We start from the raw sequence: 72,089 nt of genomic DNA on the forward strand, positions 1-72,089 counted from the left end.
GAAACACCTCCCTCTAAATATCTTATTAAGTTTGCAATAAATGTCCTGTTTTAATAGGACACCTAAGAGAACAATACTGACTCCGATTCAGCATTGGGACCTACAAAATTATAAGGGTTCTAAAAACATAACACAAAAATAACTCAAGAACTGGCGACAGTTACGGCCGAATCCATGAATAATCAATTTAAACAGCTTGTTAGTTCATGGAAATATTTACCTGGCAGAGTAAGAACCAGCTGGAACAATTCCAGGGTTCCTGAGCCTCCATGGCAATTTAGAATGAGTGTCAGACTTCTCTGGAAGGAATTTCACCACTCCCTCTTCATTGAGAACGTGCTTATTTACCCTACAGGCACAGGTATAAAGATCAAGGAAATCATGAGAATCATTTCTTATATTTATATAGCAAATTATCTCTTGATAATTTTGCTTTTAATAATAATTAATCTGTGCAATATCCTTGTGGGGGGGAGAAGGGATAAAGAATAATTACTGCCATATTAGAGGGAAAAGATACAAAGAACAGGAAATTAAGTGATCACCCATACATCACAGTCAACATGTAGCCCCATGTAAAGACAGCGAGTAAGCCAGCAGAGATTAGATTCCAGTTATCTTAAATCCCAGTCTAGCCTCTCTCCCTCAGGTACTCTTTCCTGATGACAGCAGATGATCCAAATGAGTCACTCGGTTCCTTACACCTCCCAGAAACAGGACAGGATTCAGAGGGAACACAGACAAAAAGGCAAGTCAAACCAGCTCATTGAAATCACTGTAATTAAGGCACCATAGTCATTTTTTGTCTCCTAAACATTTGGAATAAAAAAAAAGAAAAAACAATAATAAGGAAAGCACCGATACAAAGGAATGCTTAAAAGTCAGAGATATTTGCAAATAATGTCTCCAAAATAAGCAAAAACAGAGCAACTAGCAGTAGCAGAGAGGGAAGAGATAGTTTAGATATATATTAAGTATTATTTGAGAGGTAACTGAGGTTAAGTGAGCATTTTGTTTTCATGTGTTAATAAGGCATGCCACAACTCTTTCAAAATAATGTGAGGTGGCTGGGAATAAAGTCTACATGAACCACAGGGCCTTTAGAATATCAATAGTACTGCCTGAGTGCAAACCCTTGCCTTGTCACATACTAGCCACGTGATTTAACTGCTCACTGCCTTAACCTAACTGATCGAGTTTACTGTGGGAGCAGTAATAGCACCAACCTCAAAGCATTCTTACCTCATCTAAGTTAATGTATCTGAGGAAGCTCAGAGAACACCAAGCAGGATAAATGCCCAAAAAACTACACCTAGGTATATCATTTTCAAATTACAGAAAATCACAGATTAAGAAAAACCAAGAAAGTCCTGAAAGCAGCCAGAAGGGAAAAACACCTCACCAACAGGGAAACAAAGATAAGAATTACATCTAACTTCTCAGAAACCATGCAAACAAGGAGAAAGTGGAGTGAAATATTTAAAGGGTTGAGAGGAGAAAACCTCACCAACCCAGAATTCTGTACCCTATGAAATTATCCTTTAAAAGTAAAGGAGAAATAAAGTACTTCTCAGACAAACAGATATTGAGAGAATTTGTTGTCAGCAGACCACCCATTTTTTTGCGGTACGCGGGCCTCTCACTGTCGTGGCCTCTCCCGTTGCGGAGCACAGGCTCCGGACACACAGGCTCAGCGGCCATGGCTCACAGGCCCAGCCGCTCCGCGGCATGTGGGATCCTCCCGGACCGGGGCACGAACCCGTGTCCCCTGCATCGGCAGGTGGACTCTCAACCGCTGCGCCACCAGGGAAGCCCAAACCATCCTTATAAGAAATGTTAAAAGAAGTTCTTTAGAGAGAAGGAATATGATATAGGTCAAAAACTTGTTATCTACATAAAGGAAGAGCATGGAAGAAGGAAGAACTGGCTGTTTTGTCACAGTTCCTTAGACTGATTTATGAAACTTTTAAGAGGAATTTTCAAGGTGAGTTAATGTGCCACTCAAAGTCAGTCTTATGTTTAGGTTCGATTATTTTAATGCTGGTGATAATCACATGCATGAGCCTCCCCACCGTAATCCAGCAGGTCTGGGGTGAGGTCTGGCCATGGGACTAACAGCTCCCCAGGTAACTGTGCTGTGCAGCCAGAGCTGGGGGCCATGGCTCTCAACCATTTTTGGAAACTGGCAGGACCTACGTGCCATCTTAGGCAGTAAACCTTACCCAGATCTTTGCAACACCAAAGGCTGTTCCCAACTTCTAGGGGCTGCCCATATTCCTAGGGTCATGGCCCCCTCCCTTCATCTTCAAAGCCAGAAATGATTGGTCAGGCCCCTCTCATGTCTTGCATCTCTCCCACCTCCACTGTGGTCACATCTCTCTCCCTCTTTCTCTCTCCTCCCTCTGACTTCAGCCAGGAACAGTTCTCTGTTGTCAAAGGTTCATATGATTACATTGGATCCACTTAGATAATCAAGGATAATGTCCCAATCTCAAAATCCTTAATTGAAACACATCTGCAGGGACTTCCCTGGTGGTCCAGTGGGTAAGACTCCGTGCTCCCAAAGCAGGCGGCCCGGGTTGATCTCTGGTCACGGAACTAGATCCCGCATGCCTGCCGCAACTAAGAGTTGCATGCCACAACTAAGAAGTCTGCACTTGCAACTAAAGATCCCGCATGCTGCAATGAAGATCCCACGTGCCGCAACTAAGACCAGGTACAGCCTAAATAAATAAATAAAACCAAAAAACAGAGCTTCCCCCAAAGCATAAAAAAAAAGAAAGAAAAGAAAAGAAACACATCTGGAAAGTCCCTCTTGCCATGTTACTTAACATATTCACATGTTCTGGGGATTAGGACCTGAACATCTTTGGGGCATCTACCTATCACACTCACTACTCCCCATCCCAATCCCAAAGTCTTTTAAAAATTATTTTACTAGTGTATATTATTATTTCTGGATTTCTTGTTTGAGCCTTAACATTAAGATAAAGATTTAACTCTTTTATGTGCCCACACATTCACATACATACACCCTCCTCCTTTCCCCATTCTACAAATTTCCCAATGAGTTAACCAAATATTCTAGCCAACTTTTGATTAAATCATTATCCAGGTGTTTAGATTATTATAAGCATGTAACTATTTTTATAACTAAAATAGATATTATGCTATGATTATTTTTTCTTTCTTACATATATGTCATTTCTTTCATTCACTTAATTTTCTCTGTATCAATCACCTTTGAGGTTCTCATCAAAATTGGGAATCATTTCTCAGTACATTCAAACACAGCAGAAAATCTAGTAATTTTTTTTCTTTTCTTGAAAATACCTCTCCTTGGCCTTATGCCCTTTCACTTAAACTTAGATTGATTGTTCTCGAATCTATTATAGCTAATGACCTGGAGATATTCTTTTGGTATCACTTCCAGGATTCCCTTCACATTTCTCCTATGTTGATGATTAACTGTCCCTTTTACTCCCTCTTTTTTGTTGGAACACATGCTCCAGTAGCTCTCTGAGAAAAGGTGCATGATTTTGTTTAGCTTGCATGTCTTAAAATATTTTTATTTTGTTTAGTGTTTAGGCTCTATATAGTATACTGGGTTGTAAATCTTCCTCCCTGTCTCCAAAATGACATTGAGGTTTGAGAGACAATCATGTGGAAGGTGGTCTATATGGCATCTTGTTGTTATGGAGTAACAGAGAAGGACTGTTTTGAAGGAGTTACCCAGAATGACACCTCCACCACAGCATGCTCTCAAGAAGATCAGTTTTAGAAAACAACAGACATAGTACTTGACAATCTGGGAAATGACTCCCTGAAATATCTATGCTTCCATATTTTAAAATAGTTTTCATGTACTTAACCTCTAGACTTTTATATACTTAACACCATTTGAGGACTACTGTTTTAAAGAATTAACTCTTTCTGGAAATGTGGGACCCAAAATGTCGAGAGAAATAAAAAACCTAGCTTTCTTACTCTCTCCTTATTTTTTACTTTTCACCCTTTATTTACTTTTTATAGAAACAAAGAGCTTTAGCTTTTCTTTCTCCTGTAACACCTCCTCCTTCCACCTAATAGAACAGTAGGAAAAGTGGTTCAATGGCCTCTCTGTGATTCTGATGTTCAATAACCTAAATTTCTCTAGATTCTAGAATATTCAAATATAATCATCAATGATTACAATTTTCCTTTCTTATTTTTCATTTTAAAATTTATATTGGAAACATATATGGTCCTGTTTGCAATATATGAAAAATTTAAGATTTATATGTACATTATAGATAGAAAAGATTCATGATATTTAAGGATTTCAAGATCAAGATGATTTTAAGGATTCAAGATAATGAAGAAAAGAAAGACTTCAATAATTTTCTAATCACCCTTCTCTTTATCGTGAACAATTTTGGCATACATGCCTACTAAAGAAAATTATTATTAATTTTAGTAAAATTTTGATGACAGTCACCATGTCCTAGATGCTGAATATTATGGCAATGTTACAACCTTAATTTCTGGGTCTTTATAATCTCTTTGTGGAGCCCAGACAGCTATACAGTGAACAGTTAAGCAGTCTATGATTAATTGCTAAAATGAGAGCTATGAACATACAATAGCTGATTCAGTATGATGTAAGACCTAGACTATTAGGAAATTTGCTCCAGAACTTTATCCTGTAATTTATTTAGATGAAAAATAAAATCTACTAAGCTGTAAGTTGCTGAGAAATGCAACTGAAAAATTTATACTAAAATTCAAACAGATTAATATATATTCAACCTCTGGGTCTAAGCATATTCATTTCTACCACAAGCTCTGAATAGGAACAAACATTATGATACTAAAACTGAATTTTTAGCCTAAGCCTAACATGGAAATGGAAGCTGAAAAACCTAAGTACAGTACATTTATTTCTTTTACCCAGAGTTTTACTAAGAGTTTTGAGTTATTTGAACATTTAGACCTCTTACACTTCAACTTCCTCTGAAAACAATAGAAATATATTCCCACCCTGTTACAGTTTTATCACCCAGTTCCTATAGAGAAATCCTTTCAACTGAAGCAGTTTAACAAAAAGGTTAAATCCAAGATGCTATCAATTAATGATGAAGGTTAGCAATTTAGTAGTTGATAAATGTTACATATTTAATGTACTTAGATGAACTCTTTCGTGCCCTTGAGCTAATAACTCATATTAATTAAATTATTAATTTAGTTAAATGCAGAATTAACATTTAATCTTCTCATCCCACGGCAAACGTATCTTCCCATCACACGGCAAATGCACATAGCCTGAAAAGCCACAAATGACTAGAAATAATATAAATGTGTAGGTATTTCAATATGTAAAGAAGAAAAAAATCAATATTTGGTTCAAATTGTTCTAAAAACTCAAGTTCAGACTTCCCTTTCTAGTTGGCATTTGCCAAATTTCTGGATTCCACCAATTGTCTTTAAGTTCTAAACAGTGAAAAATTACTTCCTCAGAAGCAGACCAAAAAAAGAAAGAAAATGAAATCACTTTTAAAGCAATCAAAACCAACCATCAACCATCATTACCGGGGAAATAAGTGGTCAGGATTTGAGTGAGATCTTGAAGGCATAAATATAAACTTCTACATACCACGCCTTAGCTGTGCTTCTCAACTGAAGGCTCTAAAAATTACATGGTTTCCAATAAGTGAATTACATTCGTATTTTTTCCATAATCAAAGGACATAGATCAAAGTTTGGTTTCTCAACCTTGTTACTTCTTGAAGAAGCATTCTCATGTGAAAATGAGACCATCGCCTGAAACCAAGAAACCAGTTCAGAAAGTGATCAAAGCCGTGAAAAAATCATTTTGAAAGTTATTGAGGGACATGCAAGCACATTTTATTGAGAGCCCCGAGGTCACAGCAGAGTAAAGTATTGATGTATATTTTTGTCTTGTGCTTTGTCATATTTTTTTCATTAAAATGGCTTCGTTTGGAGACCTATAAGGAAAGGCAGTGCTGTACCAAAAGAAGGAAAAGAGGGTGTAGATTTTAACCTTTCATGGAATCATTTCAGCAACTGAGATTTCCTTTTACCTTTAATCTTTTCACATGGAGGAAATATTTTAGAAATGAATCTCTACCTCTCCCCCAAAATCAATTCTCGTTTTCGAAAGGGAATTTTGTTAGATACTGTACATCATGCACAAGTCAATATAGAATGAATAAAAATGTTGTTTCTGGAAAGGCAAAAAGGCTGAGTTAGGGTTAGAAGACTCCAGGGATGGGGGTGGCAAGAGCAGAGTAAAAGCAAATTAATCCCAGGATGTTTTCCATCCAGAGTAAATTCATCTACTGACGATGAAAGGCGGAAAAAGTTCTCTTGGTTAGGGATTGGGTTTGTCTAGAACTTTTAAACAACCAAAAACACCATTATAGGTCATATAGGTCATGAGAACTATCATTACAACCAAACATCTAACTAAATGGGAAAGAAATTAATTTCTGCCAGTTAGGCAATACTAAGTTCTTAACCTTGTTATAATAAAAGCTGTCCCTTTAAATAGTTCAGTAAGACAAAGACTTTTCTTTATTTCCATAGATGGGTCAAAAGGTGCACGCAATACCTGATGTTCTATGGAGTAAATGCTCTGGGCACAGCAGAGTCTTCATACCACGGCACACTATTTTTTAGGGAAAAAAAGAAAATGAGAAATGTAGGGAATGTAGGAAATTTCACGCCCAGGGAATCTTGTATCTACTCTGCAATTCATATATCTGAAAATTATCAACTATCAATGGGTTTCCCTGGTGGCACACTGGTTAAAAATCCACCTGCCAATTCAGGGGACACGGGTTCGAGCCCTGGTCCTGGAAGATCCCACATGCCATGGAGCAACTAAGCCTGTGTGCCACAACTACTGAGACTGTGCTCTAAAGCCCACGAGCCACAACTACTGAAGCCCATGTGTCACAACTACTGAAGCCCACACACCTAGAGCCGATGCTCTGCAACAAGAGAAGCCACCACAATGAGAAGCCCGTGTACCACAACGAACAGTAGCCCCCGCTCGCTGCAACTAGAGGAAGCCTGCGCACAGCAACGAAGACCCAATGCGGCAAAAAATAATTTATTTTTAAAAACATTATTAACTATCGAAAGATTAAAGCTATTTTTAATAAGATACTTTAGAATATTTAGGCTTCCCTGGTGGTGCAGTGGTTGGGAATCCGCCTGCCGATGCAGGGGACACGGGTTCGTGCCCCGGTCTGGAAAGATCCCACATGCCGCAGAGCGGCTGGGCCCATAAGCCATGGCCGCTGAGCCTGTGCCTCCGGAGCCTGTTGCTACGCAACGGGAGAGGCCGCAGCAGTGAGAGGCCCACGTACCGCAAAAAAAAAAAAAAAAAAAAAAGATACTTTAGAATTTTTAAAGTGTTTTAGTTTAGGCAATATTTATTAAAGTTAAAATGTAGTAAAACCAGTAGTAAAATTCTGATAACCTCCTCTCTGTTCTCATCTTAATGAGATGACTTTATTCTGAGAGGGTTTTCACATTTTCTTTGATCTCTGTCAAAACTCAGTGTAGCTGGAAGCAACCTAAGTGTCCATCAACAGATGAATGGATAAAGAAGCTGTGGCATGTAAATACAATGGAATATTACTCAGCCATAAAAAGAAACAAAATTGAGTTAAAAGAAACGAAACTGAGTTATCTGCAGTGTGGTGGATGGACCTAGAGTCTGTCATACAGAGTGAAGTAAGTCAGAAAGAGAAAAACACATACCATATGCCAACACATATATATGGAATCGAAAAAAGAAAAAAAAAAGGTTCTGATGAACCTAGGGGCATGACAGGAATAAAGACACAGATGTAGAAAGTGGACTTGAGGACACGGGGAGGGGGAAGGGTAAGCTGGGACGAAGTGAGAGAGTGGCATGGACATATATACACTACCAAATGTAAAATATATAGCTAGTGGGAAGCAGCTGCATAGCACAGGGAGATCAGCTCGGTGCTTTGTGACCACCTAGAGGGGTGGGATAGGGAGGGTGGGAGGGAGACGCAAGAGGGAGGGGATATGGGGATATATGTATACATATAGCTGATTCACTTTGTTATACAGCAGAAACTAACACATTGTAAAGCAATTATACTCCAATAAAGATGTTTAAGAAAAAAAAACAAAACCTCAGTGTACGGACTTCCCTGGTGGTCCAGTGGTTAAGACTCCACACACCCAATGCCGGGGGCCTGGGTTCAATCCCTGGTCGGGGAACTAGATCCCACATGCTGCTGCAAAGATTCCGCATACCATAACTAAGACCCGGTGCAGTCAAATAAATAAATGATGGGCTTAACAATAACCTGGAGATTGCAGATGTAAGGATTAACTAACTTAAAGCTCCAGCAAGAGAAATTATACAATCTGAAGCACTGAGAGAAAAATGGTTGAGCAAATAAAGAGCCTCAATGATATTTCGGAAAATATCAAGCAGTCTAACACACATGAAATTGGAATCCTACAGGGAGAGGACAGCAAGAAAGGGACAGGAAGTATTAAATAAATAATTTAACAAAAATTTCCTAAAGTTGGTGAAAGACATGACTTACAGATCCAAGAAGCATAATACATCCCGAGCAGGATAAATACAAAGAGAAACACACAACTCAGTACCTCGTAATCAGACTACTGAAAAATAAAAATACAGAGAAAAATCCAAAAGATAAAATAAAAAATAATAAAGAGAAAGAGAAAAATCTTAAAAGCTGCCGGGGGTCAGAGGATTACACAAAATTGACAGAGGAACAATAATACAAATGATGGCTAATTTCTCATCAGCAACATTGGGGCCCTGAAGACAATGGAATGGTGTTTTTAAAGTGCGTAAGGAGAAAAATACAGTCAGCCCAGAATTCTACATCTAGTGGAAATATCTTTCAAAAAAGGGGTAAAATTTCAGTTAAACAAAAAATGAGAGAATTCATTGCCTTCAGACTTGCACTATGAGAAACACTAAAATTCATTTTAAATAGAATTTAGCTACTTTCACCTAATTCTCTAAACTTTTCAGGCTAATCATATGTGCTGATAGGGTTTAGGACAACGATTCCAAGTCTATAATGAAAAGAGTATTTGTTTTAATGGTACTGAGCTGTGTATAATATAAATCACTATTTCCCAGAAGTATGGAGGGGAATTTCACTTAGATTGATCATAATTATCATATGAACATGGGTGGTTAATTTTTCTGCTCATTTAGGTATGGGCAGAGAAGCTGAACATAGGGTGGAAGTATAGTTAGAACTTCTTTTGGAAGGAAGTTGTTGCTCAGGGTGTGGAAGTGAGTTGGCCAAGCATGGGTATAGGAAATGAAAGAGAAAGGGTGGAGTCTTTCTTCTGCTATAAAGCAAAAAACCATGGCTCCTAGTACAACAGGGCACAATGAATGTCTCAGGCAATCTGATCAAATTCATTAGCAAAAAAAAAGCAGAATTAACACTTTTCCTCATGCACCAAACATGTGGAGAAGTCCTCCGAAGAGTTCAATTTCACTGAATCTTGTTCCTGTATTAGTATATTAGGTAGTTTTAAGAAACTTGACGAGGCCATACAAGGGAAAGCAGTGGTCCCCTTCCTCGGCAATAGCACATGAAGCCCCCCAGATACTCCACCAGTTAGGCCTCCGTAAGTTGTTTAAACTACAGAGTAGTCCCCTAGAGGAGAAGACAGTAGGTCACTCTCTTGCTTCTGCTACAGTTCTTTCCCCTGACAATCACAGATAGAAACGCTCTAAATAATAGAAAACCCTGAAGAAGGGAAGTGTATCACATGGGATGAGCACACAGATTTCAGAGCCTGACCGTATGAGTTTAAAACTGGGTTCTTTGTGGCTTTGGGGAAGTTTACCTCTGCCTCAGTTTCCTTTTTTATGACCCTCAAGTGCCTGCCTTGCATAGAGCTCTTATGAGGATATGAAATACATGTTAGGTTATTAGCAGTATATGTATTTTCACAACGTGTTTTCTATTATAATTAAAAAATGAATGGTGTAAAATCCAGCTCTCTGGTTTCATCTGTCGATTCTACTAAGTAGACGCCCGGAGAACCCCCAGTTTTTGCAGGGAAATGGATTCTTCTGCATTTAAAGATATACATCTATTGGTTTTCCAGGCAAGTGTCACACCGAATAGTCACTGTTAGGCTGGTAATACTTAGGGCCAAATGGCGCTCGCCAGTTGCCGGCCACAAGGGAACAGTGTGTCAAGGACTACAGTGAGAAGTGGGCTGTGACAAAGGCATTAGGCGAGCAGGTGTCTTCAGAGTGACAGTTCTCAATGGGGAGGACCGGAGACACTACCTCTTAAAGCTGTTGGGGTGGAACGGCGCCAGAGGCCAGATCATTTACACAAAGGAAGGGAGGTTCTCTTTAACAGGATTCTAGGACGGAATTCCACGTATTTAAGAGAACATTATACAACTTCACTTGTGACCTAGGCTGGTGTTATCAAAAGCTAGTGTCTATTAGACTTACAGAACAAAGTGAGAGACCAGAAAAAGCTGGTCTAAAAGAATCTGTGCTTCCTAAAACTTCCTTGGTGTGGGGAAATCCATGGCTCATGATCAAAAAGGGTCTTCTTTTCAACTTAAGATGGACCCTTTATTCGCAAGCAAGTTACCAAGGACGGAATTTGATGGCCCAAGATGATCTCTAGGCAAAGGCAACTGGCCCTGTTCATAAACCCTGTCAAAATAATCCCAGCTCTGGTCAGCTTCTCCTTGGCTTTTACAGTCTGAAGGAGCCCTTCCCAGGAGGACCCTCCTCCAACCCTTCTGGAAGAGGTGGTGAGGCTGCCTGCTATTAAGTAGGGAAAATGCAATTTAAAACAAAACTCCAGGAGTCTGGCTACAAAATTCAGCTGTGCTCAGAAATGGATGCTTAACGCAGACACCCACTCCTACTGGGTTCTTTGTCAGTGTCAGGCCCTGGTGTTAACAGGAGGCCCTGGACTCTGGGAAGGAGGCTTGGGGAAGGCGGACGGGGACGGTGGGAACAAAGAAGCTGAGGCAGAAACATCCGTTCGCAAGACAAGTCATGCAAAAAGAGCAGGAAGAACAAACACTAGTCAATTTTTAAAAAAAAGATGTTTCAGAAGGTTGGGAAGCCCTTAAAACTGGAGACTGGAATACGAATAAGCTAAAAGAATTAAAGGAAATGTTTTAAAAAATAATGAAGTTTAAATGAAGCTAAAGAGTTGAAAGACAAAAAGAAAACTAGATTGGAGGTTAAAATAGCAGACAATAAGGACTAAATTGAAGTGAAATAAAGGTTAACATATTTTTGACTCAGAAAGTTGAAGGTCTAGTAAAAGAATAAGTAAAATCTGTGAGGTTAAAAAGAAAAAAATTAAAGGTGAGGTGGCAGGCAGTACGAGAAATTGACTATGGTCAGCATGATAATCAATTAGGATGCTCTGAGGCGGACCCAATGTTCTCAGTAAGTCATCTCATACTGGACAGCAAGTTTTGCTCTCTTGTTGAATGAGTAAGAATCTGTTTATTTGGCTAGGGTGTAAGTTTGTGAAGTCCATACTTCTACATAGTTCTTGAGGCCTGACCATTCTCTTTCCTTAATTTCATATTTCACTAGCACCACCATCAGCAAAGTCTGACATTAGAATCAATGCTGTCTATTGATACCAGTTCTGGAAAATGTGGTTAGAACATGACGTTATTTGGAGTCTATGAAAGACAAAATTTGTGATATATTCTGAACAAGGTCATTTAAAAATTTATCTTTGTATCAGCTATGATAAAAGCCTTGTTAAAAAGTAATAGAACAACAAAACGCGAAAGAACATTTAACCCAATATGGTGTTTAAGAACTTTAAAGGCATATAATGAAATTCAGGGGCTACGAGAAATCATTCCTGCCTATGAAGGGATTTCTAAATGACTTCTACACAAACCACTATTTTGATAACCTGGTTCTATATCTGTGAAAATACCATTAAGTAATAAGGGACATATTTTTTCAAATGTCACAATCCAAACATTTTACCATTAGGCCTAACATTCTTTTAATGAGGTTTTATTACTGTGTCAATTTTAATTAGTCTTTGCTTTGCAAATGTTCTGCCAACTCACTCCAGCTTTTGTATTGAAGGCTCTAGGATATCAGCAACATTGGCTAATTCCTAATTTGTTGGATGTCTCCTATGTCACCATTTCACTTTTGCTGTTTTACTAAAATTTGTTGGTACCTACCCTCCAGTAACTGCCCAGTTTATGGGACATCCAGAAATTATCTAGTTAACCCTATACTAATTAAAATCCAACTCTGCATCTGGTTATTAAATAGACTGCAAGGCAGACCTTGTGAACGAAATTTTTATTTACACACTGTATCTAGAAGCAGATACATAAATTCTTTATACGATTAATTTCCAAAAATGTGCAAGAAATTACTCTAATTTGTTTACAAACCAAAACACGTATTAAAATCAATGGACTTTGGATAATTCATTCTGTGGTGTTCTCAGTACAAATGGTACACACCTGATTCGAAACATACAGAAAAGTGTAAACTACAGCAATCTGGATTGCAAGTATTAATTCCATGGCACTCCAACGACTATAAAATTTCTTTAACCCAACATGTATACTTATTACAAAATTCTATAAGAATTTTTCATCATCTCTGGATGTAGAGTTTGGATCACTTTTCAGAAACGGCAGCTACACATTCGCCATGTTTTAACTGATTAATAAAAAAGGATGTTTATAAAAAATCTTTACAGGATTAAAAAAGTATTAAAAGAAACCGAATTTGTGATTACTAGCGTACCAGTACTTTATTCTAGAATTTTAAAGTTATTTATTTACGGAACTGGCGACTGTTCCTTATTAGAGTTTTCAACCAAACTGTCTGTTGCTGATAGCATGATTTCATTTTCAAATTACGACCTCGCATTCGATGAAAAGCCATGAACATTTAAAATGCGTTACTTTGAATCATTCATAAAGCAAGTATCTCTCATATACAATGTGAAATGTACGATGATCAAAATTGGCATTTCTGAAAGCATTGTTAAGAAAGATATTCAGACTGGTAGCACGAGTAGAGACACTGCATATAACCTACCTAGGATCTCAGTAACGTTTATCCCGTTTCAGTAATACTGGCTCAGAAGTCACCATGTGTATATACTTGGGTTTTATTTCCTATATGCCAGTGACACAGCCTTTTGGCACATGATTTTCTTTAACAGCAAGATGGTTGCCCTGTGTAGCTGGTTTCCTTAAAAACTACTTTTAGTTCTATGATCGTTTCCTGTGATATTTTTTGACCTTCCAAAATTTTCACATTATTGCGCCAAACAGAGAACAGGTTTCCTTAGAAAGAGAAAGAGACTTTTTCAAGTACTTTCTATGCTTTCTTATTATTTGTAAAATTGCATAATAGTGTCCTCCTAACACTGGAAATAGCTTCTGGCCTCCATCATGTTTCTGTGACGAGATATTTGATAAAAAGCAACTCTGATTCATTTATTATGGCAGAAAGATACAGCTTTCTTGTTTTCTTTTTCTTGCCTTGAGCTCAGATTTTCAGAAACACATATTTAAGAAATCACTTACAGGTAGTGCCCATGTCATCTACGCTACCATTCAACAGAATCCAGAAATTCACCCAAATGCTACCTAGACAAAACTACAGGATGATTTCTCTTTTTCCCCTTTCCAATTTTAACCAGACTGTTTTACTACCCTACAAAGCCAGTCTTTCACATTATGTTGTACTGCCTATACGCCAAATGGTTCTCTTTAAACAAAAGCAGAAAATATTGCAACGCTCCTTTCTCTGTTTGTAAATAACTTCTTGGCAAATATTTTTATTTTTACTGATACACTATCAGACCCTAGCAATTTGAAATTGGATTAGAATAGGGCATTTTACTTAAAAGTATTTTATATTATGAACATAAAAAAGCACATTAAAGATTGGCTTTCTGAATTAGAACAGTATCAAGACTTGCCCTCCATAAAAACACAAAATACGATTTTAAAACCATTTATATGGAAATCAGAATGATCTTAACTTGAAACCAAATGGCTAGATCTTAAACACATGGTATCATGAGGAAGGCGTGGGGAACAGGCTACGCCCACATTAAGATGGGGTTCAGGGCAGTCCAAAGACCTCTGTGCACCATGATCTCACAAAGAGTACATGTAAATGCTTCTAGAAACATGGAGAAGCCATCTCAACATTTATTATTAACACACAGTGACTCTGTGACAATACCTGCCATCTAATATAGATGCACAGGGACTTTTAACTCACCCTAGATATATTTTAAATTGTTTAAAAATAAATAGTTTTGCAAAAAAATAGTTTAAATGTCTTGCATTAATTTGATAAGTTTACAACTCTGTAATAGTTCTTAATCCAAATAGCTTACAATGAACACTTAAATTATATTATTACAGTATACTCCATATTCCATCTTATTAGGTGAAAACATATCAGAAAATGAAAGAGGAGTCTTTGTAACAAGGTACAATCAAACATTCCACCAAAATTAAGTACCTTTTCCCCTTTAAGTCAAAATATCATAACAGATATTATGGCATTGTGCCTTTTCTTGGTAATTCTCAGTTGACTCTAAAAAACAAAGAGAGAAAAAAATGGGGATACTGCTTATGTCTGAATGTCAACGCTATTAAATTTGATCTGAGACCTTTACTCTTGTTTTTAAATGGGGCTAAGAGATAGGAAAACCAAGGGACAAAGGAAGAAATGTCTTAAATTACATGCTTCGTCTGAGAGGGAAACATTTCCTTTAAAGTTATGTAGCTAGAAAACATCTTCTGGATGGAGCAATTCCGAAACACTAAAGAATCATGCAGTAAATAAACACTGCATTTCAAAATAAAAAGTATTGGAGGTAACATACTCCACCCCCGCCCAAAGGACTGACTCAGAAGAGATGAAAAAACTAATGATGTCAATTTACTAAGGACTTAAAAAGAAACAAATAGAAAACCTATTTTTAAAGGTCAGTATATACGGTAGGCAAACACTTCCATACACCTGATTGAGTTTTAATATTTTTCTTACGTGGTGCTCCACAATCTCCACAGTTTTTCAACTAAAGTCACTGGGTTTTTTGGGTTTTTTGTTTTTTTGGTGGGGGGAAGGAAGGGTCAAATCTAGCACATCTTAATAGTGACTGCATAAACGAAAAATATAAACCTAACTTTAAAACAATGTGTTCTTTCTATTCAAATCAATTTAAAACTTTATATAAACTTTGTGTTGCAAGAGGATCTAGTCCATTTATGAAAATCATTTCTACATCAAGTTCACCCAAGAAAATGTTGACTAAGCTAAAGAAATCACAGATAAGACATTTTACCAAAGGAAAGTATAGATAACAATAAAACCGCTTATCACCGGAAACTATGATCATCTAGTATTTCTTTAATAGTTCTAGTTCCATTAGGTCTTTATATGTTACGCCAATTTGTACCAGAGTTTAATGACAGAAAAGGCAACAATTTCTAAATTGGTGGTATACATTTCTTTACAATTCTGTAAGGCCATTTATTAAAACAGACAAACCACAAGATGAAAATGAAGGCAACAGGAAAGTCCAACTTCTCACAACCAAAATAACAGCACAACCTTGAAAATAATTTAGAACTCAATGTTGTAAAAGATATGTAGCAGATTCTCTGTTCCATTACCCAAGATTATGTCAGTTCATAATTCTAAATAAATCCTTCTGAAGTATGAAATTACAAATCATTTTCAGTGTAGGTGTGACTTCTGTGATTTATCACACGGCTATGTTTACTCAACACTATCTTTGAAAACGGGCCATTGAAAGAGACATAACAATGTTCATTCTCTAAGTTTCATTTAACTTTACTTAGGATTGAATACACGTGAAATGTGCTCTTAATGCATAAAAATCACAGTGGATAGCAGCAAAGGACTGGGGGCGGGCGGGTGAGGAGCATCTGATAACTCACATTGTGATTCTTCTGCACACTGATGGAAGATAGTTCACTCTTCTAAAGCCTCAAGACTTCCCTTCGCAAAGAACCAAAGTAAACCCAAGACACCTTGCCGACACTTCCCCACCCCTAAACGAACTGGGTACTCTTTTACACATAAAACTGAAACAGTATGGCAGCAAAAGATTTTGATAGCAATGGAAAGTCTGTAAACTGTATTTCGATCTCTTTTCCTTCCTCCCCAAGTGCAAGACGCAGGGTTCTCACAGCCTCTCAGTAGTGCTTCTCCTGTAAATAATCCTTCATTTTGTTTGGCAGAGGCAGCTTCTGAATCAGGTCTATTCTGGTGTACTGACGGATGACGAACCGGCACAGGTACTGCAGGGAGCGCACCTGCATGAAGCGCGACACGGGGTTGGTCAGCCTGACGGGGTAGGTGGCCGAGCCCGGCAGGCGAGACCTGGAGTAACAGAAGGCCCCGTTCTCGGAGTCCCTGACTGAGTGCTCGATCAGGTCCACGATAGACGTGTGTCCTTCCACGTCCGGCTGTTCATAAAAGCTAAACCTACCATTTGAATGTTCGATTCTAGTGTGAAGGGTCTTGCCATGCGAGCGGAAGCTCAAGCTTAAAAGGTAGCGGTCGTCAGAACTGTCCCGAACGAGGAAAGAGCCATCCGGCACGTTGGCCAGCTTCCCTTCTGCCTCCCAGCGAGTGATGGGGCCCCAGTACCATCCCTGTTTCGCAAGTTTCTTCAGCTCCTCCGTAAGGCTTGTCACGACCATGGGACCACTACTCTGCACCGAGTCATAAACTCTGGCAACCCCGGGGGCAGAGTTAGGATCGAAATTCAAGTGACAGCGCATACTTTCGGCCACGTGGGCGTCGGAGCCGGCGAGCCCGCCGAAGTTCCTTTGGATCTGATTCGTCTGCAGGGGAGGTAGCAACGGTGAGAGTGGCGGGGCGTCGTCGGGACTCGCCCTCGGGCTCTGCAGCACGACTCCCGTGGTGCCGATCAGCAAGCCATTCACCGACGGGTCCACGAAGATCTCTGGGGCCACCGCGAGGTCCGGGTCTACCTGATTCTCGTCTTCGGGGAAGGAGCCCCCTCCCACTGGAGGAGGGACCGCGGAGACTTCCATGGGGGAGGAGCCGTCCAGACAATAGCCGCGCGGTCCTTCCAGAGGGTACATCCCCTCCTCCAAAGGCACAGTGTACTGAATGTAGTCCTGAGGCACGAGTCCGATAACGACAGGCACATGTTCTTCCAGGTGGAGATGCAGGTCCCCATCCTGAGACTCAGAACTCTTGAGTGAGTTCGTCTGTTCTTGGCACGCGGTGTCGGCCTGGAGGTCGTGGAAGTCCTTGCGCACGCCGTTCAGGGCCGGGCCCGGGCCGGGCGAGTGGACCAGGGCCTTGACCCTCACCTCCATCTTGATGCACGTCTCCTCCGACGCGGTGGGGCGCAGGGGCCACGGCGTGGGGCTGTAGTGGTGGCTGCGCAGCGAGGTGGACCTCATGGGCCTCTGCGCCCTCACGTCCTTGAAGACGATGGGGGCCGAGGAGGAGGAGAAGGTGTCCTCGTCCGCGGAGCCCCCCGAGGGCGCGCCACCCTTGCCCTTCGGCTTCTGTTTCGCAGACAGCCGTCTTTTTAACGTACCCATTAGGCTTTCACTTTTTGATCTACTCTTTCCGCCTTTTTCATCTTCACTGTTGAGATCACAGCTGGCTATATCTTTCCCATAGCAGCTACCAAATAAGGAATCCTCTTTTCCAAAGTCACTGGCTAGTGATGGTTGTTGTACAACCATAAAATCCGCTTCTTCTTTACTTTTATTCAAGTTGAAAGATTTCCGGAAGGTTTTAAGACTAATCTTCTTCATTCTGACTAGTTACCTAATCCAAGGGAATCAATTTCTCTCTGGAATATTATCCTCGAACATCTGGAGAGGCTGCACGCAATGCTGCATCTATGTATTTTTCCCGCTTCATTTACCCTTTGGAGCCATTTTCTAAAAAAATGCAAAAAATAAAAACTGTTAGAAGGTCTCATTAAAAAATATCTCCACAAAAAGTTTTATTTTAGTCACTTTCAATCCTTTAGCTTCTGAACAAGGATGCCCGAGTATGTTTATAAGAAGGTAAGCTCCGTTAAGACATATTTTTTCCATTTCACAGAGCACAATGCATCACTGCCTACATGATCAGCACTGGACAAATACCTGATAATGCTTAGAGAGCAACCCCGACTCTACCTCTTTCCCTTCTGCACCTTACTTTGATTCTACCCTAATTACGGTTGGTGTTCCTTACTTCCTAACACAGCTCTAACAGAGCCACTCATCCTCTTCACACTGATCCACACCGGCCCCGGCCTCTCCAAGCTACCAAGCTACCAGCCTGTGTCCTGCAAACGGCCAGCACTCAACAGAGAAGGCCCCACATCCGTAATAAGCCTCATCGATTCTACAACAAGCTATACGTATTTTTAAATATTCAAACATCTGTAAAAATGAATTAAAGCAGTCCCATCATCTGTGATGAGTTATCTAGGAAAAGCCTAGAAATGTCCTTCTATAGCCATGAGTTAGTTCAGCAAGAACAGGGCCCATCCACCTTCGCGTTGCCAGTACCCTGCACAGCCAAGAGCGCCCCGAGAGGGGTACTTGCAGCTTCAACACTTTCACCTGCAGGGAACACTCCTAACAACTAGCTAAGTACAATTCATCGTAGTAGCAGAAACTGCATTTATTTGTCTTAACAGGTAGAAATTGGTGACCTGAAGACTAATAAAAGCCTCCCTGTGTTAAGTGATAATTTTCTGGCTCACTAGCAATGAACCCAATTTTGTCCACCAAAAAACTGGGCATTGGTTCACACAGATATTAAGAGAACGTAACTACCAATATCCATAAAACCAAAGGCTGTGAAAACCAGACAAAACAAACATGTTTTGCTGCAACAACAGGGACGTTGCAAAGGAAGTAACGTTTACAATAATAACCGAACATCAGCAAATTCTCGATAAACGAGATCAATGGATCGGTATCCAAAATGGCTTGTATCTGGTCTGTCAGGAGCGTCACCCCCACCACCTCCCAAACCCAAGCATGTAAATCTATTTAAAGCTCGACGTAGACGGTCAGGCCCAGCTGACTTTCTAGGAATGGTATAAAATGTTAATTCAGATTTCTAATTATTAGAAAAGTGCAAATCAAAACTACATTGAGGTACCACCTCACATCTGTCACAACGGCCAACACTAAAAAGTCTACAAATAAAAAATGCTGGAGAGGGTATGGAGAAAAGGGAAACCCTCCTGCACTGTTGGTGGGAATGTAAGTTGGTACAGCCACTGTGGAGAACAGTATGGAGGGTCCTCAAGAAACTAAAAATAGAATGACCATATGGCCCAGCAATCCCACTCCTGGGCACATATCCTGACAAAACTCTAATTCAAAAAGACACATGGACCCCTATGTTCATAGCAGCACTATTCACAATAGCCAAGACATGGAAGCAACCTAAGTGTCCATCAACAGATGAATGGATAAAGAAGATGTGGTACACAGATATGATGGAATAGTACTCAGTCATAAAAAAGCACAAAATAATGTCATTTACAGCAACATGGATGCAACTTGAGATTATCATACTAAGTCAGTCATAAAGAGAAAGACAAATACCATATGATATCACTTATATGTGGAATATAAAATATGACACAAATGAACCTATCTAAGAAACAGAAACAGACTCATGAACACAGAGAACAGACTTGTGGTTGCCAAGGAGGAGAGAGTTGCGGGAGGGATGGAGTGGAAGGCTGGGATTAGCAGATGCAAACCATTATATATAGAATGGATAAACAACAAGATCCTGCTATATAGCATAGGGAACGATATTTAATATCCTATGGTAAACCATAATGGAAAAAAAATATTAAAGAATGTATATATGTATAACTGCATCACTTTGCTGTGCCGCAGAAATGAAAGCATTGTAAATCAGCTGTACTTCACTAAAAAGAGAAGGAAAAAAAGTTCACTTCCAATCTTAATTATGAAGTCTTTTGTTTTTCTACTGCTGTGCCTCGTTTATGCTATTTTCCTCCTCCTGATAAATGTTCTCTTCTTCTTTCCTAATCCACCTTTCAGGGAATTCCTGAAAAAATATACTTCCTCCTTAAATATTCTCTGATCACCCAGCCAGAAAGGAGTTCCCTCCCTTTTCTGGACTCCAAATACTCAACCTGTACCTCTTTTTTTTTTTTTTCTGTACCTCTTTAATAGTATATCACACAGTGACTTAGAACTGCTTGTATTCTATTCATGTCTTATCTCTCCAACCAGACCGTAGTACTAAAAAATAGAGACCATGTCTTATTCGTTTTTTATATTCCTAACCAGGAACTATCATTAGATACTTAATATACACTGCTTAAACTCTTTGATACCAAATAAATATTCCTTAGCTGTCAAGTAAATGGATAGAAAAATCCACACTGTGCAAAACTGGCTAAATCTCCTCTTATCAAAATAAAGCACTCCATATGGCTGATCCATATGACACAGTATTGTGAAGCAATTATACTCCAATAAAGGTCTAATAAAAAATAAAAAATAAAAAAATAAAGCACTCTATCTCCTATAAGAATCAAAAGTCATTATTACAAATGATCAAGGATTGGCAATTCCACGTAAAAAAAAGACACACAGAAAAACACGTGTCTATCTGTAGCAAGCTCTACCATCCGGGTAATGGGTGCCTACTCCCATACTTCACATGGTATGTGTTCAGACATGTGAAAACTACTGAAGAAATTCCACCAAATAAATACTAGTAAAGAGAAGGAAGTAAATATACTAAATTACATCCCACCCCCCAATACTTAGTACCATGTAGTTGTATAAGTACATCTAAAAATAAAAAGTATCTTTGATCTCACAAGTTGAAGCTGGGTGAAAAGTAGCACAACAATGACATTACCTATATAAGTACTATGCTGTCATCAGGTCCAAAAGAAACATAAGGTTGTCCTCAGTCTCAGAATATTACAGTAGGTGCTCCAGACTGTCCTTTCTGCTTGTAAGCTGCTTTTCATAAAGTCCTCTACTGCCCTTTCCCCCTCCCATTTGTAAGATACTCTACTGGATCCAAGAGGAGTTAAGATGTGTGATTCAAAACTAAGAGATGAAAACTGTGAGCTCCAAGATGGGTGAAAGAAAATGACAGGTACACCAATATGTATAAAATAGATAACTAATAAGAACCTGCTGTATAAAAAATAAAATTCAAAAAAAGAAAAAAAAACAATAGGAAGAGACTGGACAGACACAATCTGATAGAGTATCTTTAAGCAGTCAACCACGAACATGACCAACGATTAAAAGCCTAAGACAGACCAGACTGTAAATAAAGACAAGGGGAGGGCATAGTGATTCCTGATTCTGCTTCCTAGCTGCACCCTGACCTGCTGCATGCTAGCGTGTGGGTAAAATTCACGAGTGGGTCTCAGTGGTTCTGCCAATCTGCTGAACTCACAGACCAAATACTCTATGTTCCTTTCCCTACCTGTCACTTTCCTCACACCCTCAAAGGAGTCCTGACCTACAAAAAGGTCTTCTGTCTTCAGAGAAAACTCTGTACATGGGAAGAATGCACCTCAGTGGTAACAGAGCCAGTGGCCCTAAGGTCCCGGTACTCACCATTTCCTGGGAGAGGCTGCCTGGGCCGTGCAGACACAGACCAAGTAAAGCGAAGAGGACGATCGTTGGTAAGTGTGACAGATACCATGAAGGAAAGGGAGGCTATCAGAGAACACCAGGGTTCCTACTTTAGGCTCCATAAACACGTAAGACACGTATCCAAGGCCTCTCTGACAGCCAAATATTTAGGCTAAGGCTGGAGTGATGAGAAGGAGCCAGTCGTGCAAAGGAAGGCTGAGTGAACAACTTTCTAGATTGAGGGAAGAGCATGTGCAAAGGCCCTGAGGTGGGAAACTGCAGATGCAAAACTGAGAAGCCCAGTGTGCCCGAAGTCCAAGGCGTGAAGGATGAGTGGGCACAAGACAGGCACGGCAAGGTACCTGGGTCTGGTTCAAAGTGCAATGAGAAGAACTAAAAGGTTTCAAATATGAACATGGTCTAGTTTATATATGCACTTCCCAGTTTTGAGACCACACATCATCCTCTCCAACACAGACACAAACCCATCAGGAGTGTAACTTTGTTGAGAAAACAAACCAAAAAAGCCCACAAAGAACCCAGGGGTCTCAAACTGCCTCATCTGAAAAACAGATGAACAGTTTCTGAATAAAAGTAAGATGCTAATCACGCAGAGCCATTTGGAGATCTCGGGGAGGCTATCCAAGTTCTCCTAACAGGCCACATGCCTCTTAAATTCTTCTAACAATGGATGGGTGGGGAGAGTTCAAGTTCAACATAAAGCACTGGAGAGACTCAAACATGAGTCAACTGCATATAAAGGTTTTATTCATAGCTAGTTTCCATTTGCAAGCAATTCTTCATAATGCCCCAATTTTGTGATATAATTTTAGTGAATTACATTCAATTTCAATTCTGGTAGGAAATAGTTGTAGTTTCAAACCCTTCAGGGTCCACCATTTATGGATAGGCCAGTCATTAGAAACGTGTGTGTGTGTGTGTGTGTGTGTGTGTGTGTGTGTGTGTGTAGGTGTGTAGACACAGTTAATGCAGCTAGGAACACACACAGACTCATCCCGAGGTTGCACGGAAAACATCTGCAGCACGTGCCCAAGCTTTAGGGATTCACAACTAGGTAAGTTCTGAAAAGTAGGTTCAGAGGACGAAGAAAGATTCAGAAAGTGAAGTGGAAAGCAGGCCTGAATAAGAACACACTGCAGGATCCAGGCAGCCTATAAGAAGGCAACAGCCTCATCTCCTGCCCACATACACTCTGGTCTTCCTCGAATCCAACCGCCAAACTGCAGGAAGAGTAAAACCCGAAAGAGCTTTCCATCTCACCCAGTGAAAAACAGGTCTTTACAGCGGACTGCAAGGCCGCACATGATGTCACGCCCCCATTCCTATACCACTCTTCCCTTGCCCTCTCCACTCGCGTCCTGGTGCTCTGAGAATACTAGACACGTGCTGCCATTTAGGGCCTGGGCGCTGGCTGCAAACATTACACAACCAACTCCTCCCCCGCCACTTCTTTCAAGTCTTCACGACTGTCACTTTCTCAGTGAGACCTGCCCTGATCATGCCATTTAGGCTGCAACACAAACCCGCTTACCATGCTCACTCATTTTCCCTGGCAGACAACAGAACTGTCTTAGTAGGTTCTCCGTCACTCTCCTCCCTCTTTAAAGAACATACGCTTTACAAAAGTAGGGATATTAACTCTGCTTTACTCACTGATGTGTCCCAAGCATCCAGGAACACAGCACGGGCACAGGAGGTGCTCAGTAACTAGGAGTCAATAAATGTTAGACATGCAAACCTAATCAGGTATGGTGAACGGATCCCCTGCCCATCTTCACCTTCCTCACTCCCCACCTTAAGCAGTAATTCACCGTCATTTAGGAAAATGTTACAACACTCCTCAACATGGTCAATAAGGTTCTACAGAGTCTGGCTATTTTTGATGATTTCTGCTCCATTCACATTCACCATATTTTCACTCAACACACAACTTCTTAACATACTGCTCCTTTGATTTGAACTGTGGTTTGTTTTTTTTTTTCCATTCTCCTCCTTGACTAATTCCTTCACACATCAGCTCATCTGTCAGTTCCTCAGGGAACATACCTTGCTCTTCCTGATTAGGTGAAATCCCCCAATTACATGATCTCAGAATACTGCCTACCTCTCTGGCCTTTGATTTTTATCTGGGATGTATGCTTACATCTGTTTGTATGATTATTCGATTAATACCTATCACCCCATCAGACTATGATTGAGACTATGTCCATTTTTTTCCCAGCATGTTATCGCAGCACCTAGCTTATATCTGGTCCAAAGAAGGCACTCAATAAATATCTGCTGAATAAACAACAAAGTAAAATGAATGAGAACACTGGTCCACAATGACAGGCGACTTGATGCTGATGTATTTAATTGCCTCAAGAGCAGAACCGGTAACTGCCTGTGACGTGGTAAGTATTACTTTAAATTACCCTTAGTAGATCTGGGGTTCAAATGGTTCTGCTTCCCACTATCACATCCATTTCATAGAAAACAAGACCGATAACCACAGTAAAAGTACTTGGTAATTATCTACTTGATAATTATTCCTTTTTCAACTACCAACCCATATGCAACTTAATATAACATTCAATAAACAAAATTCAATCCTAAACATTAGAAACTACAAAAAGTTCTAGTAGGCCATATGGTCTTTTATCTCTTCCCTTCATTTTCTAGGCAAAGATTACTCTGGAATTTTTAAGAGTATCTGTTTTTCTGTTTGCACTTCTAAAAATACATGCCATCTTTTTATAGGATTACCATCTGTCTCATCATGCCGAAGTAAATGTTCTGAATTAGTTTCACTGCTTTTCTAATTGTAAAATTTTAAGTTTACACATATACTTGAAAATGTGTACAAAGGTTCAAGGGGAAGTTTTAGACATGAATACTTTATCCATACAGGCAGAAGATAATATCTTCAAATAATTTCACAATCTCTTTTTTAAGGAATGATTGGAGGTAGTCATGCTTGCCATTGTAAAATGAAAAAACTTAAAGGACAACATCAAAACAACTACCTAACCTTCATCAAACAAAATAGCGTTATTATTGCCATTTTAAAAGTGAGGAAAATGAGTCTCAGAGAGATTAGAACTTGCCCAGATAAGTTAAATAATTTGCCACGAGGAAAACTAGCAGATCCAGCATTTGAACCTGGATGCTGACGCCAAAGCTCACGTTTCCCCTGTAACAAGCTGCCCTGTTGGTCGTGCTCGTGCTTAAGTCAGTGGTTCCCAAACTTTCCTGTCTTGGGACCTTTTCGTCCTTTTAGAAACTACTGAAGGCCACAAAAAGCTCTGTCTCTGTGGGTTATATCTACTGAAATCGTTTCTTAAAAGTTAGTTACCCTGGGCTTCCGTGGTAGCGCAGTGGTTAAGAATCCGCCTGCCAATGCAGAGGACACGGGTTTGAGCCCTGGTCCGGGAAGATCCTACATGTCACGGAGCAACTAAGCCCGTGCGCCACAACTACTGAGCCTGCGAGCCACAACCACTGAAGCCCGTGCACCTAGAGCCTGTGCTCCGCAAGATAAGCCACCTCAATGAGAAGCCCGCGCACCACAACGAAGAGTAGCCGCCACTGGCAGCAACTAGAGAAAGCCATGCGCAGCAACAAAGACCCAACACAGCAAAAAAAACCCCAAAAAGGGTTAGTTGCCCTGGGAAACATGAAACCATATCAAGAATTTTTTTACTCTATTACATTTAATCCCTATTAGAAATTAGAGATTTAATAAAAATATTTATTAATTCATTTTTAAATGACAATTTACTCATTACATGTTAACATAAATAATTTTTCAAGAAAAATAAATACATTTTCCCAAACAAAAATTCAGTGAGAGAAGTAGTACTGTTTTACGTTATTGTAAATCTTTTCTCTGTCTGACAAGACAACTGCACTCGTCTGTGTTTGCATTCAATCTGTTACAATATGTTGTTTCAGTTAAAGTGTAAGAAGAAAATCCAACCTCCTACATACAGATATAGAACTGGAAAGGGGAGGATATTTTATTTAATAACCTTTTCCTATAACTGTGGATAGTCTTCTTGTGATACTAGAACAAAATCAAGTGCTAGTTTCCTAAAAGTTAGTAGTGCTAAGAAATCTACAGCCATATCAAGAATTCTTTTACTCTACTACATTTAATCCATTGGTCTCGGTGACATTTTGAATGAATCCTTTATGCAGGCATGATTTTTTAACATCATGTATTAGTTATTTCATTATACAGTATCAAAAAATTACACTTAATATCACCACTGATCTCATCAGAAAAGTTTGTAAGTACTGGGAAGCAGTTAAGCAAACAGTGGTAGATCGAAGTTTTCCTCAATTCTAATTTTTGCTTGAATCTAACGTGGGCAACGATACTGTCAGTGAAGAGAAAGGCTTTACTTTGACCATTTATAAGAAAATATCGACTGAACACTCAAGTTGATTAACCATAGTTTGTCTGTCAATTGTTCTTTTAGGTAAAAGTGGCATGTCATGAAAGAGCAGCTAGTTCAGTAAGTAACTCAATGGCACAAGGCTTCGCTCAAGACACCTTCATTAGCATGTGGTACAAGTGCTTCCTATGCACTTCCATTTCATCATAAGGATTTTGAAAAGGTGTGTACTCAAGGTCAAAATGTAATAAAATTAATAATTTTTATAGCTTCATCAATGACATTCTTAAATGTAACTGGAATTTTCTTCTTACTACAAGTGCTTGGAGGTGAAGAACATATGACTACTATGAAAGTTTAATACTATTACACAGTTAGTGCCATTGCTTTGTTCGTGGTAAGGCACCATCAATTTTATTCACATTGCTTTTGCACCCTCGGTAAAAATGGCGATACAGTGAAAAAGGCAAATGTTTTAGCATTATTATGAAAGGGGATCCACAAACCATACTTTGAGAACTGATAGCTTAAACTACCTGTGAAGACAGTTTAAAAGAACAAAGAGAAAGACTTTTAATGTAAGCAAAGCATCTACATTAAAAATCAGCAAGATAGGAGGTTCACTGTTGTAACCATCTCTCTGCATTTCAATTTCCAGCCAGTTTCTGAATGTGACACGGCTCATGCCCTTCCAGGTCAGCTCCTTGAATTCTACTCCACTGCTCCTGAATCTGTCAGGTCACTACCTGCCACTACCTTTATAAAAAAGGAAAAATATAAAAGAGATACTAAAGCCTTTCCATAAAGGGAGAAGTAGAAATGAGGGAAAGAAACAGACCATATAAAAAAAGAAAATAAGGTCAATGGCCAATATAACAGGAGATGGAATTTAGGTCCCAATGTTTGTTATGCCAGTAAATATGAATGGGATACACCCATCTATAAAAAGAAAAAGACTTTCAGATCTGGTTTTTAAAATCCAATCATATGTTACATAAAAACAACACACTAAAACCAACTGCCTCATAAAGTTTCAAAACATCATAAAATTTCTATTAGCCACCTCTTTCCAATTCTCCTCTTCTTCAGCATTCCTGTGATTGTTTTATTCTATCAGCTGAATTACATCTACTTGTACTCTATTTGAGATCAGGAACACTATCACTTGGTCACTTGTTAGACCCCTTCTGGGCATTGCTGATGCTCATCCAAATTTTTCTGAACTTAGAGTCTTTTTATTTTTTTTTTAAGTTCTTTCTACAAAAAAAAGTTAATCGATTTGTAAACACTAAATAAATGCAGATGGCTAAAAAAATTTTCTGTGGAATTAGATGTAAGCAAAACCGCTCTAAAGGACTATGAAAACGTTATTTCAAAAAATATCTCGGCCTTTGTACGAAGGCTGCTTTGCAAGTGTGATTATGATTTTACTTAAAAGAAGTGCCAAACTGGAAATCAAAGATGATGCATTATGGAAGGCTGGAGATGACATAATTCAAACAGAGCTTTTAGTCACTGATTATTTAAAGAAAAGACATTGGTCCTACACTTGGAAATGAATGACAGTGCATATTTACTTCTTTTAATTTAAAATAAAATGTTTAAAAATACATGAGTGTATGTTTCAGTGCAGTTTTTTTTGTTTTGTTTTGGTTTTTTTTGCAGTACGCAGGCCTCTCACTGTTGTGGCCTCTCCCGTTGCGGTGCACAGGCTCCGGACGCGCAGGCTCAGCGGCCATGGCTCACGGGCCCAGCCGCTCCGCGGCACGTGGGATCTTCCCAGACCGGGGCACGAACCCGTGTCCCCTGCATCGGCAGAAGGACTCTCAACCACTGAGCCACCAGGGAAGCCCTTCAGTGCAGTTTTTCCATTAACTGATAAATACCAATCCTAATTATTTTGGGAAAAAAATCCTCTAATAGAAAAGAATGAAAAAAGGCATAAGCTAACAACAACTGGCTGTCATAATCAAGAAAAAAGGGAAAATGTGTTACACAAAATTAGAAATGGAAAGAGCAATAACTATGGATCTATGAGAAATCAAAATATGTTAAGAGTACTTTGAAATGCTATGAAAATTAACCTGAAACTCAGATGAAATGGATAATTTTATGGCAAATATATATTACCAAAATTTATATCAGAAGAGGGAGGAATCCAAAAGAGGCTGACAGTTGTCAAAGAAACTGAGACAGTTATCCAAGAACTACTGTGGCCCTCTCTTCCCTTGGGGAGAAAAAGTGACAAGTCACTATAGATATATGTCCAATACTCACTAAACTACTTCAGGGCATAGCGAGGAAAAAAAAAAAGGCTCCCAAATTTATTTTTGAAGTCAAAAGAACATTGATACCGAAACTGGACAGAGACAACAAATTCTAAAAAACCAAAACACCAAAATCTCACTTACGAACACCGAAACTGAGATCTTAAACAGCAGCAAACATTCAGAGTAGTGGGGGGAAACAATTCAGCTAGATAAGGTACATCCCAGGATGGATGGCATGGCTGTATATTTGTAAATTTATTAGTATAATTTATCATAGATCAAAGAAGCAAAATCATATGAGCATAGCTATAAAGAACAAAAAAGATCTGAAAAAATAACATCAATTTCTGACTTCCCCCAAAAATAGTCTTTGTAAAATTGAAATAGATGGGACATTTAACACGATACATATAACAAAATTATGAGCCATAATAAATAATGAAGAAATGCTGAAAGCCGGCAACAAGGATGCCAATTATCAATACTTTATTTAGCATTATTTTTAACATATTAGCCAATTAATTAGACAAGAGTAAGAAATAAGTATAAACATTGGAAAGGAGGAGACAAATTGTCATTATTTACAAGTGACATGATTGAATGAGTATCTGGAAATACAACAGATGCAGCTGAGGAACTATTGGGGGGAAAGAAGAAAACTCAGTTAACTACTTACAAAATGTATATGTAAAAATCACTAGTAATTCTATATTTTTTAAAAGCTGGTAAGAAAATACAATAAAAGATTAGATTCTACTTATAACAATTTTTAAAAAGATGAAATTAATTTTTTAAATGTCCAGAACTTCATGAAAAACTCTAAAACTCCTCAGAGGATCATAAGAGATCTAAATATATAGAAAGACTTATCTTGTTCTTCAATAAAACAATTCAATTCTGTCAAAATATTAATTCAAGATCCCATAAAAACATCACTGATGTCTTTGCCAGAAACCTGACAAAATGATATTGAAGTTAACTCTGACATATAAACAATGAAAAGAGTAAGGAAAATCCTAAAGGACAAATGAAGGAGGATGAGCTGCACTGGATGTCAGAACACACTGTGAGTGCTTAAACCTGGAGGGACAAGGACCAGGAAGTCAAGAAACAGACCAGACACATAGGAAAGGCTCTGTAACTACAACAGGTGGAACTACCGGAGGAAAGGTGGGTTATTAAAGAGACGATGAGAGTAGGTTGGAAAACCATTCGGGAGTGGTGGGGAAAGCAAGATTCTGACTTTATTTCTTACGTAAAAATAAATTCCAGAAGGATCAAATATGTAAACAAAATAAATAAATAAATAAAAGTTGAAGGAAACTCTTAAAAAACTTGCACTGCAAGAAAGACTTTCTATGCACAACATAAAATCTTGACTCCATAAAGAAAAAGATCGACAGATGTAACAATGCAAAATGTATAAATCTCTGGATAGCCAAAAAATGGCATCAAGCCAAAAAGCAAACTGGCCAACACATATGACCAAGGATTAATTTCTGTCACATAGATCATGCTCTTAGCAATCAGTAAGAGAAAGGCACACAATCCTATAAGCAAACGGGCAAAATATACAAAGGAACAGTTCACACAAAAAGAACGATAGAAGAAAAGAAGACAAGCAAACAAGTAAGAGAGAAATCAGGCAAGCAGGAGAGGGAGAAAATGAATTCAAGTGGCCAGTCAACACCCTAGAAGATTCTCAACTCACAATTTCTTTGTGTTCACCACAAAGAAATTAAAGGAATTTGGGCGTGATGCGAACTGTTCTACAATGAGATTGTGATGGTGGTCACATGACAGAATGCATTTGTATAAACTCAACAGACTGTACACTATAAAGGGTGTTTCACTGTACATAAACTGTATATCAACCTTAAAAATTCACTAAAAAGGAAATTCAAAGCAAAACAAGATAATATCTTTCACCAATGAGTTTGAAAAAACTAACAACGTTGGCAAAGGTATGGGAAACTAGCACTGATGACTAATCGTTGAAGTGCAAATGGGTACAACTTGTGGAGGACTATTTGAAAATATCAAAATCAAAATCTTAAAATTAAAATCTTAAAATTCACATGTGCTTTAACCAATAATTATGCTATTAGGAATTTGTCTTTTGGATCCCTATTCATGCCGAAAACAGGAACATACGGAAAACAATGTTCGCTACAGAATTAAAAAAATGAAAACTAATATTACTTGATCATTTACCTAGTAATGGCCTACTATTGGTAAATAGAGGCCGCATATTGGCCTAATATGTGCCAGGCCTTGGGTTAAGCCTTTGGAATACAGTGCGTCTCGTTTAATCCTGATAACCCAGCGAGTTCGGTACTAGGCACAAGAAGTATAACACAGTGGGCAGCACTCCTCTGAAACCAGAATGCACGAGTTCACGTACATCCCCAGGTCCACCTTTTATCGGTGTGTTATCTTAGAAATAACAGTATCAATCATGCAAGTTAGTTGTGAGATTTAAATGTGTTCGTAAATGTGATGTCCTTAAAAAATGCTGACCACACAGTAAGCTATACAGGTGCTTGCAGCTAAAGGCAGTCGTAACAATAGTAACATTCCCATTGCATAAATGGGGACGCTGAGGCAGAGATCACAGCACTTGCCTAAGATCACAGAACTGATTCTACAGAACGAGTCCTCTTAATCACTACACAAGACTTTTGCTGCATAATTCATTTTGGTAAAAATGTGGAATTAATCTAAATATCAGGGAGCAACAATAAAAATACACATCAAAAATCAGTGGACTAGTTTAATAAATTATAATCCATCAATACGACAGAATATTATATAGAGAAAGGGGTCTAAGATATATTGTTGGAAAAAGGCAAGTTACAAAATAAAATGCAAATATGATCCCATTAGTGTATTTATTTATATGCCTAAATATGTATAGTAAACGTCTCAAAGAATATCCGAGTATCAGTGATTACACTTCTAGTGAACAGGAAATGGGATCAGGAAGCCCTACATGCAAGACATACATTTTCTACAGTAGATCTTCCTGTGGCAATGGAGCAGGTTTCACTTTACTACAGAACAATGACCACCCTCTCCCCTTACAAAAGAAAATCTGCAGCCTGTGTAAAGGAATGTGTGTCCGTGTGTTTCAGCCACCTGGTGTCATGAAAAGCAGGACTCTGATGCCCTCAGGGTCAAAGGTAAGGTCTCAACAGCTTTCCTTAATCATCCATCTCTCTAAACCTGCTAAAACTGTTCCCAGTTCTCCCCAGCTTCTTATCTCCTGATCCATCTTCCCCTTTGCACCTTGCCTTGTCTCATTCCATATACCGCACTCTCTTCTTTCAGTCTTTTGCTTCCTATTCACAACCCAGACTCTCCCAGCAGCTCTGATCCCTACGAAGACCAGGAATGAACACTTGATCCAGCCAAATCCCTGACATCAAACCACCTCGGTACCAGTGAGTTCACTCCATACAAGTGGTTCTCATCATTCACTACAATTTCTGTATGTTTCCTTAACTATGCCCACCTCTTTGCCTCCCTCTCCTACAGTATTTATCACTCCAGCTCACGTACTTGTCTTGACGCTGATAAAACACTGCACTTCCTGGAACAGTATAAGGAGATAGCTGCAAACCACAGTGAAAACACAGGGATGAAAGATAAACTCCTTACCCTCCAGGCCCTTAGATTCTAGTAGAGAATTTAAGTAAGCAAGCATTTGCAGAAGGGTTGTAAAAGGAACACGTTAGGATGCGACCATCATTCGAAGAGACCTAACTCACACCAGGAGGAAGAGGGGAGGTGTCCTGTCACTACGGCTACTAACACCACCACAAGCACCACCCACTAGGAGGTTACTATGCACTAGAACGCACACTAATCTCCTTGAATCCTCACAAGAACTCTGTTTGGAAGGTCCTATCTTTACCTCCATTTTATAGAAGAGTAAACGAAACCTTAGAATGTTTAACAATTGGCCCAAAGTCACAAAGGAAGTTGCCAAGCAATAGACACAAGAGCTGTCACGTGTCACTTTATCTGACTGTGTTAACACAATATGGAGCCTGGGAGGACAGAGCCTTGTGGTTCTGAGCAGAGACTCTGCAGCCATCCTGCCCGAGTTCAAATCACAGCCACCACCGCCCAATGATCTTGGGCATCCATGCCTCAGTTTTCTCACCTGAAAATAGGAATTAAAAAGTATATACCAAAGGGGATCCACTTCTGGCATGATGGAAAGGGAAGCTAATAAATCCTCTCTGTAAAAAGTAACTATAAAGCTGGGCCAAACTGTCAAAAGCAACCATTTCAGCATTTTGGAGATAAACTAACAGCATACAACTGAGAAGCTTATTCACAAAAACCAGCGAACACTGGGACTTCATTAAAATTATAGACTTTTGTGTTGCAAAATGCATCAGTAAGAGGAAAGAAAGGCCACAGACTGGGAGGAAATATTTGCATACCATATATCTGATAAAGGACTTGTACCCAGAACAAATATATAAACAACTGTTTAAGACTGAATGAAAGACAAATAACCTGTTTTAAAATGGGCAAAAGACTTAAATAAGACCTTTTACCAAAGACATACAAATGGCCAGTACGCACGTGAAAAGGTGCTTAACACTACTGGTCGTGAGGACGATGTAAAAGGAAACCACAATGAGACACCACCACCCACCCACTAGAAGGACAAGACCCAGCCTTAGCAAGAGTGTAGAGAAACTGGAACCCTCCTACATCACTGGTGGCAACGTAAAATGAGTTGGCTTTTAAACTCTTTTCTTTTTTCCTTATTACAGGGAAGAATGATTAAAATGCTTGACTAGATATACAGAAAACAAAGATTTATGGAAAGGCAGGTAATTTCAGACCCCTAGGAATCACTCCGTATCAGTTTATACAGATCACCTACTTCCTTTTTTCTATAGCTGTATAGTACTTGTGTATTGACGTTTTATTCTTTTTGTGGTGTCTTGGAGAACTTAAGTTTCTCACTGTATTTTAGTCGAATTTGTAAGTCTTCCCTCATTGTAGGCCGATTCTACTGTCTTAAGAAATTCTTCCAACAATGAAAGCATGTATCTCCTGTTATTTCCTATAAAAAAGTATTAAAAGTTCTGCCTTTCACATGTAAGTCCTTGGTTAATACTTGGTTAGTACTGACTTATGTGTGAGGTAGGGATTAATTTGCATTTTTCCACAGGGATAACCAATTGGCTCAACACATTAACAGAAAAATACTGACCCTCATAAGCATCAAAGAAATGCAAATTAAAATAGTAGTGATTTTTCACAAGTCAAATCAGCAAAGATTTTTCTAAATGATGATGTTCCCTACTTAAAAATGTCTTAATATAGTTGTAAAAAAATCACTTGGCTATATGCAACGCTTAAAAACATTCATACTTTGACCCGATAATGCTAGTTTTATAAATCTTGAATATGAAAACAAAACATAACAATGTCCCCTGCATTATTATGTGGTGAAAAATAAATTTAAATTTAAAAAACCAGAAACATTCTAATTTCCAACATATGAGAACCGTAAACAAAATTCTTACACATCTACACAATGGAACTTTAGGGAACCACTAAAATTGATATTTATACAGTTAAAAATAACAAGGGGGAAAAGTTCATATTGTTCATTTGTTAAGTGCAAAAACACAGGAAACAAAATCTTATGTAAAGTGTGGCCTCGATTATGTAGAAAGAATAGGGAGGAAAATCAGACCAGAAAGAAATACAGCATAACTGTCAACTGGATCATAGAAGACTTTGTAAATATTATTTTCAATACCTTATTTTCAAAATATTCTATAATAAACATGGAGTGTTTTTATAAGAATAAAGTCTGTAAATTTGTTTGTTCTTAAGGTACTTTTTAAAAGGGAATGGCTGAGTAGATCCATCAGGTCAGAGCAGAATGCAAGGTCTTTTCTTGGCTTTTGTACATGGCATGACTACCAAACAGAAAAGTAAATCAATAGTTAAGAATATTGCATTATTTTTGTTTTATTACAAACTAGAAAGCCCCCTCCTCCTCAGCCCACTTAAAATAACTTTTTGCAAATCTGACGTCACTTTTTATTTGGTGTATGAAATATTCAAAGTTTAAATGCTAAGAGTAATAACCCCACCAGCTCTTCAATGACCCTCTTCCCTGCCTACTTCAGCTTATATCCCATGATTAATCACCGTCATTCCACAGCTCATACCTCAATTCCCTTCCCCCATTCTCACTCTGAAAAACTCCCCTGGCAAAACCACAACACCCGTTAAATCTGACTCTCCCTGTGCCACTCCTGCACCCTTATAGGGAACATGGCTGGAGAAACACGTGACCACTCTGGCTGGTCTCACTTTGTAGTCATCACCATGAACCTCAGATGGAGCCTTAATGCCGCCTGGAAATCAAACCACATTCCCCTGGTCCATTCACCTCTCACTTTCCTTGCCGACCATGTCACATCTTTCCTCATACCTCCAACACCTACTCCCCCATCTTCAAGCTCAGCAGATGGCCCAGTGTCCTATTTCACAGAGAAAACTAAGAACTTCAGAAGAAAACTGCAGACTCCGACACCACATCAACCCATATCCATCCCTTTCTACAGGGCCCCCTCCACTGGTGTGCTTGGTCTCCTTCCCCTTCCAAAAATTTCCCTCTACTGGATCACTCCTAAAAATGTCACTTCTCATAGATACAAATAAACTTGCCCTGACCCCACTTTCCCCACAATCTATGGTTCTACCTCTTCAATCCCCCCTGCAGCAAAACGCCTTGGGAAAATCATGCATACTTGAGACCTGCAATTCCCTTTCTCCCATTTTCTCTTAAACCCAAGCCAGAGACCTACGACACCACCATTACACAGAAACTGCTTTTGCCAAGGTCACTCATAACGTCTCCATTGCAAATCCGGCACGGGCTCTCAGTCCTGACCTTACACACTCTACCAGCAGCATCTGATACAGCTCCTCAGATGCTCCTCAGATGCTCAGCCTCTAATCTCTTCATGTTGGGGCACCCTGCGCTCAGACCCTGGTCTTTTCTTCTCTATCTACACTCACGTCCCTCAGCAATGTCATTCATTCTCATGCGTGGAATAATGATGCGTCATCCACCCCCAAACTTTTATCTCTTTATTTAGCCCAGTTATAGTCAACTCCCCTCTTGACTTTGCTTCTGCGCTATCTTATAGATATCTGAGACTTATAGCATGTTCAAAACTAAACTCTGGATTTTTCCCATCCCACCCCCAAACCTGCTCTACCTGCAGTTTTTCCCACTTTCATTTATGGTTACTCCATTCTTCCAACTGCTCAGATCAAAACCTTCAGAATCACCCATGGCTTTTCTTTCTCTCACTCCACATCCAATAGCTCAGGGGTTCCCAACCCCTGGGCCTCGGACTGATACCGGTCCTCAGCCTCTTAGGAACCGGGCCACACAGCAGGAGGTAAGCGGTGGGCGAGTGAGCGAAGCTTCATCTGCCACTGCCCATCATCATCACCCGCGTCACCGCCTGAACCATAACACCTCCCACACCGCCAGCCTCAGCCCCGCATCCGTGGAAAAACTGCCTTCCATGAAGCCGGTCCCTGGTGCCAAAAAGGCTGGGGACCGCTGCAACAGGTCACAAAATCTCAATTCCTATGTTCAAAATATAGGCAAAATCCAATCACTTTGGGGTCCAGTCTCCACACTGGACCAAGCTGCTGTCCTACCTTGCCTGCATCACTGCAACGGCCTCCTAATTAGTTTCCTGCTTTCCCCTCTGTCCCCGCCCCCACCCCAGTCTTCTCTCAACACTGCACTGGTGCTCAGGGAACTGGCACCAGATGCCTGTCACTACCCTGAGTAACAAAGTCCTGTATCTCTGACCCAGGAGTCTCATGTCTTCTGGCAGCAACCATGAAACTGTTTCTGGCTAACTTGATAGCTTGCAAGGAGGGTAAGGGTAAAATCTCCAACTCCTCACTAAATAACTGAAATGTAGTAAATGTAATAGAATTGCTTTCACTTCTTTTAGATCCTCTGGATCTTCACACAATAAGCTTTATTTTAAAAAGCAATATGGGGACTTCCCTGGTGGCACAGTGGTTAAGCATCCGCCTGCCAATTCAGGGGACACGGGTTCGATCCCTGGTCCGGGAAGATCCCACATGCCATGGAGCAACTAAGCCCGTGCGCCACAACTACTGAGCCTGCGCTCTAGAGCCCATGAGCCACAACTACTGAGCCCACTTGCCAAAACTACTGAAGTCTGCGTGCCTAGAGCCCATGCTCCGCAACAAGAGAAGCCACCACAACTAGAGAAAGCCCACGTGCAGCAACAGACCCAACACAGCCAAAAATAAATTTAAAATAAATTTATTTTTAAAAAAAGCAATATGAATATTTGCATGGCTACAAAGGTAGACAGAGACATTTAAACATAATCAAATTAAGAAAAGTAGACTTAAAGTTGCCACATAATTTAAAATTAAGAATGAATTTATAATTATAGCAAAAGCTCTAATAAATGTTCTATTTTTAACATCTTTATTGGAGTATAATTGCTTTACAATGGTGTGTTAGTTTCTGCTTTATAACAAAGTGAATCAGCTATACATATACATACATCCCCATATCTCCTCCCTCTTGCGTCTCCCTCCCACCCTCCCTATCCCACCCCTCCAGGTGGTCACAAAGCACCGAGCTGATCTCCCTGTGCTATGCGGCTGCTTCCCACTAGCTGTCTATTTTACATTTGTAGTGTATATATGTCAGTACTACTCTCTCACTTCGTGTCAGCTTACCCTTCCCCCTCCCCGTGTCCTCAAGTCCACTTTCTACATCTGCGTCTTTATTCCTGTTCTGCCCCTAGGTTCATCAAAACCACTTTTTTTTTTTTTAGATTCCATATATATGTGTTAGCAATACGGTATCTGTTTTTCTCTTCCTGACTTACTTCACTCTGTATGACAGACTCTAGGCCTAATAAAATTTCAAGTGATTCAAATCCCACTTTGTGAGCTATATACAAAAATACAATGTAGCACTAAGTTTGCTATGTGACACTGAGTGAGTCTCAGATTCCCCACATAAAATAAAGAGGCTGATCTCTAAAACACATCAAGCTCTAAAATTATCTGATTCAATGAAAACAAAAATACTCAGAGACTTAGAAATTTTACCTGTAGAGAAGTTTTGTGAGCACTTCTAAGTATCTTTTCCTGTAACTGTGTTCAACACATTGCTATTAAATTGAATATAAAACAAATGTTCATAAATTCAATCATTTAAACTGTTAATGGAGCTGGCTTATAAGATTTGATTAATGAAATAAACACTCTCAATTTTTTGATTCAGATTTTAACATGTTGTATTTAAAAAGTAGCACACCTATTACCAATTCATTACTGTCTTTATGTATATACATGCTAATTTTTAAAATGTATACATTTTTACACCTTTCCAGGAACTTACCAATGTTTTAGCTAAAAACATAGTAAATCCCTAGTCTCACCACTTCCACTGCCTGTAAGAAAGTATTAAACTATTGGTTAAACTATGAAGTAGGTAAGTTCCTTTGAGAATTTTTTGACAAACTGTTGACAATTAAGTAGGGCCCAAATATCCGTTTGCTGTTTATTTTTATTCTGGGACAGGGGTGCTGTACGAAATAGTATAATGATGGAGTTCCTTCTCTACTTTTCTTTCTTCAAAATTTGTTCATACATAAAGTCTCTTAAATATAATGAACTACTAAAGCAAAAATTTTTAACTCCTAATGGCAACATGCACATAAAAATAATTGAAAAGTAAAACGATTGCTTTGAGCGCTTTCAGCCTTTAGGTCTTAACACAAAGCTCCAATTTAAAATGAAATGTGTCAATTATGTGTTCAAGTGCTTTTGCATAGAATATGTAAGAGTTTTTCATTCAATCTGCATTAGAGAATAAGAGATTTTAGTTATAACAACCTTTTCCTCATTTTATATAAGTATACCTAATAAAGAAGAGCAGATTTGGGGTACAAAAAGTAATCCACAAAAGATTTATTAAATGTATATTAAGAGTGAATGTAAACCACATTCACTGATCATTAGCGATAAAGGGCATCCTGCAGAGCAATAATTATTCAAACGAATGATACAGTCCTATTAAGCAAATATAAAAATCTTAAAAAATGGAAAAGGTTATACACACTGTAAAATGATAACTTAATTATCAAAAGTAATCACTTATTATAGGCTGCCTAACAGGGGATCTCTTGACACTTTTAAAATGATCCAACTTAAAAATAATTCATGTTACCCACCATAGATCAGCAGGCATTTCATAAATTAAGTTGCACAAAGTTCAGTAACATAGGTGTGGCTTCATGACAGCACTAACTGAAAACACACTGAAAACCTTTATTTAAAGAAAAATTAGATTTGGGTTTCCCCCAAAGTAAAAGACTTTAATATTCACTGATCCTAGCAAAACAAACAAAAACTATTAAAAAGAAAAAAACTTTGAATGAGCTTCTAATGAAACAGATACTTTTTTATCTCCACACACACGCACACAAAAACACAAGGACAATGAAAACTGGAAAACAGATGACAACAGAATTAACTGGCTTAAACAAATGAGCGAAAGCTGAAATCTAAGCCTATTGGAAGGGAAGGCAACAGAAACAAGCGTAAGAAAAACTATCGCAAATCTGAAACAAGAGTCAGATTCTATTTATTAAAAAGTGGGGGTAGAACAATTAGAAAACAAAAACTCCTATAAACCAAAATAAAAATTCAACGTAAGTAAAACTGAAAAAATTCTCCCCCCAAAAAAGAACCAGAAAATTAACCGACTTAAATATTTGAGAAGAGGCTAAAAAAAATTAATATATCAATCCAGGAGGTCCAACATCCAACAAAAAAAAGAGCTTTGGTCAGGAAAAGAAAGAAAATGAAGGGGAAAGCATTACAGAAGAAAATTTAAAATTTTCCCCTGAACTGAAGAACACAAGTATACACACTGAAGAATCCATGGAGTGCTCAGTCCACCCAAAGAAGAAAAACTAATAATCAGGCACATCGTGGTGAAACTTTAAAATTTAGACAATAGCAGAAAGATACTGTAAGCTTCCAGAAAGAGAAAAAATTTACATACAAATGACTGGGAAAGAGATGGCAACTGACACAGTGATAACACTGAAAGCTGGAAGTTAGTGGAGCAATGTCTCCGAAATTCCAGGAGAAAGTCTGCTTCCGATGAGGCACACGTTTACAGTCAGCAACCCTCCTGAGCACACGCACGTTTCCCTGCACCCCTGCAGGGCCACGTGACTGGTTCTGGCCAATGGGTTGTGAGCACAAGTGACATGCGTCACTTCTGGGCCAAATATTTACGCCAGCTTGTGACCTGTCAGCTCTCTTTTGCACCTGCTGTGGCAACCTGGAGCCATGGGGTGATGACGGGGAACTGCAGGAAGATGCCAGAGGAGCGCCAGGCCCACAGCAGACTGGGTGAAACCAAGCAATAAGCATTTATTTACGCACTGAGATTTCAGAGTTAGTCTGCCATTGCAGCATAACCCATTCTATGCTGACTAAAACAGTAACCTAGAATTCTATACAGTCAGGCTATAAAGCAAATATTTAGAACACAGACATTTTCTGACATGCAAGGTCTCAAACACACACGCACACACACCCCATCACCTTACTAGGAAGCTACTAGGAGGTTAAGCTCCATCACATCAAAGAAGTAAACCAAGAAATCGAAAACAGGTGACCCTACTTAGGAGAGGAGAGAAAAGAATCTCTAGGTTGACGGTATAGTTCGTACTGCTCAGCCTGTTTGGGATACTGTCCTTGCCCTCTACAGATCTTCCCAAACACCCTCCAAGAGTCAGCTCAACTGTGACATCCTCCATGAAGACAGAAATCCAAATTTCCTGGCTACCAGAAGTAAATGAAAACATCTTGCAGCAACAGCAAGAAAAGAGTTGCATTCTAAAATCTGTCAGCAATGTGGTTTGTGACTCGGGCAAATTACGTAACCACTCTTAGTCTCAATTTCCTCATCATCTGCATAAGGATGAGGTTATCAGAAGGTTCCTTCTAATTCTAAAAGGCAGTAATTCTGCCAATGTACAAAACCACTAAATCCTAATACAATTCTATGTTTGGTACGTGCTTACATATTCTGACAGTCAGTGGTATTTGGTAATAATGTTATTCCCTAAATATATATATATTTTTTACTTTAAAAGCAATGTCAACAGACAAAAATGACTATTGTTAGAGGGATGATGATATTTCCTTTAAAACCCAAACTCAGGTTTAATAACAAACACCTTCATTATTATAAACATCAAAACAAAAGGAAAATCATACGAAATAACAAGTCTACCAGTAAGAATTCATCTTACTTTAAAAGTGTGTTAACCCTGTTGCTAACACCACCCAGTGTCACTGGTGTGGCCAGAATAATGTCTATCACTGTTAGTACGACAGCAAGCAGCACCGAATAATAGGTGATCTAGAGCACATGCTGAACACATCTTTTCTAAATAGTTCTAAAGAGTAACATTAAAGTCTTAAAATTGTTTTTGATAGAAATTTTATCTAGTAAGAGCCATATATTCCTCTGCCTTCTTAAAAGAGACACTTTAAACACAAGTGTGTACATTAATCTCATGCTGTATATAGACAGACGCCTCTTCACATGATCAAATTTACCTGCTGGAAGATTTCAGGACGGCATAGTGATGCTTGCAGGGTTTACTGATGCTCAGGAAACTTCGTCTCCCAGGCCTTCAGAGAGATGTGGTGTTTTCTTCTTTCCTTCTTCTCTACTACTCAAGAGTCGGCTCCCAAGGACAATGGGATAGCCACCGCTCCCCAAACATAGTCTCCAAGTGTGATGCCCTTTTAATAATTTTAAGAAAAAATTTCAGTGTGATGGCTGTTGAGAGTGATAAGACAATATTAAAACAATCAGTAGGAGAACAAGCGCCCAGGGCCTTGCAGGTGGCCACATGCAGTACCTTTCTGTTCTAGGTTTCCCACCAACTGACCGCAGTGACCCAGAGCCAGTCAACCCACCGCTGCTTATACTGCACCCATGTGTAACCCTCACAATTCTAGCAGCTGCACCAGTAATACTTCTGTAGACTCCCATTCTCCTTCCTCTTTTACTTCCATTTTTCTCGTCTCTTTGGTCTCACACCACTTCCCCACACGGGGCTTCCTCAACAAGAAAAACCAAGTCTTACGCAGATATTGCTGATCAACCAGAATACTCCTTTTAACTAATCACAGTATGTTTTAAACTAATTATTACTGTTAGCACCTGTTATATGCCAGGCACTGAACTCATACACTTACATGCGTTATCTCAATTATTACACCAATGTTGAGGAAGGCACCATGATTATTTTACAGATAAGACAAATAAGACTTTGGTTTTATTTTAAAAACCTACCCTATAAAATCACGGTGTTGAAATTCAAACTTCGATCTGCAACCCTATGAGAGACTGCCTTCACCAGCTGCGGTCAGTCACCCAGGTCTCTGGCTTGTCTAATTCCTAACGAGTTCTTCCTTCCTGCTTAATTCTGAGGATGCCCGAGGTTCCAGACAACTGAAGCTTTACCTTGCTAAGCTCTGTAAGGCAGCATCAAGGGAAATGTGCTCTGGGGCCGTTACTCTCCTCACACTCCAGTTAACTGTGCTTCCAGAAGCGACAAGAGGCCTGTGCATCTTCACGACCAGCCAGTGGGGCATGTGAGTGAATTCAGACACACACCGCAGTTCTACAAGAAGATGTAGCTCTCCCTGTGTGGGGATTTGGGGCCATGTAGTGTCAAGAACGTTGGCCTTATCAGTGCTATGATTTATTCAGTTGAGCAGATCAACTCAGCCAGGGATAAATAAAAAAACACAAAAAACCCAACGGATGTCTAAGATCCAGCCAGCACACCTCTGCCTTTAACATGCAGACAAACATGTAAAAGCTACAAGTGCTTTCTGTATACCACGTCCCCACTCAGTGGCCAGGCTCCATGCCATGTGTGAGGGAGACAAAGGAGAAAGACCACAGCCCACAGCCCCCACAAGGAACTTAGTAATGAACATTGTATCAGAAACAGACGAATTGATAAAATGGGATTACGGAAGGAGCTGGAAGGAAGGGGTGGTCAGGGAAGGCTTCCCTGAGAGGGTGACCCTGAGAATGAACCAACCACAGGGGGAGCCACTGAAGAGCAGTCTAGGAAAACTGTCAAAGGGGAGGAAGCCAGACCCAGCCTGGAATGTTGAGGAACAGAAAGGCTAGACCACACCTTTGTGCTAAGGCGGAGAGAGGGCTGTTCAAAATGCGCTGAAGAACCAGGCAGAAGTCTTGTGGTCCATGGTAAAGAGTTTGGATTTTACTTTAAACAAAATATACATGTATTCACAGTAACTCTGACAAGACAGATCATCCCCACCTTAGCCCCACTTGAGGAGTAAGACTCAAAGGGGTTATATAATGGGTTCAAGGTCACAAAGCTAGTAACGTACACTCTTCCCTAAAGACCTAACACCTCTAAAACGTCCTCTGTGTGCAAAGGGAGAATGGAAGTCTTAAATGACTTTATCTAAGTCTGTCTATTCTTCAAACATTAACAAGACCAACGGTCACCCAAAACAAACGTCACAACAAAGTAAAACTTAATGTTTGTATGAATCACCAACGATGACTCTGAAGTTGGTTTAAGGTAAAATGTGCCCTCAGTCCAAAAGCCTTCCCTCTTACTAGCTAAACCAACGTGTGGTACAGCATAATAAATTAACCGTAAAAATATTAATGACAATTTCACTCTCAATACACTTTAAAACAAGTCCCACTGCTGTTTCTCTCTCTCTCTACCTGGACAACTCTTTCAATCAAACTCGTCATACAAGAAAGTTTCCCCTTTTTATGACACATACTAATATTATAAATTTCTCCCTTGCAAAAACAATAATTTTACAAAATTACCCAGGCGCCACAGATGTGTCATTTCCAAAAGTGGAAGAGGTCAGGGATGAGGACAGAGAACTGAAATAGACAATCTTCATTTCCCATAAAATGCAACAAGCAGAAAACAGCAAAAGGTGATCTTTTTAACTCTAGGTCATTTACCTACCTACCCTTATTAAGTATCAAAATAGATGCATACACACTCATTAGTTATTCGGGATTATAAATAACGTGGGGTATTTGACCTCATACTTCAGTATATTTGTATGTGTATGTGTGTGTGCACCGATCCATTTTGCATGACTGTGTATTTTTAAGCTAGTGATAACAGTAACTGCCACAAATTCAGAAATGGGCGTAACAGTTCCCTTTTCTGGAGTATGTTATGACTTTTAAATAAGATCACACAGGCACTTCCATGAGCAAAATAAAAGATAATGTTAGTAACACAAAAGTTTCCTGAAAACTGACCACAATGGAGAAAACTACCAGAGTTTTCTCTGAAGAGTGACATTACCCAACAAGACAGGCTTAAGAAGATGCTTTCTTCTGTTCCCTAAGAAGAGGGCCATTAAAGGAGCACTCAGGGACTTCCCTGGTTGCACAATGGTTAAGGCTCTGTGCTCTCAGTGCTGGGGGCCCGGGTGCAATCCCTGGTCAGGGAACTAGATCCCACATGCATGCCACAACTAAGAGTTCGCATGTTGCCACTAAGGAGCCCGCCTGCTGCAACTAAGCCCCGGTGAAACCAAATAGATAAATAAATAATTTTTTTTTTTTTTTTTTTAAAGGCGCACTCGGGACCATGAGATGAGTAGGAATCCATTCAGTACAGCTGAGTTTCCCTCCCAGGTGATGGCACAGCCCAGGTTGGCTGCAGCCCAGGTCAGTGGCACCCAAACCCTTTCTCTGCCACTCCCTGCAAGGTGCTATGGGGAGGGTGCCAGGTGACACCAAGAGTGTGCCCCTGGGTCCTGCAGACGCCGTGTTTAAGGCCTGCCCATCTTCCCACTAAAAGAAGGGAAAGGGGCAGTGCCATGTACTTCTCATCAATTCAGGAGGTATTTAAAGATCATAAAAAAAAAAAAGGAAAAAATGTTTCAAAAGAGATGAAAGGGAGCTCTAAAAAGGGTAAAGGTTCAGGTGAATAATCTGGGTGATTGTACCCAGACCAGCGGAAAGCACTTGCCAACTCACAGGTGAGTTCTTCTAAGTGTCCTAGTTAAGCCCAAGGTCAGTGGGCCAGCTTCCCCCAAGGCAAAAAGAAAACATTAGGGACAATGTCGGAACCAGAGGGTTGAGGCCACATCTTCTGTGCTGTATATTCTGGAATGGCTTCCGAAACTTACCACATCCATGCTACCTGATGCGGCACTGAGAAATAAATAAGAAAGCGTGGGGAACGGATCACAGGCTATGTTTTCGGGTTTCCTCTGTGAAACGTGATAAACAACCGCCGTTCATGTTTCTAAACAAAACTGATTCCCCACAGCACTAAACAGTCCACTTAAGATTCATTCATTCAAGTAAGCTAAGTAGATTTTATGTTGTGATATTTGTTAGGTTAACAAAAAAAGTCAGGATAAATGTACACCTACTATGGTTGAGAAAACCTCAGACATTTCATCTTGAAGTAGATAGCAGTTTACTTTTGCTTGAATACACATATATCTTTATTCCAAGGAACATGGTCCACGAAGAACACATTCGGAAACCATTCACATTATAATTGTGATAACTACGTTCTCCGTCCTCATACCCAGTAAAGCGGCATATCGCCTTTTCCGGGGTAGACGTTCACGAAACATCTGCTGAACTGAATTCAACATTATATATTTCATTACCGGAAGCCTGAGCTCCGCCACATATTCCCACCTGGCCCTGAATTCCAAAAAGTACGGATGGCAACCCAAAATTCCACATTCCGACTAAATGTTAAGGTGGCCTACAGGCGACCGCACACATTCCAAGTTCTGCGCCAGGACCTGCCCCCGAGAAATGTCAGTAGTTCTGACCCAGAATGAACCACAAAGGTGTACCTGAAGTTGTCAACACCTGAAGCAAATTGAAAATCAAGGCCCGTCTCGGGGGCGGCTTGACATCTCTAGTCCCCACGCCCGCGCGAGCCCGTGAGGGTCCGGCGGCGCCTCCACGCGCGGAACAGACCAGGGTCTCGGCCAGACGCGACCCCCCGGGGTATGGCACGGGCGCGGCCTACGGCCCCCAGCCCGCCCTGCGGCCGCCGGCCTACAGCCCGGGGGTCCGAGCGCGGCCGAGGGGCTGCGGAGCGCGCAGGCCCCGCGCCGCCGCCCCAGGCCTTGACGAGCCCCGGCCTCTCCCCGGCGGACTGCGGGCAACAAAGGCGGCGGCCCGGGCCCGGCGCGCGCGGCGGACGAGAGGCCGAGGGGTCCGGCCGGCGCGCGGCGGAAGCAGGCCTCAGCCCTCCCCAGACCGGCTTCCCGGACGCCGCTCCCCGCCGGCCCGGCCCCCGCCCGCGGACCCACGGAGGCGCGCAGGGCCTCACGCCGCCGGGACCCTCGCCGCTCCCCGCCGGGAGGCCTCCCCAACCCCCTCCGCGCCGGAGCCGCCCCGCCGGCCGGAGGAGAAGGGGCACCTCCGCGGCCGGTTCCCCGGGCCGCCGAGGAGAGGGGGCGGGAAGCCGAGCCCGGACCCAGCCTCCAACTCGGCTCCGCAGACGCTCACCCGGCGGCCGCCCGCTCCGCTTCCTCGCCCAGCGCCGGCACGACTGCCGCGCTCGGCCCTCCTTCCCGCAACTCCTCCTCCCGCCTCCTTCCTCCTCCTCCTCCTCCTCCAGGAGGGGCGCGCCGGGCGCCGGCTTGAGCTGGAGCCGCAGCCGAGGAGCCGAGCCGGCCGCTCCGCGCCCACCACTCGGCCCGCGGCGCCGGCGGGCGTCTGCGCGGGGGGGTGGGCCGGTGGGGGCGGGGGTGGGGGCGTGCGGGGCGGGGCCGGAGGCGCCGCGGGGCCGGGGGGCCGGTCCCCAGCTCGAGTCGGAGTCCTGGCATCTGCCCGCCCGGCGCGCCCCGCCCGCGCCCACTGGCCCGGCCGCTTGTCCGGTGCTGCCTCTGCCTTTGCAGCCTCCCCGCCTCGGCGGCCGGGCCGACGCGGAAAGGAAGATGTCCTCGGCCCTCGGCCGCCGGCCCTGCCCTTGTCCCTGCGGTCGGGCGGCGGCCTCCACGCGGCCGAGGTCCGCTCACCTGGCGCGGTGACCGCGGGGAGGGAGGGACGGGCGAGCACGCGCGCCCGAGCAGGGCCAGGGAGGGAAGCCCTTCCCCACACCTTGTCTAGCTTAACCGTAGAATGTGCTTATTAAAAGAAAACCTATTCCTTGTTTCAAGCCATCTGCTTTTCCATTTAGTCCTTGTTAGTGGGGTTTTATGCAGGAATAGTTCACTATTGTTTGCGCCGCCGAATTCCAAGGTAGTGTGACGTAAAGTTGCGTGTTGGTGACTTGACTCATTTCTTTGGAAATTGGCTGAACCGTCCCAACATATAGCAATAACAGCAAATTGGATTTTTGCCAATGAGAAGCAACAGGAACATTTTTATTTCTCTTTTCATCAAAGAAAAGTGACTAAAGTGCATTAAAATCTAACTTAAGCTCTTTTCTCTTGTCCGCCATCCTATGTGCGGTTGAATTTGCTCTTCGCCGTGTCTTCCCACAAGACTTCAGGATCAAGCGATTCCTGGCCAAGAAACAAAAGCAGAATCGTCCCATTCTCCAGTGGATTCCAATGAAAACTGGTAATAAAATCAGGTACAACTCCAAGAGAAGGCATTGCAGAAGAACCAAGCTGGGTCTATAAGGAGCCTCACATATGAAGTGGCACACATTTACGCTATCAAGGTCAATTCTTACCGTATCAGAACATCACTAGTGTCTGGAACAGCTGCCTGTGTTTGACGGGAGAAATGGAATGGCTCTCTCCTCTTTTCCTGATCTTTCCTCACCACTGCTCACTGTGTAGCTCAGTAATAAATATGTGAAACCTTTTGTTGGAAACAAAAAAAAAATCTAACTTAATAATTGTTGGCTTTAAAACTTGTATTTCTTGAATAGTATGGACCTTTTAAGGAGGAAACAAGGCTAGGGAAAAAAGTCTTAAAGTTGTCCCAAGGTGAATATGTAGCTGAATTATACCTCAGTTAAGCTGTTATCTTTAAAAAAGTGCAAGTAATTGATCTTAATTCCTATAAATGTTGAATATATAATTCTCATCTAAACACAAAATGATTAATAATTTAAAAATTGGATTGCCAGGTGATCCAATTGGTTTGTATGACTGAATACTATACATAAGGTTGATGTCATTTGTTATGTGTGATTCACCAGACCTTCCGTCATCTTCAGTTCTTAGTTGAATTTACCATTATTGCTACCCTGATTTAGATACAACTCAATTCTCAAATATCTAATCACAGTTAATGTTGACTGAAATAGAATGGTCAGAGAGCTCAGTGATAATCGTAAGTGGTAATTAGAAAAGAAGCAAACTTTTCAATCCACCCCTCTTGTTGTAAGCCCTTCAGAAGGAAAAGACATGGGACAGATTGGAGTATCAGGGGGCTGGTGTCTCCTTATATGATCTAAAGAAGGCCAGCTGGGGGCCGTCAGCAGGGCTTGATAAGCACTAAGCTAGCAGTGGACTGAGCTGACTCTTCCAGGAGACAGGATCAAGACATGGGCTTCTGAGTCTGGCAGAGCTGGTCTGGCATCTCAGCTTTGACAATTCATATAGTTATGTGACCTTAAGTTTCTCAGTTGTAACTTCAATGTCTTTGAAGAAGGTGGGAGTGGGGGAGGGGTTTTTGATATTTTGATATTAAGTATATTAAATAGTTGTGAAAATTACCTGAGATAGTGCACAAAAGTGGTCCATAATGATTGTTATTACTAGGTAATGTATATCTTACAGGCAAGGCATTTAAGTAGTTTTTGGTGTATATTATCTACTTTATTTTAACAATAATCTATTTGTAAGGTAAGTGTTATCATCATCCCCACAGTACAGGTGAGGAATCTGTGGCTTCTTGTGTATAAGTGGTAAATAACTTTATCAAAGTCACACAGCTACTATGGGGCAGAGCTGGCATTCAGACTTAGATCTCTCTGACTCCGCAATATGAGCTCTTAACCACTAAATTGAAATAATAGTGATAACTACATGAATAATATAACAACTTTAGTGTAGAGATACTAGTGACTAAATATACCATTAAAATCTCCATGCTTGGCTGAATTCCAATACTTTGGCTGCAGACAACGCTGTCTGATAGATACACTTGCTGAAAGATGGTGGGCTTCCCTGGTGGCACAGTGGTTAAGAATCCACCTGCCAATGCAGGAGACACGGGTTCAAGCCCTGGTCCGGGAAGATCCCACATGCCGCAGAGCAACTAAGCCCGTGCACCACAACTACTGAGCCTGAGCTCTAGAACCCACGAACCACAGCTACTGAAACTTGTGCACCTAGAGCCTGTGCTCCGCAACAAGAGAAGCCACCGCAATGAGAAGCCCGTGCACCGCAACGAAGAGTAGTCCCTGCTCGCCGCAACTAGAGAAAGCCCTCGCGCAGCAACAAAGACCCAATGCAGCCAAAAATAAAATTAATTAATTAAAAAAAAAAGAAGATGGTGATGGCAAAGGGTCCTATTGAAAGTCTATCCCCTTAACAGGGGCAGAAGAGCATAGTTCTACCTCTTCCTCCTAAAGTCATAGCTTGTAGAGCCAGAAAGAACTTTCTGGATCATCCTCAGCATCCTCATTTTATGGAGGAGGAAACAGACTCAGAAATCATCTGACTTGCCCAAGCAACAAAGTTAAAAATAGTTGAGTCATGACTTGAACTGCCATCTCCCAATTTCAAGACTGGTTTGATTTCTAGTATTAAACTTCTTCCTTCTTCCAGGAGAGGAGCTCAGACTGGAGAAAATTGGGAGGAAGCAGGATGGGATATGGCAGGCAGCCTTCCAACCTTGTCCTGATATTCACATACATCCTCGCCAAAAGCACCCTCTAGGCCCCTGCGGGAAAGGTGTCCAAGTAAGCAACACTCCACGCTCTCAACACCCCTGTCACCTTCCCGCTGCCATTCTGCTGCCTCCTGCCTTCCTGCCTTTGAGGATCAGAAGTCCTCCACTCATTCGAGATTCCCTGTTTGGTACTTGTACTGGATTGAAGAGTGTCCTTCCTGGAATCTCAGAGTGTGACCTTGTTTGAAAGTGGGATCTTCACAAATGTAGTTAAGTTGGTCAGAGTGGAGTAGTGTGGGCCCTTCATCCAATTTGATTGTTGTCTTTATAAGAGGAGAACAGACACAAGAGACAGGCATGCAGAGGGAAGACCGTGTAAAGACGATCAGGGGGAACCCCAGGAAGGCAGAGATGGCAGTGATGTGCCCACAAGCCAAGGATTGCCAGCACTGCTGCCAACACCTGGAGGTGGAACAGGCGAGGAAGGATCCTCCCCTACAGCCTTCAGGGAGAGCATGGCCCTACACACACCCTGATTTTGTACTTCTAGCCTCCAGGAACAGGAAAGGAGATATTTCTATTGGCTTAAACACCCAGCTTGTGACGCTTTGTTGTGGCAGCCACAGGGAACTAGTGCAGGAGTCCTAGGCCTGCCCGCCCCTCCGTCCCCACCCCTCCCACCCCTCCCATCCACCCACCCAGAGGGCCTGTTCTCTGGAATGAAGTCACTGAAATCTCCTCCCAATCAAAGCTCCTCCTTATAGAGTTCCGCAATCACTAGAGTCACCATGTTTCCAGTTTGCCCGGGACAGTACCAGGTTATAACTATTGTTCCGGCACAAATGTGAATAGTGCCACCTTTCATCCCAAAGGTGCTCCTGTTCAGAAAATAAATTCTGTGTTCACCCTGCTTTCCCCATAAAGTACAAAAGAGTGACTCAGTTACTTGGCATTCAAAGAGAGAGTTGGACCCAACCCATTTCTCCAGCCCGGCAGTCCACTGCCTCCTCATATTACACTTTGCCTGGCCAAGCTGGGTAAGTCCATCTCCAGACAATCCCCACCCTGTGCCTTAACTCGTGCTTTTCTCTCTGCCTAGAATGTTCTTCCATCTCACCCCACCACCACCACACACATACACACACACACTCTGATTGTTTCTATATATTGAAAACCTTACTCATCATCAGTCAATGTTCAGATTGTCAGAAACGATGTCCCTCTGTATAGAAACCCCACTTTGGGTTTTACAGCACAGGTCACACTCTACCCTGAATTGCAACAGTTCTTCTCTCTTCTCCTTTGAATGCAGATGCTTTGTCTTATTCATCTTTGTCTTATGCTACTAGTACCTTGAATGAGATTTTTTCATACAATAGGGACTCAAGACATCTTTGATAAATAAATATGAATATTTCATTCCTCTCTCCATCCATCTGAGAATAGTCCTTAAAGGTGCATTTTAAGGACTTCCCTGGTGGCGCAGTGGCTAAGAATCCCCCTGCCAATGCAGGGGACACGGGTTTGAGCCCTGGTCCAGGAAGATCCCACGTGCTGGGGAGCAGCTAAGCCTGTGTGCCACACTACTGAGCCCATGAGCCTAGAACCCATGCTCTGCAACAAAGACAAGCCACCGCAATGAGAAGCCTGTGCACCGCACCGAAGAGTAGCCCCCGCTGGCCGAAACTAGGGAGAGCCCGCGTGCAGTGCCGAAGACCCAACGCAGCCAAAAATTAATTAATTATTTTGTTTAAAAAAAGATCCACTTTAAGATATAGGAGTGGCTGGTTTGTCCTTTGGGAAGTGACAAATACCTGATCTCCAGAGCATAATTCTATGGACAAAAAAATGTTGCCTGCCCCTTCAGTAAACAATGAATGTTACCCACCATCAAGCCTTCCGCCACAGCTGCAGCCCTGACGGTGCACCCTGAGGGGAATTCAGGTTGGAGAAAAACAAGGTACTGCCCCTAGATAGTTAAGATGTGTACCAAAGGAAAACCTTCAATGCGTCCAGCCACTTGCATCTTCCCATATACAGAAAGGCACTAAAATCAGCATCTTAGGATGTCTGGGTGTTTCGGTGTGATTAGCAGTAATCTTTCGATGTTCAACTACAGGTTTTTGCAGCAAAAACTCCTATATATCCTGGCTCCTCCCTTAACTCTGCTGCAGTTCCTCAGAGCTATCTGAGAGGCTGAACCTCAGGCTGTAGTCCTCAGTAGGCCACCGAATAAAACATAATTCTCAACTTTTAGGTTGCGCAATTTTCTTCAGTCGACAATTATTAAGGGAAAATGTCTGGGCTGTTTCAATCAGCAGCTAGATTCTGCTCGCTGGGGACACGCTGACAGCAAAGGAATGGTGCCTACCTCTCAGAACAAGGGATTCTGAGGATTTTTAAGACCTGGCAGAAGGTACTTGGGTACATGTTTCTTTGCTGAGAAAGGTAGTACTTCAGCAAAATATCATTCCTACATGGTAAGAGTCCCTCGTACACTCAGCTTCCCATTATTCTCCATTTAGGATCAGAGATTCCTACTTGTAGACAATTAAAAGAAGTACCTCACTCATGCCTGCCCTTTCCACTTCCAGGATCAAGAGCCCCACTGACTGCTTAGGGGGTCTTTCACTCTGTAAGGTAACCCTGTTGATTTAGTGCAAAAAAAAATCTAGCAAATATCCATTATTATGAGGAGTTGATGGCGTGCGTAGGTCCTGTAGTAGAGAATAACACAATAGACACCCCCACCCTCACAATTAACCCAACAATGGAAGAAAGAATCAGAATTCTTCCCTAATGGGCAGAGAGTCAGAACTCCTACGGCCAAGTTCAGGGTGGTCTTGAAATACCATCACTACTTTCCCTCGCTTTGAGACTTCTAGCTGGGTAGAATCCCATTTCTTAAAGAACCCTTCTCTACAGCAAGATAACTCTCTGCATTCAATAGCTAGAAATCCAAAGTAGGATTTTACAGAAAAGGAAACTTCTACCCATGTTTGTGATTCTAAAGCATTAGGAAGACCTGACAATCTGTAAAAATGAAAAAACTACTGTACCTTCTATGGCATGGATTAAAATTCTATATTAGAGCTTTGTTCCTTTAGATTTGGAGTTATTAAAGAACAAATATTGGGAATTCCCTGGTGGCCCAGCGGTTAGACACTGCCAGAAAAAAAAAAGCACAAATAGCTCCCTAGAAGTAATAGCACTTTTAGACGTCATCAGTTGTTCATTACTCTGTGACCTATATATTGCTATCACATTGTAACTTGATTCTTGCATCATTTTTAACTTTTCATATCTGTTTCCCCATTCACCTATAGTTTATATTGAACTAATTTTACTCTCTTCAATTAACAGCAGACATATTTAAAAAGTGTGAGATTTCTCCTAGGGCAAGAAAAAATATCTGTTATTCAAATGCCTTGTCACAAAACAATAATGAACATATCTGTAACTGGTAATGCATACATTTCTTATCCTTAGTCACATCTTAGCACTGGCTGGCAAAGAACTTGAGACCAAAAGGCACTCTTTTTGAAACGGTACATGCCATAGAAGTGTTTCCAGTGAATGGCTTTCCAACAGGATCCATTTTCATGCCCCCTTGACCTTGAGTTTTGGCGGAGATGGGAACCATAGGTGCTAAACACCCTGACATTAAGGGCTAATCTATGCCAGACTAGCAAAAGGAGTGGCTTCAAAACCTGTTTTGCCTGAATTTGCCAACCTACCTAACTTCAGGGTACAGAAGAGAAGAGGCTGTGTGTCCCATCCTCCAATGAGGGAGGGAAGGAGTTGTTTCCTCCCCATTTTAAGCCAAGTAATGGAAAGCTTCAAGAAAACCAGAGGGTTTGACCTATGCCCTCGGAATTTGAGCTGTGGAGGACCTGATGTCAGACCCTCACAGGAAAATGCTGAAGAGTATAGCCTGACCAGAGCTGCCCTGACCCAGCAGCAGAAAGAAGAGACAAGACCACCCCCCCAACCAAGCATGGCAGGCCAAGGACAAGGGAGCCACCCGTGGGCTTTGTGGACCTGGAGATGCGAGCTGGAACCAGGAAATTCCCGAAGGACTTCTTCCTGTCCTAAAGGGTATTAAAGAAGAAAGTACTCTGACACTTGTTATCATGGTAAAGAAGACTTTATTTTGGTAGGGTCAAGACTATAGCAATAGGGGAAAGTGATGGGACTTAACTCTGGAAACAGTAAAGACAGCCAGGAATTTATAGGGATTTATTTATAACAAGCAGGGTGAAGGGGGTCAGTGGATGGAAAATTACTAAGAGGAATCATGAAGGGCAGAGGGATTCTTGCTAAACCATCACCGTCTTGTGAGGAGACTCAAGCAACCCGAGGAGAAGCAGCCCAAGTTGGGCAAGAACAGAGGCCTCCTACCCAAAACAAGCACCACATGAGCAAGCTTTATTGGGAACCCTAGTCCCGGACGAGCCTTTGAATGACTGAAGCCCAGCCCACACCTTGACTGCAACTTCATAAGAGACCCCAAACCAGAATTACCCAGCTAAGCTGTTTCTGAATCCTTGACCCAAAGAAACTGGGATAATATGGTTTAGCACCCTTCCTTAACCATTACATACAATCTCTCTGCCACTGAAAGAAGGTGAAGTGTGATGTTCGCCTTGGGGATGAATAGGATTTCTAAGTGGCCAATAGGTACCTGAATATCCCAATGATACTATTGTATTATATGATTTTTTTCAGAATTTTAAATAAACTTTATTATTATTTTTTATTTATTTATTTATTTTTTTGCGGTACGTGGGCCTCTCACTGTTGTGGCCTCTCCTGTTGCGGAGCACAGGCTCTGGACGTGCAGGCCCAGCGGCCATGGCTCACGGGCCCAGCCGTTCCGTGGCATGTGGGATCTTCCTGGACCGGGGCACAAACCCGTGTCCCCTGCATCGGCAGGCGGACTCTCAACCACTGCGCCACCAGGGAAGCCCAAATAAACTTTATTTTTTAGAGAAGAAAATACTGATTAGTTTTTAACCATCAAGGCTTTGCATGTATTTGAACATATTCAGAAGCTGATAATGACTGAATATTTTATAATAAAGATTCTTCTGTGCTCTTTTCATTGAAAAAAATTTTTGTGGAGGGAATATATTTCTTTTACCCTGATTTACCTCCCTTCTCCATTCATATGAACCTGGGTTATAAAATTTAATTTGTAATAGACTGGATGTTTAATTTAAATAACCCAATGAAATATGAACATTTTAAGAAAATAGCATTCAACATCCACTCGTGAGGGTTCAAAATATATAAACTGCTTACTTAACCGCATGTTCTCATTAAAAACGAAAAGAAAAAAGGCACACCCTGACTGTGCTCTTGTTCTAATCTCTCTCCCTGTTTTCTCTTTACTCTTGACATCAGGATCCTCCCCTTGCCGTTCCCATGGTGACCATATTTTGTAGGGAAGAAATGATGCAACAATGATACGAAAAAACCAGGTATCAATGTCATCTCACTGCTAAACTTTGGATCACGAGGCGTTGGGAATAACTGACAGGAGAGTTAACGTGTAGTTATATATTAATAATGATCACAACAAGGTAAATGCTAGGTCAGCCACCTGTGCACTTCTTTCCTCTCTCCCTTTCTTACTCTTTGGTGGTCATGATGAAAAAGTATCACTTCAGATGAAACCCAGAAGTAGAGAAGGCAGTGCACTCACTTAAGAAAAGCACTTGGCAAAAAATTCTTCATTACGTAAGGAACTACGTAAATGTCTAGCAATAAATACCTATTTGAATATTATATTTTCATTAGCATACAGTGTGTACTTTATGATAGTAGCAAACTAACGCCTTTTAAAAAGTCAATGAGGGACTTCCCCGGTGGTCCAGTGGTAAGGAATCCGCCTTCTAATGCAGGGGATGCAGGTTTGATCTCTGGTCGGGAAACCAAGATCCCACATGCCACGGGGCAACTAAGCCTGCGCGCCACAACTGCTGAGCCCGCACGCCTCAACTAGAGAGGCCGAGTGCCGCAACAAAGAGCCTGCACACCGCAATGAAGATCCCACCTGCCGCAACTAACACCCGACTCAGCCAAAAAATAAATAAATATATAAATAATTAAAAAAAAAAAAAGTCAATGAATAATTTTGACAGATCTCTGGGAATAGTTTCCTCACAGGCTCTCCCTTTAAAATACTGCTGAGTGTGTGTAAACTCAGGAAAAATCTGGCACCTCCAGGATTTAACTTGAAAAGAGAAAGCAACAGAAGACCTGGGGAGCTATTAAGGAAACATCAGTGTGACTCAGACTTCCTTCTGTCACTGACTATTTTCAGGTTCAGTTTTGTTTGAACCAATCCTCCTGGGACGGTACAGCAAACAATAGCAGTCCAACTACTTAGCGCTTCTTTCCAGAGGGCTCACTGGAGCCCTGACAGGTCACCGCCACAGATACACCTCTCAACTTCATTGCTGCTAAGTTTGAGAGGGAGCGGGATAAAGATTTTATTCCCAGCAAGTGGCTGGCGTGTATTTAAGTCTTTATTTCTCACTGGAGCAGAGAAATAGGCTTAACTTTTGGACATGTTGAGGCCAGGCTGGACACACACAGCGGAAAGTTGAGGGAGCAAATGAGGATAGAGCTAAATAGAAGATTCTTCCTACGTTGGCCCCCAGGTTGTCCCAGGGCCTTCTTGAGGGCAGGGTCAAAATAACCCTTAACAATCTTACCTCTGCTCTGTCATCCTGACAAGTAACGGAAGCCCCATAGTTCAAAGCCGTGCTTTAACATGGCAAAAACTTTTACCCCAACACACTTGTAAAGCAATACAAAACTCAGACATTTTCTACGACATGAAATAAATTCTCTTTATCTTTTCTAAACTTCTTTACCTCTTCTTGTTGATTATCCACTTTAGTGTACCTTCTCATTTTGAAAGGGGAGGTGAGGATCCATATAGTAAAAATTAAGAAATGCAAATGCAGGTTTAAATAACAGCTAATTTTCAGAAACACTCTGATTAAATATTTTAACATGAATGCTGCCCATTTAAAATGACTTATTGTTTCAAAATATTTTGGTTGAATTTTAATTTTGTTTTATTTTAAATGTGTATAGAAGAATCCAAAAGGCATTTTCCTCTCTAATCTTATTTATACCTTTTAGTCTCCTACATCAGAGGCTTTTAAATCAGTTGCCTGAGATATATATAAAATCCAATCTTGTAATTCAAGACTGAATTACAAGAATGAAGTGTTTCCTAAGTAATTATTTAGTATTTCCTAAGTAATAGTTATTATTACTTATTTCCTAAGTAATTTCCAAGAGAGGAAAGAAAAAATTTCAAATTATTTTACGCTAATTCATATTTTATAAGGCAAGATCAGAGATTTCCTGTTAATTTTTTTTTTTTTTTTGCAGTACGGGGGCCTCTCACTGTTGTGGCCTCTCCTGTTGCAGAGCACAGGCTCCGGACGCGCAGGCTCAGCGGCCATGGCTCACGGGCCCAGCCGCTCCGCGGCATGTGGGATCTTCCCTGACCGGGGCATGAACCCGTGTCCCCTGCATCGGCAGGCGGACTCTCAACTACTATGCCACCAGGGAAGCCCCCTGTTAATTTTTTAAACTAACTAAAAATTGAAGAACACTAGGAAAAATTTTAACAGTTCCTTTCAGTTTATCAAATCAGTGGAAATAGACACACTGAAACTGACATTCAGTTCTAATTAAATTAATTGATACCAATAGCTCAGCTTTGAGAAACTCAGGTAGGTTGTAGAAATGCTTGCACAAGATCTTCTATTTTTCGTGTTTCTATAAAAAAAGATTCAAATATTTGTCCAAGAGTAGTAATGCACTTTATCAGTGAAAGAATAAACAATCCAAAATCTTAACATCTAGAAAGAAACAAAATAGTGATTTTTTTTTAAGAAGTGGGAATTAAAATTGTAGCTCTGTAAAATATCTTCTAACTGCTTATCAAAGCTACCCTGGGTTCACAAGAATCCTGAGTGTCTTTCAAAATAAAATTCTCTTCATCCTACGTCAGTATTAAAAATTTCTTGTTACTGAAAATATAGCCAGATTATAAGAAAACATCACTTAATGGAATAATTAATAAATAGAAAACCCCATCACCAAATTAGAGGGAAAAAAAGAACAGAAAAACTTTACCTCAAGGTCTAAGGCATTCAACAATTCAACAATTATGCCTCGCTTCATGAATATTTTTGTAAGATGTTCCAGACACAAAAGATCGCTTCAGGAAACTGGCTTCATTTGAACCATGGTTAAAATCCCTGAGAGAATTTCTAGGAAAAAAATTACTCTAAAACCCTCCCTGGGCTCGCTTCATGGGCTTGGGACCAGCGCTGCTGCCCGGCGTCCCACAGGCAGAGGGTCCCACAGCTGTGGGTTAAGGCTCTGCGGAGGAATTTTGAATGGCTTTCTTTTTGAATTTGAGTTTTCTTAAGCGGAGCATGCTCTGGAGGCTTGGAGCCTCAGCTCACACGTAGTCCAGCTCCCCTGCCTTCCCGTCGGGTTCTAAGTCACCTGCTCCATGAGCTCGGCTCCAGGCCCATCTGTTCACCCCCGCCTGGTCCCTGCCTAGGGTCCACCTGAGCGCTGATTCGCTCAGGGACCGGGCCAGAAGCGCATGCGCACCGCCTCGGCATGGGGCGTGGCTCACCTTGGGCCGGCAGCACCTTGTCTCATCCTGGATGACAGGCAGGACGAGGCGCTTGCCCTCCCTCCTTCCAGGTACCTAGCGCGTCCCTCAGCGGAAGTTGCAATACCCTTGGCCTTGGGTAGAGGCAGCAGACCCACGGGCAGGAGAGATGCTGCCTCCACCGCCCGGCAATGCGGGCGAGGCGCGTTGGTTTGACATGGTCGAGGGTGAGGGGTGGAGGGATTGGAGAGGTAGCGGGGGCCCAACAGTCGGTGACTTGCACTCGCACCAAGTAGGGGCAGCCGTGAGGGTCTGCACTTGCTCTTCAAGTGTCCTGGTACCTGAGGGAGCATAATATCAAAGAGCAAATAAGAAACACCGTGATGGTAGAGAAACAGACCCTTAGGAACAAATATCTTTTGAGCAATTTAGCATTTCCCAGGAATTTGTCAACCTTAGTAATATTTGCGCAAGTCTGTTATGGACTGTAACTTCAGTAGGATAAGCAAATGTCTATATAGATATAGATGTAGATATTTGCTTATGAAAGAGGCCATTTTGGTTGATCACTTGTGCTGCTTGCTCTCTTTTCCACTGAAATCCGTGCTCACCCTTCTGTCTGCGCTCGCGGTAGGAAGCTGCCCACTCTGGCCCCATCCCCTGGGCTTCCTTGCCCCCTGGTGTCCAAGTAGGTCCAGCAACGTTAGGAAAGAGCATGAGTGGAGACCCGGAGCAGAGAGAATTCCTGTGCTTGTTCCCCTGGTCCGTCCTAGCGGGGCTGGAGTGTGGACAGAGGTTGCCTTCCTTGGCTCTAGGTCTTGTAGACATGCTTCTCAGCCACCACTCCCTCGCTCACAGGGGCTGTTCCCTCCACTTGCCATTTTGGGTGGTAATGGACTTCCTACCTTGGCTAGTTCCTGGGTGTCATCTTCCCATGTTAGTCCTTACCTGTGCTCACCACTCTGTGTACTCTTCCTTACTTATGCTTTGTTTGGTTAAACCTTTTGGGTCTGCCTTATGTTTTGCCAGCGCTCTGGAGTGATACAGCACCTCTTCTCAATGGCTGCAGTTCAGCTTTGTAGCTTGGAGGAGTTTTGTTGGAGCATACATCTTAGAACCATGCTGACATTTCATTTTCTGGATAATCCCTAAGCATCCTCTGGTGGCCTGGCAATATGCTAACTTGGCTGAGCTAGCCAACATTTCCCGGAATTCTCGTCCCTGTATATTTCTGGTTAGGGCGGGGGCTACAATGACATTTGAGAAGGGGAAGTGAAGTAGCACTTATATTACTCTTATGCTCAGAAGATCGGTAGAGAGGCACAGGTTATGTGGCAGCTCCCTCCTGGTGTCATTTACCTGCTGGGTCACCCAGTGGATGTAAGCAGTACCTGAGCCCTGCAGCTGTGCCATCACCACCCACCTCCTCCTTTTCATGTCTGTGATGCCTGCGCCAGGTGTGTGTGTTTAGCTCTAAGATGAAAAGTGCCAGGTCCCAGTCTGTCTTTGCGGGTTCCAGCTCAAGTTCACACACCCAGTTCCTTTTCCTGTTCTCCAACCTTATACCTTCTTCCCTTTCTGCCTGTGGCCCTGCAGACTGAAGGCCAAACACCAGGCAGAAAAAACTGCAGCCTTACAGAGACTGCCTAACTAATTATAGTTCCCAAGATTGTGTGAGGTCAATCTTTATAACATATCAATATTTGAATAATCAAGAATATATATATATATAGTGGTTCTGCTTCTCTGGTAAAACCCCTCACATATTTACACAACAATTCTTTTATCTTCCCATATGTACATTAGATGTTCAAATACTTTCTGTTACTTATCTCTCTATTAACACCATTTCAACTCTTACTTCAGAGCCTCATTACGTTCTAAAATATCTTAGAAATAGCACTGTGAGATTGTATTCTCTTTGAGAACGTAATTAACTAATTAACATCAGTCTGGATGCCTGATTTGAGGCCATTAGCATCCTCACAGAAGCTAAGATTTGGACATTAAAATAAAATTCAAATTAGCTATTTTTCACACTTCTCAAACTATTGTGTTATTAGGTTTTTCAAAAATATTTTAAAAATCATTAACTTTTAAATTTGAAATGATCTGTACGTTTCATTTATCTGTATTAATCCCATTCTTTCTCTCTTGCCTTGTTTCTCTTTAGTTTATGCATGTCTAAATTTGTCAGAAAATGGGTGTTATTTATTCTTTTATTAAACTACTCCTAGGAAGCAGCATCCTTTCATTCCATGTTTTATCAGTGGAAGGTAAAGACCTTCTTTTATTGGGCCAATAAAAATCCCTCCATGTGAACACATTTCTGATTGTGACATTCTTTGCAATCACAGGAACAGTTTCCATATTCTTCTTATAGAATTTTTTTCCACATATTTGAAACTTGTTATGTCATCCATGTTTTTTGTGTGTGTAAGAAACAAAGGGTCCTAATTAGTATACTAAGAAAAAATTCTAGATGTGGCTACATTCCTAGTTTCTTTCTTATTTTGGAATTTATTCTTCAAAGTTAGGACTCTAATGCATAGAGTTTATTCATTGTCTGATACCCACATCTGGTAGAAAATGTGACACGATATTAGGTAATAACATTCAGAACAAATTATTTTGGGACTTTCTTTTTTATGAACATCTTTGCTTTTATGGATTATTGTGGATTGTATCCAAATATTTTTATATTAAAAAAGGGAAAAATTGGTTTTTATGAAGGTAAGTGTAATAAACATGACCAGCATATCTAAGAATCATAAGACCTCTTGTTTATTTCATAAAGGAAGGTAAGAGAGCAAAAGTAGAATCTTAATTTGTCAATTTATGAAGTTAACTAAGTATAGCACAATAATTATTTGGAAAAAATTATACTTTAAATATCTTTTCTATTCACCAGCCTGAAAAATATTATTTAATGCAACCAATTTTTTTACTGTGTGAACTTCCTCTTAAGAGATAAGGAAGACCATTCATATTAACGAGAACATGCATTCTCTTATTTAATTGAGTGCCATCCACAATGGAACTCATCAATCTGAAGGGGATAATGGAGTTGGGTAATGTTAGACCGTTACAGAAACTAAACCAAGAATTTTTTCTAACTTTAAAAATTATTTTCTAAATCAAATACGTATATTGGCACAGTGATCACTTTAGTTAAAAGATGTTTATTTTAAAAGTGATTGGCCCCGAACCTGGACAGTGTTCTATTCCATTAATTTTATAGTCCTGGGGAGCTCACTACAAATAGATGTGAAGCATGGTCAGTACCGAGCCAGAACTAAGTTTATAATTAACACAGAGTTTGTTTTGATGGGCTGAGGGAAGGGGAGAGAAATAAATTCATAGCAAGGGCATCTGAAATTAACATTAAACTTTCCACAGTGAAATATATTTTGTATAATTTACCACTAACAAATTGAGTTTATTTGTATGATACATATTCCACAATTCTTTAAAATATAGGCTAGTATGATCAACAATGATACCAAAAAATATTCATTACCTAGATTTAGAAAAATCACTGAAAAAGAAGCAATTTCTGTTCTGTTTTCAATGTGGAGAGAAAGGAAGGGATCATCTGCCTTATGCATTTTATTCCTTGATTAATGGAGCAGTTATTGGACATTTTGGAAAAAAAAGAAAAGATTAATATTTCAACAATAGATGAAAATTACCAAGTAATGTTTAGATACAGAACTCCTAGTGGAATTCCAATACATAAATTAAAGGTGAAGTGCTACTTTCCTTTTCAGGAAAACAGAGTAATTAAATTATCCTCTTTTAAATAAGATTGATTTTTTCTATTCCTTTTGAACTGATATAAGTTGATTTCAGTATTTTCTATTTTGTAACATTGAAATGATCCTTTCACATTTTGTGATAATATTAAGCATATTATTTTTCTTGTATTAGATGCCTAGCATTCTAGTTCATATTAAAGTTATTTATATATTCACTTTCAATTCCTGATACCTTACACATGGATGTTAGCTCTTTAACTGTCTTAACATCTTAAAATAAGCAGAACAAACATTTAAGTGCATCAGCGTGAGCGTATTTATATGTCTCTAAAATTTTGACCACATTCCTCACTCTGTTGGTTTCAGCATCACTAAATTACAAGAGGAATTTTGGGTGTTGCACTACTGACTGATTTTCCTACACGAATTCAAAGACAAAGATGGTGGTTTAAGTCTAGGAAATGTTGTTGCCAGAAACACGTCTATAGTATTTTAGGTCTATACAAAAATAATCATTGGACTTTTTCTCACTCATATTCTAACTTTATGAGGGAATGTTAGGTTGACTCTACTGCCCGAATTTCTACTCCAGAATATAACTGCAATGTTAAAACTTTAATACAGACCGATCTATCTGCAGAATTGTCTGCCATGAAATTACTGATTGATCCCTTTGGTTGGACCCTGTTAACTGATTTCTTCTCTCTGTTTAGATAGATTTGTAGACCTATTAAACATTACATAAAGCCAGTAATGTAGAAATGTTATTTAATGAGGCTGCACAGCCAGTGTTACAAACTATGATGTTAAAATTTAAAAGCAGGTTTAGAGAATAGGACTGGCTTTAACATTTTTTTTCCTTAGAAAATTGCAATCACTTGAAAATAATGAGAACTTGTTAAAAACATATTAAACTTAAATTAAACAAACATAATACAGTGCATCAAAAACATACATGAAAAGCTTTCTCTTGAAATTAATCACACACTTATTGCCATTGATTATATTTTCATGCTTTTACAAAATTCTTCCATGGTCAGAGCACAGTAGAAATTTAGAAAATTCTAAATAATCAAGTGTTGCAACTTAATATTTTATCTGAATTTTAAGATAATTCTCCCTAAGCATGTTTCATGTTCACTTTTTAAAAGCATCTTTTGTTACATTGATGAATGAGTTGCTTGATATCCAGCAGTTTGTGAACTGCTTGGAAAGAAAGCCAGGATCATAAGGCTATGTCACGGTTTCACTAAAAACAAGTGATGTCTCACTAACCTTATTTCTTTTTTAGGCAGTGTGACTAAAGGGGAAGTTAAAGGGCATGCTGTAGACCCGAGTATCTGGACTTCAGCAAAGCATCTAAGTTCTCTCACATGATATCTTTGAGGATTAGATAGAGAAATGTTAGCTAGAGGCAAGGACAGATTGCTAGTTAGAGCTCTGGATGAATGATCACCATCAAGAAATGTCAAACGATCATTGTCAAGGGCAAGCTTTGTCCTTGGTCCTTTGCTGATCGAATTTATTAATGGCTTAGATAAAAATGTAGAGCCCCTTAGATTTACAGCTAGTATAAAAAACTGAATAGAATGATCTGGACAATTGGATTGAATTTACAAAAATGGAATTTAGCACAATAACTTCTTGACCTTGGGTTGTAAAACTTTTTTGAACAAGTGTGATTGGAGGAAATTTATCTCAGCGATTTTAGTGAAAATATGAATCAACCGTATGATGTGACCTTAGCAAAGCTACATTGACCTTGAGCTGCATTACCAGAACTATAACGTCCAGAGTGAAGAAGGCAATTGTTTCAATCCACTCAACCAGACCCCACTTGGGAATTATATTATCTGTGTGCAAATGGGAGCTTGTTCAAAAGAAAGTGACCAGAACGGTGAAGGAATTCCAAAGCGTGTGATATGGGAAACAGCTAAAGAAATGGGGGTGTTTAATTGGGAGACCAGAAGACTGCAGGAATCTAAAATCAAGGCTTTAAAACATTTGAAGGATGGCCAGGAAAAGAAGGATTAGACTCCTGTGTTGTCCAAAGGGGGAACACTGACCATCCTCCGTATAGAAGAGGAAAAGCTCTTCCTGCATATCAATGTTAGCTTATAAATGTAGAAGGATTGATGGAATTATCAAGTTACCACTTTACAACTATGACTGAAATCACTGCCTTGGGCAAGGATAATCAATGGATTCTAAAACCAGGGAGAGAAAGGTTGGTGAGGAATGAGGTATTCATATGGTATCAAATCATCAACCCACAGATTACTTCCTGCTATAACACTTATTTTAAAACCACACTTCGGGGCTTCCCTGGTGGCGCAGTGGTGGAGAGTCTGCCTGCCAATGCAGGGGACATGGGTTCGTGCCGCAGTCTGGGAAAATCCCACATGCCGTGGGCGAGAGGCCACAATAGTGAGAGGCCCGCGTACTGCAAAAAAAAAAAAAAAACCACTTTGGTTTTGTCAGAGAAACGACTGTTATATAAGTTCATCTTAAGTAAAATCAATTTCAAGTTTTTAATAAGTCAGATTGTTTTTGAACTAGCAAAAAAAGAAAAACTCATTAGGGGAAAGTATCAGTTACATGGCCTATGTTACATAAATCTGACTCTACTCTTGTTTTATTTTCAGAACCAAGTGTAATAAACTGTGGTCACACGGCAGTCACCTGTGATGTTATTACAGCTCTTCACCACTGACAGCTTTGCTTTTTCTATACTTTGGCTTCTCTCTGAATTGTTAATCTTCATACATTTTCTCTATCAATGGGAAGGAAGTAAATTTTATTTTCATAAATCTAAGACCGTTTAAATATTAGATGATTTCCCAAACCTGAAAATTGATGATCAGTATATCAAAATTACAAGACCAATTGTTACATTCTAATTTTTACTCAGAACAGAACTTTCATATAATAGACTTGACCTCTGTCTCATAGAGTCACAGGCCAGAGCAAAATTAATTCTTATGGAGAAGAATGGTGAAAAAATGAGGGTGAGAAGTGTGGAAAGATGGGAACCAGGTCTAGATTCTCGGTCCTGTGGGTGGTGAATGAGACAGAAGGCGTCGAACATGTGCCTGGGTTCAGAAGAGCAGACTCCAGATAAGGGCTGTGACCCGGGAGTGATAAGGGCTGTGACCCGGCAGTGATAAGGGCTGTCTGCGCTGCTGTGTCTGAGGCCAGGGTGTTAGGGCACAGAAAGACAGGATTAGGAGACAACCTCGAAAAGCCAGGAGAACTAGTGCATTTCACACACTGGTGAATGCATACATCGTGGGGATGATTCTTTTGCACCATGGTTGATGGTCAAGATACGTCTATAATTTTTGAGTGCCAAATGACTTTTCTCTTTCACCCTGAAATCTATAACTCCTGGAACTCTGACATCTCAGTTTTAACTGATAGCTGGCCATAGTTGCAGTTTCTTTCTTTCTTTCTTTCTTTGGCCTCACCCCGCCTCTTACGGGATGTTTGTTCCCCGACCAGGGATTGAACCCACAACACTGAAAGCACAGACTCCTAACCCACTGGACCACCAGAGAATTCCCCACAGTTTGCAGTTTCTTGATATCATGTTGGAAGCCATACCTAGACCATGGATGGCATCAGTTCTCTGTCTTCGAAGGGCTCACTCTTGGAGAAGTGCTGGAGGAAAGAAAGAAGTTGGCTCGATCTTTCTCACGTCTTCTTCGCATTGATCACGACTGAATTGACCGGCACATATACTCGCTCAGCGTGCTCCACACCAAATTTCTGAAGCAAAAGAGGAATCTCTTCCCACATCTGCCTTTTTGTGCCTCTCTTTTTCCTCAAGGGAGACCGAAATTTATTTAACTAGATTCCAGCTGGACAAAATTGATAGTTAGGGAGAGAAGGAAGCATATAATATGATTATGCGTGCCCCAATACCTCCTAGAAATAGCTCTGTGGACCAACTTCCCCTAAGGAGATGGCTTGCTGTTGTATAATCCACAGAGCATCTTATAATTATTTATTCCTTTTCCTGCTCCCAATTTCACTGATTAACTTATCTAACTGTGCCATTAAAACCCATGTATCATTTTTCACCCTTAATCAGTTATTCATGAGCTTTAGCCATGTCTGAAGTATGTTCATCAGGAAAAATAACCTCAATTTGCATTTTAATTGATCAATGTATAGTGTATCTGATAATATACATGGTGGTTTCTGGTTAAGTAAAAGCTTATGTTTAGGAAGATTAAAATGATCTTTATTTGACAATTCTCTGATGTGATTTTCATAAATGTACTAGAGTAAAAAGTAGGGATTGCATATATGTTAAGCCGGTTTTACCAATAACCGTACAACTAGGGTTACAAGATAAAATATAGAAGGCCCCATTAAATTTAAATTTCAGGAAAACAAATAATTTTGTATATAAGTACACATCCAATATTTGGGACATATTTGTACTAAGAATATTCATTATCTGAAATTCAAATTTAACTGGGTGCTCTGTATTTTTATTTGCTAAGCCTGGCAATCCTGGGTACATACGTATATACAACTACATACAAAGTCAAAATAATGACACAATTGTCTGCTATCAACAAGGCTTTCCTTTATTAACCATGAATACCTTTTAAAATATACTTTTTATAATTTTGAAAGTAATTATGTTATTGGAATTAGATAAGTCTTATCAAATTTCTTTATCTATAAAATATAAATAGCCTTATCTATATATAGTCTTGAATAACATTATTAGTGGTACCAGGACACAGTGTTGACTTTCGCTTTTGGTCTTGCTGTTGAGAGAATCATGTTCTATCTTTCCAACTTTTCATTGTGTAAAACCATGTAATACTTGCTATCTAATTTCATATCCATCAGATAGCAAGTACACAAAACTTTGCATATCTGTCTTAGACAAACATTTGTTTAATTGATCTGCAATTCTCTTCTTTCTTAGAAGAGTTAAAAACTGTCTTTTAAATCAGTTCATGTCCCTACTTCAGAAGAGCAGTAAAATACCAGTAAATACAGATCACGAACATACTGTGTCTAAAAATAATCATCAGATCACCCATCTTAATTTTTACTTCCCATTGTCCTTGACTTCAAGGGAAATGTAGTAGTTTCCAATTACTGCTGTAATAAATTAAGCAAACTCAGTGGCTTAAAACAAGACAAGTTTATTCTCTTACAGTTCTGCAGGTCAGAAGTCCAAAATGAATCTTATGGGGCTAAATTCAAGGTGTCTGCAGGGCTGGTTCCGTCTGGGGGCTTCAGGGGAGAAGGCATTTTCCTACTTTTTCAGCTGCTAGAGGCCCCTTGCACTCCTTGGCTCATGACCTCCTCTTCACATCACCCCCATCTCTTGCTCCATCATCACGTGACCTGCTACTCTGATCACCCTGCGTCCTCTATATGACCCTAGTGATTACATTGGGCTCATTCAGGGAATCCAGGATAATCTCGCTCTCAGAAGCCTTGATTTAACCACATCTGAATCCCTTTAACCATGTAAGATCACATAGTCACATGTCCGGAGAGCTAGGATGTGAATCTTTGGGGTGGGCAATTATACAGTCAACAACAGGAAGGGATTTCCACAGCTGTTATAAATACATTATGCATATATACACACATATATGTACACATGTTTCATATGCACGTATCTTACATGTGTACAGTATTTATATTTTTAAGAACAGTGCTTTTCACTCACATGAACTAATTTGAATATTACAAAACACAGCAGGGTAGACAAGACAGGTGTTTTACCGCTTTTCGTAAACTTATGAGTAATCACAACCACAAACTTTTCTTTTTCTTTTTTTTTTTTTTTTGCGGTACGCGGGCTTCTCACTGTTGTGGCCTCTCCCGTTGCGGAGCACAGGCTCCAGACGCGCAGGCTCAGCGGCCATGGCTCACGGGCCCAGCCGCTCCACGGCATGTGGGATCTTCCCAGACCGGGGCACGAACCCGCCTCCCCTGCATTGGCAGGCGGACTCTCAACCACCGTGCCACCAGGGAAGCCCAACAAACTTTTTTGAGTATTCACTCTATGCTAGTCATAATGTTGTGAATACTTTATTTCCTTAGGAAAACCCTATGAGGTAGAATCTATTATTATTCTTATTTACAGATAACAATAATGAGGTATAGAGGGGTTAAATGATTTAGCAAAAACAACAATTTTTAAAACACAAGTTTTTTTTTTTAAGTATTTACTCAGGCACTATAGTACTTCATATATATTATCCCATTTAATGCTTACAAAATTTAAGTGAGTACATAACGGTATTTTTAAAAATAAATTTATATATTTATTTATTTATTTTTGGCTGTGTTGGGTCTTTGTTGCTGTGCGTGAGCTTTCTCTAGTTGCGGCGAGCAGGGGCTACTCTTCGTTGTGGTGTGTGGGCTTCTCATTGCGGTGGCTTCTCTTGTTGTGGAGCACGGGCTCTAGGCACGTGGGTTTCAGTAGTTGTGACACGTGGGCTCAGTAGTTGTGGTTCACAGGCTCTAGAGTACAGGCTTAGTCGTTGTAATGCACGAGCTTAGTTGCTCTGTGGCATGTGGGATCTTCCCAGACCAGGGCTCGAACCTGTGTCCCCTCCATCAGCAGGCAGATTCTTAACCACTGCGCCACCAGGGAAGTCCCATAATGGTATTAATGCCCAAGTTTAAGAAGAGGTTAAGGGATGTGCCCAAGGTCACACAGTTTGTAAAAGGCAGAGCCAGGATGCAAACCTAGATCTATTGGATTCTGGGGATCATATACTTTAAAAGCTGCCTGGGTAATTCTAATATGAAGCCACGGTTGCAAGATCCTGAACTCCTAGGAAGTAGCAGGTTATGAGCCACAGGGAAAACAGAAGATAAGAACATTGCTCTGGAGATCAAATATGTACTTTGTCACTGGCCATCGGGAGGTTTGCTACATCTTACAGATTATATGTGGGAGGTGACTGAGAGCCTGCGAAGATCTATTAACTATTTTTTTGGTAGTCAGTGTTTTCCATAGAAGAAGAACCAATAGAACCGAGAGAGAGAGAGAGAGAGAGAGAGAGAGAGGTGGGGTGGGGTGGGATTTATTACAAGAATTGGCTCATGTGATTACAGAGACGAAAAGTCCCATAGTCATGTACAACTTGGAGAACCAGGAAAGCTGATGGCGTAAACTGAAGTTCAAGTCCAGAGTCTTAAGAACCAGGATAGCTGATGTCTGAAGGCAGAAGGAGGTGGATGTCCCAGCTCAAGCAAAGAGCAAATTCACCCTTCCTCTGCCTTTTTGTCATGTTCAGGCCCTCCACGTATTGGAGGATGCCCACCTCCCAAAGCAAGGGCAATCTTCTTTACTTAATCTACCGATTCAAATGCTAATCTCTTCCAGGAAACACCCTCGCACCTGTTCCCAGAAACACCCTCGCACCTGTTCCCAGAAACACCCTCAGAGACTCACCTAGATACAATGTTTCACCAAGGCACCTCTCAGCCCAGTCAAATAGAGACATAAAATTAACCATCATGGTTTCAATCTTAATTGAGTTTGGGGTAGGTTTATAATTCTGGGCTGGAATTTTTCCTCAAAAGTGTGACCGCACGGCCCCATGGTCTTCAAGTTATTTGTTCCTCTGCCTTTACATATGACCTGTTTTTTTCCTTCAAGGAGCAATTAGGATCTTCCTTTTACCCCTGTTGCTTTAAAATTTCACAAAGATATTCTTTGTCATTGGTCTTTTCCCATTCATTGTGTTATGCCCTTGATAGGGACTTTTATTCCAAACATTCTTACTTTTCAGTTTGTGGGGATGTTCTCATGTTATACCTTTGATATGTCTATTTTCTCTGGTCTCTTCCAGAATTCTTACCAGTTGAATGATGGGTCTCTGTTGTAACCTTATTTTTTCATGCTTTTTCTCATATTTTCTCTCTCTTCTCCTTTTAATTCTCTGAGAGATGTGCTCAGCTTTATCTCTCAATCCTTCTATTGCATGTTTTATTTCTGCTATCATAATATTAATTTCCCACAGCTGTTTTCGTTTTATGCATGCTCCCCTTGCTGTAAGATCAGGCTTTGTTTCATGGAGGAAATATATTCTTGTATAACTTTGAGAATCTATTTTTTTCCCTCTGCTTCCCAAACTTTCTCTGTCCTTTGCAATTTTCTTTTCTTTGTTCTTTTTTCTTTGTGGGGGGGCGGTATAGTTGTTTTACAATGTTGTGTTTTTGCTTTGTTCTTTCATTTCTGAGTTTCTTCAGATGTCTAATGGTCCCTCCTGGTCTATTACTATTTTAAAATGAGGCTCTAAAAGACTTATTCGGAAGCTCTGTGTGTTTGAGCAGGGCTTTTTTGTCTTGTGAGTGTCATGTCGGTCTACTGAGACACAGATGTGTCTTTAAGGTTTGTTTTTTGTTTGTCTGTGTGTTTGTAGTCTCTTTTTTCACTGGTCAGTTTCCTCAGAAAGGAAGACATGGCTGCCTGCATTCTGGGGAAGGGGACAGAGGACACACTTTCCATGATGAGGATTTTCACTTATCCCCCCCACTTCCCAGTACAGGGGAAAGTGTGCATCTGTTTCCTGCCAAGACCCAGCCTGATATACTTTTGGCTGTGCCATAAATCTGTAGTCCAGAACCCTCTACTTCAGTGTATTCAATGAATAAACCTCCAGTCTTTGCCACAGATGAAGGGAGGAAACAAGTATTTAATATGTACAATAGGATTCAAGTTATCTAAAAATCAGTGTGCCCACATTCTATTTCCACATACCTCCTATATGTTTATATAGGCATACACAATATCTGGAAAAATATACATTGTACTGTTAACAGGGTTATCTCTAGGAAATGGTTTGTGGGGAGAAGGAAAAGAGTGGGGACTTCTAATTTTTAGTTCTTACAATTCTATACTTTTCATGGCTTTATAATGACTTCCGAAAACAGCTCCCGGTGTAATTCCGATGTCCATCTAGACACGGAACCACTGGCAGCTATCTAATTTCTGGGTTCTCCTCTCATCAGAGTGTTGGAATATTGGCTGTGATAGGAATTATAGCAAAGGCTGCATGGCCAGATGAAAGAAATTTTGCAGAAGTCTTCCTGTATGACGTTATGGGAACGTGGGTGTTGCAAAAAGGAAATGGTAAGCTTGGAATTCATAGTTTTTTTAATTTAATGCATTATGGGCATAACAGTGTCTGAGTAGTTGTTTTACAGAATACTGTGGACGTTTAATAGGTATTGATAATTATCTCAACAATCTACCTGTGATCCTAAGCACTGCTGTAAAAGATGCAATACAGCTTTAAGTTGAATAAATGATTCTGTTCTAAATGTTCTCTTATACTTAAAATATACATATGAGAAACTGATATAAATTGGTTCCTTTTTGTCTCTATATATCTCTATCTTTTTGTATGTATGTATCTATCTATATTGGAATATTTGTAAAAACAAAGAAAAGCACTAATTACCTGACCACCTTAACACAATGACTATTTTAAAAAAATATTTCTTTACGTTAAAGGTTTTGATACATTCTCCATGTAAATAAAGGTTCTTAAGTTTTTGTCTGATTTTTATGATTCTGAAAATTTTTTCACTTTTCAATACATTTCACTTTTCTGTACCCTGATTTTTTTTAATAGATAAACTGCAGTGTGCTTGAAAAGTATTTTTCCGTTAAATAAAAAAATAAAGTATTATGTTTCTGAGTGTCTGTTGTTACTGTTTCCACCCGCTAAAAAAACATTCCATTGCTACTCAAAAAATGTCACATTTTTCCCCCCGAAACATTGTCAGAAATTCCTGGGTAGTCTTTTTTTCTGTTTTTAATTCTTTGCTAGTGTGAAAGGGAGTGAATATTATGCTGTAGACCTTTGTCTTATGCACCATTGTAATTAAATTTTGAGAAAAATAATTTTGAGAAAGAAATAAAGCACCCAATATTTTATTTGTAAGCACAGTTAAATCACGTGTGGATCTTTTGTTTCTGGAGATGGGAAAGGTAAATAGGGCAGTTCCTCTTACAATTATGAGGCAGATTCCGTTAAGCTTTCCTGCGTGCCCAAGTTAGCAAACAATGTTATTTGCTGATATTCACTGTTAATTATTGGTCTTCACACAAATCGAAGCAATGATTTGTAATTCCTGCAAGCTCGGTCAATGTTTTGCCTTGCATTGTAATGCCCTACAAATTTGTGTAAAGAAATATATCATTGGTAAACAGAAAAAAAATGCCTTTTTGAAAAGAATTACTTCAGAACTTTCAACAAGACCTTTTTGTCGGTTTTGTTGGTTTCTGGCTTC

General features: G+C 40.5%; 1 protein-coding gene across 1 annotated transcript; it reads right to left on the bottom strand.

Annotated features, from left to right (window-relative positions):
* Positions 1–15,584: 15,584 nt before the first annotated feature.
* On the bottom strand, positions 15,585–46,132 carry SOCS6 (suppressor of cytokine signaling 6). The gene is made up of 2 exons (XM_065890131.1): positions 46,089–46,132; positions 15,585–18,021 (listed from the first exon to the last, which is right to left on the bottom strand). The coding sequence occupies exon 2, from the start codon at positions 17,890–17,892 to the stop codon at positions 16,285–16,287; it is 1,608 nt and encodes a 535-aa protein (XP_065746203.1). The 5' UTR covers positions 17,893–18,021; positions 46,089–46,132; the 3' UTR covers positions 15,585–16,284.
* Positions 46,133–72,089: the final 25,957 nt, after the last annotated feature.

Source organism: Phocoena phocoena, chromosome 13 (assembly GCF_963924675.1).
Source record: "Phocoena phocoena chromosome 13, mPhoPho1.1, whole genome shotgun sequence".
Lineage (NCBI taxonomy): Eukaryota > Metazoa > Chordata > Mammalia > Artiodactyla > Phocoenidae > Phocoena > Phocoena phocoena.

Excerpts from the sequence above, each read along its gene's own strand:
- SOCS6 (XM_065890131.1), bottom strand. The coding sequence starts at position 17,892 with ATGAAGAAGATTAGTCTTAAAACCTTCCGGAAATCTTTCAACTTGAAT.